At 40.7% G+C, this 72,089-nt stretch overlaps 3 protein-coding genes across 6 annotated transcripts; 1 reads left to right on the plus strand and 2 right to left on the minus strand.

Moving 5' to 3' along the window:
• Window positions 1-1,920: 1,920 nt before the first annotated feature.
• cited4b (Cbp/p300-interacting transactivator, with Glu/Asp-rich carboxy-terminal domain, 4b) lies at window positions 1,921-4,771 on the plus strand. Its single transcript, XM_004550954.4, has 2 exons — window positions 1,921-2,167; window positions 3,113-4,771. Exons 1-2 carry the CDS (start codon window positions 2,162-2,164, stop codon window positions 3,878-3,880), a joined length of 774 nt encoding a protein of 257 aa, XP_004551011.1. The 5' UTR covers window positions 1,921-2,161; the 3' UTR covers window positions 3,881-4,771.
• An 8,554-nt stretch (window positions 4,772-13,325) lies between these two features.
• Window positions 13,326-44,469, minus strand: LOC101470902 (Scm polycomb group protein homolog 1). Of its 4 annotated transcripts, none has more exons than XM_012919130.4 (17): window positions 44,352-44,469; window positions 43,636-43,768; window positions 42,055-42,123; window positions 41,737-41,814; window positions 32,334-32,404; window positions 32,002-32,236; window positions 30,244-30,332; window positions 29,844-30,090; window positions 23,158-23,402; window positions 22,626-22,817; window positions 21,218-21,344; window positions 20,909-21,109; window positions 20,432-20,602; window positions 19,705-19,827; window positions 17,410-17,541; window positions 14,323-14,456; window positions 13,326-14,177 (listed from the first exon to the last, which is right to left on the minus strand). In XM_012919130.4, the coding sequence occupies exons 3-17, from the start codon at window positions 42,077-42,079 to the stop codon at window positions 14,058-14,060; spliced, it is 2,190 nt and encodes a 729-aa protein (XP_012774584.1). In that variant the 5' UTR covers window positions 42,080-42,123; window positions 43,636-43,768; window positions 44,352-44,469; the 3' UTR covers window positions 13,326-14,057. The 4 variants fall into 4 exon arrangements, with proteins under 4 accessions (XP_012774584.1, XP_004551013.1, XP_004551012.1 ...); XM_004550956.5 differs by having other exon boundaries at window positions 29,844-30,087; window positions 44,260-44,430; XM_004550955.5 differs by having other exon boundaries at window positions 44,260-44,430.
• Window positions 38,019-40,016, minus strand: LOC143421104 (uncharacterized). Its single transcript, XM_076890125.1, has 2 exons — window positions 39,515-40,016; window positions 38,019-38,624 (listed from the first exon to the last, which is right to left on the minus strand). The coding sequence occupies exons 1-2, from the start codon at window positions 39,772-39,774 to the stop codon at window positions 38,354-38,356; spliced, it is 531 nt and encodes a 176-aa protein (XP_076746240.1). The 5' UTR covers window positions 39,775-40,016; the 3' UTR covers window positions 38,019-38,353.
• Window positions 44,470-72,089: the final 27,620 nt, after the last annotated feature.

The following is a 72,089-nucleotide window of genomic DNA, read 5'->3' on the forward strand; positions in this document are numbered from 1 at the left end:
GTCAGGAAAAACAGAGTAACTATGTAAAAATGCCTGTGATTCCAAAATTGGTTAGTGCAATATTTCTGAAAGTCTACATTTCACTTACATTTTGAATGCCTCGTTTCAGACCCACTACGGTGGTGCACAGAGGTAACATTATGAAAATTGTCTTATTGTCCAAATGGATTCCACCTTACCTCATGAAATGTGGTGTACAAACATTCAGTTTATTTCACTGCTTCAGACACAGCCAGCCTGTAGACAGTCTATGCAATGTGACTCAACAATGGTAAGGGTCTTAGGTCAACTGCTACAACAAAGCTTGTGTAGGTCAGGCAGAGCTGTGGACAGTCTTCTGACATGTTGAGTCAATGAGGAATGTTGAGGCCATTTGTGGGGAAGCTTATCAAAGCTTGAAGAAGCACATTTTGATTGGTTGAGAATAGGTGAATACACAACTTTCTGTTGAAATATGACTAATTCTCTAAGCTGTTTGAGGGTGGAACCTGTGTGTGATCATTTTATCCTGTAACTGCAGCATTTCTAATACATATTTTAGTGTGGGACAGGGGTGTGTCTAACTTACAGCCTATTGCTCATACAAACACAGTCACGTTAACCCTCTCTCTTCCTGTTTTTCACTGAAAGGTAGTCACAGGCAGTTACGCTCGCACGTAAGCATAAAAATTAGAAAGTGGCCTAAGGTAAGGTGTGTCACGGTTCCCTCCCCAAAATCATGAACCAATCAGGAAGATGTACATAAATAAACACACTCAGTATGCAAGAAAAACAGCGTGGAAGGGGCACAATACAAGTAGATCCTCAACATTCTTACAATAACGCAAGCAGCAATCACATAATTACAATGTGTATATCTTCCATTGCAATCCTGGTTGATTGGGATTTCATGCAAATATCTTGAATTTTAAACAGAGGCAGTGATGTGATTGGTGAACTGCAGAGAGTCTGGACACATTATCTGTGCTCTCTAATGCAATTACACCATACTTTCTCTGGGAAAATCACAATAGAAACTTGATTCTTGTGTTGATTCTATACTTTACTCAGATTGGCTGACTGGGCGAGTGAGTTTAACAGAAAGCGCTCACACCTGGGAGTGGTTCATTTACATTAGCTTAAAGTTGCTGGACAATGTCAAACAATGACAAATGCCTTGCCAGTGGTTGGCCATTTATAGATGAATTCCCTGGACAATGGGTTGGCTCTCCCTCCCAAAGTGGCTGCATTCAAATGTAATTGCAGGAAAGAGTTTGTTGTCCTGGAGTGGCCAATCAAGAGATGTGTGCATCTAAAGAGTGAATGCACATGCACCCAAACACAAACAGGCAGAAATTCCCACACGTGCAGCGCATCGAGCAGTAGTTACGTTGCCGCTACAGCCTGAGAATAGCACACAGTCTACATTCCTCCGCCCTCCCTCACTGAAGCCAACACACAGCAAACTATGGCTCACATGGACCAACAGAGATCTCGGTGATCTTGGAGATGAAGTGTACGTGCAGAAAAGCTGAGTGCATAGTTTTTCCACACCAATGTGATGTTTGACGTACTGCCTTAGTGTGTCCATGCTCATGCATTTATGCATAAATACAGACAAAATCTATCTATCTATCTATCTATCTATCTATCTATCTATCTATCTATCTATCTATCTATCTATCTATCTATCTATCTATCTATCCCTTGTCACTCTAGTATTTTATTCGCCTTTTGCAAGCACAGCAGGAAATTTAAACCTGCTTTGATGACAAATAAGATGTCTAAATAATCTTTCAAAAAGAAACTGTGGGGAGGAGGGTATTTAAATTGGCTACTGTGTCACAACTCTCCAACTGCCCCCTTTTTTTCTACGCCCATGCACAATTATATTAAGTAGGGCCAATAGGAACAAAGAAGAGGCAGGACCGAGGCTCCACCTCTCCCCGACTGCCTTCCTCTGAGCTTTTTAGATGTACATAATCCCTGAGTTGACCCAGAAAATAGGCAGTCGTTTCAAGATCTGATGCGGCAGTCTTTGTGCACACCGTCCCCGCTTGAGCATGAAGCGTAACCCTGTGGAATACACGCTGTAATTCAGAGGAGCTACGATTACAAGAGGAAAACTGTTCAAAAAGCCGGAGCTGAAGAAAAGTCGCGCAACTTTGTGGAAACGTAGTGAATGCGGGTAAGTGATTTTTTTTATCGGATTTATTTGTTGGGGAAATTGGTGTTTTAGTCTGTGGTGGTCTTGGGGGCTGCTGCTGCTGCTGCTGCTCCATTGTTTGCATTCCCTTGTTTCAAAGTCGAGATTACGAAAATGAATAACACTAGGCTAGAGTGTGGAGGATATTATCAGAGACTAACATTTAAACAAACGAATCGCCGTAATTGGTGGAAATCGGGAGCCTCTGTTTAATTTTATACCTTGTTAGAATTATGGTGATTCAGCTGTTGGGGAGATGTTGCATGATGTCAGTGTTCTTTGTTGCAACCTTACGTGCGTAAAATGTAACAGATTTTTCTGCCTCAGCTGTCATGCAACATATATAGGATTTTAAACTGTGCATTACGCGATGCACGCATTTTGCCTCTGTTTTGCCGATCCCGTCATGGATGAATTATCTGGCTTTAAAATGTACCCAAACAGTGTACGTTAACCTGTAATTTCAACCTGGGCGTTCATTCCTTGGCACAAAGAGAGAGCAGGTTTTAGGAAGACTAAACACACCAGTATTTCTCTCAGTATTAGCCAGTGGGCAAAACAACCTTGCAGATTTTTTATTTATTTATTCCACCGGAATCGATTTCGGTGGTTTAACTCGAGGTGGAATCGTGACATTGTAAGGAAGCGTGTATCTTTGTTTCTTTTCAATGAAGGTGAAGAGCGTGGTGACTGTAAAAGAAGTCAGTATTTATATAGAGACTCCGGTTTGGACTACACAGCCAAGTAAAACCTAAAACATGGTGACATTATTTCTGTTGTTGTCTTAACCAGTTTGATACTGGTTTAAATGGGTGGCTAGCTTTGCACATTCCATATTGCTTGGTGTTCTCCTAAATTTTCTTAGTGCTTTGAAACACCTTGCCTGCCCCTTACTTTGTTCTAACAGTGTCTCCTCTCTGTCCATAGACAGGAGGCATGGCAGATCATCTGATGATGCCCATGAATCACAACTCAGCGGGTGCCAGTCTCCACGGTTACAGGATGGGTATGAATAGCGGCCTACAGGCAGGACCCCAGCAGCATGCCAACCAGCAGGGCATGAGGGTGCTGCCCAGTGGCCAGATGATGCACTATGGTGGCACTCAGGCCAACATGGAGACCGCCATGAGGCAGCGACAGGGCATGGTGGCTGGACCCATGAATGGACAGCTGAATGGGGCCCAGATGGGTCACCATCAAATGACCTCTGGTCACATGATGTATAATGGCCAGCCCCAGCAGCAACAACAACAACATCATCCGCAACAGCAGCACCACATGCATCCGCAACAGCACCAACAGCAGGCCCAGCATATGCAGCAGCAACAGCAACAACAGTTCATGAATGGAGGATTAACTTCTCAGCAGCTAATGGCCAGCATGCAACTGCAGAAACTCAACACCCAGTACCATGGACATCCGCTGGGTCCTATGGGTGGGAACCACATGGGGCCCACAGCCCAGTACCGCATGAGCCCAGCTCAGCTGGCTAACATGCAGCACATGGCTAGCCCGGCACTAGCCTTGAATGGCATGGATGCGGATATGATTGACGAAGATGTCCTGACTTCACTGGTCATGGAGCTGGGCTTGGACCGAGTCCAGGAGCTGCCAGAACTCTTCCTGGGCCAGAATGAATTTGATTTCATCTCGGACTTTGTCAGCAAACAGCAGCCAAGCACTGTTAGTTGCTGAGAGGACCTTATTTGCAGTTGCGCAAAAATGGAGACAGAAGAGTGAGAATTGTTCAGAACAGACGAAGAGCGTTCATTTCCTCACTTTTTATTTTGTGAGCACCTCTCCGTACGACTATACCACAATGCTGTGCAGGGTGCACAAAGGAGAACTCTGGGTATTTGCGTTGAATGCACAGGGCATGCGTCTTGTGCACTTGTGGCCAGAGGGTGGATGGCTTTAGGGCCCACTTCTCCTATTTCCTGGACATGAATGTAATAAAGAAATGCTGAAGTTCTTAAAAGCCACTCTGAACAATGCTATGACACTATGTAGCCTCCCAAGCCTGGACTCCAAGACAGTTTACCAGTTTAAAAAGTGTATTTATTTATTCCTATCTGAGAAACCTGATATAAAGAACAACCAGCTTCTCCATTTTGGGATTGAAGTGGTTTAATGGTCTTTTTCTGAACGTAGGTTGGGGGCGGAAAATAAAATTAGTTTTCTGCAATTTTTATTTTTTTCCCAACTCTATGTGGCATAGTCTTGAAATAAGCTCTGATGCCAGTGTCATCTAAAAGAGCATGGGTTTTTATTTTTTAAATTACAGAAGTAAAGTGTTGTTTCATTACAATGGGAGTTTCATCCAAACTTAAAAATGGTTCACTTTTCATGAAGTGCTGCCTTTTTTAGATGTGATGTTCTGAAAAATCTACTGCTTGTACTGTATGAAGCTGTATAACTCCAACATGTCCACACTGTTGTGTTCTATTGGAGATGTAGAACCGCCTTAATCACGCAGATTCTTATTTATTGGTTGTTTATATTGTCCCCTTTTTGTGGTCGAGATGGGGGGGTGGGATGGTCTTTGTGAAAGGGGTTTCAAGGATCAATAAAAATGGCCTGGATAGATGTGTGGCCTGCTTTTCCATTCATTGCATAGCTCTTCCCTCAGGCAGTGCTTAGGTTAACCTCTGGGTGAATCCTCGGTTTTCTTTCAAATCTGAGAAGGAATGTTTTAAAAAATACATTATTTGTGCAGTTTGAGGTGGATATCTGGTCCAGATCTCCTGAGTTTACAGTTTAATTTACCTTTTCATAGCTAAAACTAAGTATCACTGATAAGACCATGATTGACATGGTGATAACTGCAGTGACTTTCAATGACCAATGACATTGAGCATTTTTCTCCCCTTGGTGATTAAGTAAAATAAGTGTTTAGATGACATTAAAGGTGTTTGACAACATATCCAGTCATAGGGTGGTGTGCATTCAGCTTACAATGCTGAATCCAATTCTTTCTATTCTTTGTGTAGAGTACTTAAGTTATTTTTGATCGTGTTTTAACTGACTTTATGCGCATAAACTGTAATTCAGAAATGGTGCCGTCCATAGAGGGTGGTCAAAGAAACTGACAATTGACTGTAAACAGTAACCAAACAAATTCAAAACAGCCCCTCTCTAGTCAGGGCCACTGCCTGTTGGAGGAGTAAAACAATTTTCCTAATATAATTGCCTTCATTATAAAAATGAGGGTAAAGAGATTCTCTGCGGTGTCTGAGTTTGTTGAATTGTTTTGTGCCTCCGGGCTATGAAAATGCTTGATTGAGGTCATGTTGGGAATGTCACCACCACAGTTAGCTCTTCACATTGTCAACAAAGGCATCTTTAGTGGCATCATCAGTAACAAGGATGGGAAATGAGAGCATGGTTGCAAAAATAGTGTTAGCTGATTGCTCAATTTTGAAGTCGGTGCAGCTCTTCAAACAGCCACCTCTGTTCAGTTGTCCAATTGTGTTAAAGGCCAACAAGCTCAATTTGAAGCATGGTATAATGGATGGGCCAAGCTGAAATATCTTGGCCTAAATGCAGGGCATGTTTTAAATAACAAAGACTTGCTTAAGGGTGCATGTGTGTATGTGTAGATTTTCTTGGCTTGACACTAACATGAGAACAGCTCATAAGTAGGCCAACAGCCTTGGCACAGTGCTTAGTAACGGTTGCAGGTCCTTTTGCCCAGTGCCAATCTGGTGAGATGGTCTTCTGGTGTGTGTGTGGCACATGGGGCATGTTGGCACACTGTCAGAACTCAGAACTGTCTCCTCTTATATCTCATAATTGTACGTTGCACTGCGAGCTTCTTGTTCAGCCCCAATTAAATGCAGAGGGTTTTTTTTTCTTGATTGCAACTCCATAGACGAGTGGCTAACTACGCAAAACAGCCCTGTTTGCTCTCTGAATCCCTTGTTATGACTGCCGCCTGCCTCACGGAGGCCAGTCTAGACGCAGGCTAAGCAGGGTGGGACACACGGAGACGTTTACTGTTAACTTCTGTTTTTCTTGCTCTCTCGTTTTCAGCCCACCCACAGCAACTGCTTCAGCACAACAGTCTTCCTGTGGCAGCTTGCTGTTTTCTCAATATAAGTCACAGACCAAAAGCCACATTCTAAGACGTGCAGACAGGCAAATTGAAAGAGACAAAAGATAAGAAGAGAGAGAGAAATTGTAAGGATCTCTTGAGTTTACAATTAGAAATTAGGTGGAGGGATTTTTTTCGTGTTTTTTGCTTTTGCTCTCGGGGATTTCTTAGCTGGATTTTCCCACATAACTTTTATGATTCCAGTTAAAAGGAATAAACTAAAAAAAAAAAAAACACACATCATGCAAAATACTTTACGTTCCTCTCTTCAGATCTCCATGTCTGCATTAAGTACTGTCTAGTTTTCTCTTTCCAGGCTGTGGTCCAGCTGGTGCCAAGCCTAAGCTCATGTTAATCTTTGGCCCTAGTGCCAGTGACGGATAGGTGGTCATTTGCTGTTGTCACGCATGGCCAGGTCTTCACATGCACGCACGTGCGCATCATCCGCACACAACCTGATCAAACAGGCTAACAGGGCTACCTACGTATCAGTGTGGAGCAATGGGAAGATAAAGGTTTTATGTCTCATCTCTGGTCATTGTGATCCTTAAAACGTCATCTGTGTTGTCGGATTATGTTGGAGTACTTGTGCAAATGCGGGTAGTGAGAAACATTCATAAAATGTAAAAGCAATGGCAAAGCATTTTTCCTCTTCAGTTTTAATTTTGAAATAAAAATTTTCCCACCAGTGCGAGAGATGTGAAGAAATGGCTGAAATGCACATTGAGAGAAACAAAACAGGATATTAACCTGAGATTCCCAGATGAATGGACGAGTTATTTATAATCACTAAGAAGACTGGTTCTGTCTCTGTGAATACTGTGTGATGGTGGGCACATGCTTGAACTTGCCTGCTTTAACGAGAGTTTGGTGTTGTTTGGCATGCTTTGTGTTAACATTGTGTCTGCGTGCTGGCAGAGGGTAAATAAACAACGGCTCCCTTAGGGCAGGCTTCATACAGTGGCCATGTTGCTCAAGCCAAAGTTCCTGATTTTCTAGCTGAACGGTCACCTTGTGTCGCCACTTGACACGAAGTTTCATTGTGCGCTGTCCTTCCCTGTACTTCCCTTGGCACAGCCAAAATATCATAGATACTGCAACGCAAAAGGCCATCTTAGGGTAGCTGCTAGCTGTTGCGCAATAAAGAAGCAACAAAACCGTTTTCCACATGAGGAGGAAAATCACATTGTCACACTGTTTTCTGGACACAACAGTCTAGCCAGTCAGCTTTCTACATGACTCATACTGACAAAGCTTTTAAAAGAACAGATGGGTAATACATTTAAGCAAAAAAGCAACATAAATTGTCCTAGTAAGGCGTTGATTCAGTATGTGACACTGATCGTACATGTCTCTGAAATTTCACTGGTGTAATGCTGTCCCATTTGTGATTTTGATGATGTTGAAGAGCTGCTTCTAACATGTCAGTCCAGCATCTCTCGCAGGCGTTTAATTGAGTTGAGATGCGCTAGCTGCAAAGGCCACAGTGTACAATTTGCAGTGACCTGTCTTTCTAAGTGAAAAAGTAAATTCAAACCATGTTTCAAAAAAAGAGCCATCGCAGTGTAGGAGTTGATAAATTCGCTTTTAATTTGTCATCTATATGTACCTTTTGTACCCTGTGCATACATCCTTCAGAGATAAATATCTAATTCTGGCATGTTGGGGCAGGTGAGACAGATGTTGCCTAGTGACTAGCAACTCCTCCTCCGACCCCCACCTCCCCAAATCTGGGGTTGAATGGCTTGCCAGCCCTTTGAAGTCAAAGGAGGGGGTGTAAATAATTTATTTTCCTGCGCGCAGCTGACACTTCTCAGCCAAGCCCGACTCAAACACATCAAGGTGTCCCAACAATGTCTAAAGGTGGTAAATATTTAGGGGTTGTGTGATTTACACAGTTGACCCAAACTGAGCAGTTGCTATTTCACAATTTTGTTAGAAAGTTAACTCATGTGTCAGTGTGCATAACGCAAAGCAGAACTTGAAATTTTTGTGCACTCCATTGTTCATTTTTTGTTGTTGTTTGTCTGGTAACTGCACAGATTAGACGTTAGTCAGCTATAGGTTTCAAACTCTAAGGTACTAACATTTAGAAGGCGCTGAAATGAAAGATCACAGGGACACTTATGTACCCTCATCTGAAACAAACCCTTTATGAGACTGTTAGATATATTGTACAGTGAGCTCTAATAATAGGGACGTAGCGTCGACGTTTTAAGCTGCTATTTGTTTATCATCAGTGGGTTATATAGTAACTTCTGTATTTGCAGGTTTATTTGACCTGTTTAGTGTCAACTGGGAAATTATTTGGGCCAGTCCAGGGGGGTTACAGATTCATATGATAGAATGGGTGAATGAGAGGGAAGCAGTCTAGTTCTGTACACAGTGTCTTTGTGAACAGGGCTTTAAGCCTGTGTGCTAATCTGTTGACAGTGGCAAGCACATGCTACCAAAGGCCGAGTAACAAGCCATAGGTTGTGGGTGGAATTACTGCAACAGAACAGTTGTTGTCCATCCCCTCATGTGTTATCCTGCTGGGGGAAATCCTCTGATAAAGTGTTAATTTTCACCTAGGCGACTGCTGTATCGATGCTGTTGTGCATTTGTGCTTTCTTTGCGCTCATCAGTAAGGTGATAAACAGATTTTGCCTTTGGATCTTCACCATCACAGGGTTCAGAGTGTATTACCACAGAAGAAAGTCAGCGACCTTGAAGCCACAACCCACCCCCACCCCCGGCCGTACATAGACATGGATGGCAGTAAACAAAAAAAGGATATATTTTGGAAATATTTCCTGTGAGTCTGAGGTGTGAACCCATTTTCTTCTCTATCCATTATAAACTTGTTATATAATCCACAAGAAATGCTATTGTAAGACCGACCAGTCAAACATGGAAGTGTCTAATATTGCAGAATTTGTGCATTGTTGTGTGAAACCGAGGTGTTATATCCAGGAGTTAAAAGAATCAAAGAAATACAAGTACATTCTTCTAGAACTGAGGTCTTAGGGCTTTGAAGGCACAGCAGAACCCTCACCCTCACTGAAAGCACCTCAACTGACTGCCCAAATGCATGCTGGGAATTCTTCTATCAGATGGAGAGAAGGTGGTGGACCGAGCACCTTACTTTTGTTTTGTTTCTCTCCAGCTGTGCCCACACTTTGTTGCAAAGAGCAGCATGCCATGCTTGTTCGACAGAAAAGTTGGCATATCTGTGCCATAACGTGACACTCAAAGCAAAAATCTGAGAAAGCGTTTTTTTTTGTTCTCACAGTTATGACTGATCTGCAAGCCCACAAAACTTCCTTTCATGCATACCGAAACTCTCTCACTGCTCAGTGGCGTATGACTGTTAGCAATGACAGAAGAGTACTGAGGAGCTCAGCACGGCATTATTGGTAAACATCAACTGCAGGGTTTCCCCAAATACCACTTTAAGTCATACCAAAGAGGCAGCCACAGATGTTGGTTATTCACTATGATATTTAAAGTCTTCTGCCTGCTGCCCTAACAGAAAAACAACAATGGCACCTGAAAAAAAAAAAATCCCACAGCAGTGTTAAGAAGTAAAGTGAAAACTGACTTCACAGCCTTCATAAACACAACATGCAGCACACCGAGCTGTTATTTCTATAAATAGCGCTGGCTTCACGCACAACATATTGGCTAGTATAGCACACCGACAAGCACAAGCATCAGCCACAAGCTCTGAGCCTGTCACATGTGCCTGAGCATAACACACAAACAGCACAGACTCTGTGTCATATGCTTGCATGCACATGGAAATGTATTTTATCCTTCTTGATGTCACTTACCAGGGTGGGTTTGGTCACTGTTTTCAGTCTTATGTGATTTGCTTTCTTGTCTTTACTGGCAGGATGTGGTTAGACTTTTCTGTGTTCTGCTGTGTTGCTTTGGTAGAAGTAATTTTGTGCCCACGTGCCCATTAATCCAGTCAGTCTGACAGGAACAGTGACAGCAAAATTACCAGAAACAGAATGAACAATAGGTTGAAAAAAAATGGATAGATGAATGGATTGATGGATGGTCTTTAAGGTCACCTTTCACTAAAACATAATGTGTTTTGGTTAATGTTACTGATGTTTGACTTAAATTGTGCAGAATGATTTGCAGTCACAGGACAAAATAAAATATGTGTGCCACGCTTTTCAGCATATTTAAACAACTAAACAGTCATGTCTGCAAAAAAGTCATCAAAGAAAAAACTCACAAGCAAAAAATAAGCACACATATTTTTTACACTTTCAAATTGTAAATTGGGAGCTCCAGATTGACTCCCAATGAATATATCCTCCTTTGGGGTCGACAGGTGGAAGCTATCTTATTTAAACCCTTTGACATGGAGGGTCTGATGTTTTCTCAGCTATTGAAGGGTGCACTGTCATGCCAAGATCTAAAGAGCTCTCTGGGGCCTTCAGACAAATGGTTGTGGATGTGTGTAACTCTGGTAAGGGATTTGAAAAGATTTCCACATTTTTGTGAAATAAGTAATTTCTCCGGAACGAACATCTTCTCCAAATAGATCTCAAACAACCGGCAGAGATTTTGACGTTAAAAGACGTTTCCAAGAACCCGGCCACAAGATCTTCATTTGCAACTGTAGAAGTCCATGCATGTACTATCAATAATACATGCACATATTTGAGCAGCATGTAAGGCAAACTAAGAAGGAAAAAAAACCCTTTGCTTTCCAAAAAGAACCGTATAACAAAGCCATGGTTTGCCAGTGAACATACTGGCAAAAACCAGGCCTATTGGAATAATGTGCTCTGGACAGTCTAATCAAAAGATTTAGCTGTTTGGCCACAGTAAAGGACATGTTTGGCAATGACCAAAGACAGCTTCTTTGGAAGAAGCTCCTCATGCCAACTGTGAAACGTGGCGATTGAAAAGTTATGATTTTGGTTTACTCCACAGTCTCTAATACTCGGCAGCTTGCAGTCATTGATTCAACTATGAAATTTGCATCATATCAAAGAGTGAAGCCATCTGTCCCAAAGTTTAAGTTGGAAGTGGACCTTACAACAAGATAACGATCCTTAATACACTGACAAATCTACAAGAGTGGTTCAAAAAAGAAGAAACGGAGGCTTACGGAATGACTTAATTAAAGCCCAGATTTGAATCCAACTGAAATGTTGTTGGGAAATCCAAAACACACAATGCATGTAAGAAAGAATGAAAAAACAAAAACAAACGTCTTGCAAGAGAAGGGAGTTTTGCATGGAAGAGTAAAAAATTGGAATTTGGTGGAATATTATGCAAGGAATCTTGCTACAGCGGACAAGGCAGCAGGATGGTGCAGTGGTTAATGCTGTTGACTCACAGCAAGGAGATTCCTGGCTTGAACCCAGCTGGGGTCTTTCTTTGAAGTTTTCATGTTCTTATGCATTTGGGGGTTTCCTCCAGGTACCAGGACTTCCCACAGCCAAAACACATATGTTTACATGTAATTGGTGGATTCAAATTGGTTGTGGCTGTGAGGCAGATGAAGTGTATGCGTGTACCTTGTAGTGTGCAGTGTGCTATAAATGCTGGTACATTTACAAGGGTGTAAATTTTTCCACAGACTGACATCTGCTAACATTTTTGTTTAGTAAAAGTTTGCAAAGCTATTATTGTGGCGTTAGAGCAGAACATGTTAAATCAAAGGTGATATATCGACCAGGATCAGATGTTTTCTTGTCTAAAAATATCAAAACAGCCATTTGTTTCCACATAAATGAATGCATGTTCAGAGTTTGACACAATTTAAAATTATTCTTCTGAATATTACTAATTGCTCTATGTCGACCCAAACAGGCTAAGTTTAAGGTGTGGACCTACAAGCATTAAAAGGCAACCCATGCAATCGTTATGTAGAAACCTGAAGCCTGCCTTGCACAAGCACTGATAATGACATTTCAGTGAACCAGGAGACACCACGTCCTTGTCAGTAAACCTTTTAAAATCAAAGGAGAAGGTACAGATGTCATAGTGATATTTGGCAACACACAAACTGCCATTCAACCTTTTTATTTCTTCATGACCAGATTGCTGCAATGTTCCTTTTATCAGATAATCAATCAGACCCCCCCCCCAAAAAAAAACAAAAAAAACAAAACAAAACAAACAAAACACAGCGTAGACTTTATATTGCTTAAAATGCAGCAGCAAATGATAACTCTGTTAGTTGAAGCCTGGACTAACTGCCCATTTGTTTTAGAATTACTGTCTCTTTACTGCTAGTGAGCAGCCTGACATCCTCAGGCAGGAAACAGTTCCCACTTCACCATAAAGGCAACAAAGCAACTGCAGAGCTCCTAAGTTTTGGGAACAACCTTTCTGAGGAAATTTGCTAAGTATCTTTTAATCTCTTTTAAACAATTATGGCTTCCTTTAAAATGTAACATTTTTATCCGAAACTGTTGAGTTTCTGTGTTATTTCTGAAGTTGCACTGTATTAAGGATTGTTATCATTTTCCTAGGAGTTAACACTTATGGTTTTTAATCTTCTTTTGATCTCCTTTTTTCCTGGAGAAATGACTATATTTGTGCATTTATTATTTGCTTTAGAAATAAAAATGAGTTTGTCTTTAAATACCCATAAGACATTTTTAAATACTGGAGGATTAATGAAATAACATGTACAAAAGGAAATGGTACTAACAAAGAAGAAACATATGAACATATAACAGAGGCAGCCATGTAAAATAGGCCTTACATGGTCTAAAAATATCACTGATATTATCATGCTGTCTAACAGATGGAGACATGCCCACCCATGGTAGTGCATGGCAGTGTCTCTAGGAGAGACGTAAGGACATGACCAAAAAAAGGTTGACAGCTATATGCTGCCCTCTGCTGGTGGGCAAAACTCTCAACAAACTAAATGTGATCATCAAAATACAGTTTATCTATTCTTGTGAACGATTTTCAAGTTTCAGCTTTTTGAATGTTGCGCGTCATGTGTGTAACAGCAGACAGTTAATGCAGGATGTATATAGGAATTTGTGACCAAACAAAACAAAACAAGAAAAAGGAGACTTGAATTATTATATATTTATTGAACAATGTTAAGCATGATAGGGCTCTCCATGTAGGAACTCTAATAATATAGTATAAAAAATTAAAAAAGTACAAATAACAAAGACAAGACAAGGCATTGTAAACAACATCCAGAATAAGAGAAAAACCCCATCTTGATGGCAGTTTTTCTCAGAATAAAGTTTTATAAAACACGTTTTTCTAATCATAATTATTACTGTTGTAGTTGCAAAATTATGCCTCAAACAGAGACTGATCGGAAGAAATCCCAACTATTGGGATGTAGCATTTCTTTTCTTCCTTTAGGGTTTTCTTTTTTTTAGCGTATTCCAACACAAAACACTGAAAAAGTCCATATACTTGTATTCATGAAGTACAAAATATGAAATGTACAGATAAAATGTAACATAACAAAAGCAGGCCAAAAGGCCTTTTACAGTTAAAATGGCCACATATGATTCTTCAAGTTAGACTGAAATGCAAAAGTGATGACAGACGAGTGGCCGATCCGACCCCTAACCCATGCTGCCTTAGGCCTGGATTGTGCTACACAAAATAAACATCCCTGACTGAATGAGGTCAGAACAAGGGCGTGTATACTGGATGGAGTACGGTGGAAGTTGCTACATGTAAATTGTCAGCATATGTCCATTATGAAGTGCATGATATACTGAACCTAGAACATGGAGGTGGCGATACAGTTAAGTCCTTCAGAAGGCTTGACTGATGTCGTCAAGCCCGTTTAAGCTTGTCAATGTGGAAGGTGAGTTTGAGGGCAGGGCCGAGCTTCAAACCCATGTATTTCATCATCATGTCGCTACGCAGCAACAGAAGGGCTTTCCCATCAATTTCCTGTAGCAGAGGAATCAGAGGAAAAGTAAACCTTTTTGTTTTTTCCTCTTTTAAACAGAGCTGCTCAAAAGTGATGAATAAAACTGACACGTTTGAAGCATTCACTATTCATTATACATTTATTCATGAATGAATGGATACGTACATGTTTTCTAAAAAGGTCAGCATGTGGGGCCAGAACTGGGTCGATATCCCTGATATACTGCATGACTTCATCTACTGTCCACAGGTTGGGATCCTGACCGCTGGGCCTGGGGCTCTCACGGAAACTACCCGGACCTGGGAGCAAATGTGCAAATACAGATTTATAAGACAGTTATTCACTGAGTAGTAAAAAGCCCAAAAAAACAAACATGTTTATCACTGTCCCAGTGCAGCGGTCTTTCGCACAGGCTCAACATCTGTTTTGACAATTGAGCTGAAATGATGGATCCTGAAAATGTAATGTACTCTTTTTTTGACAAAACTCTATTAAACTTTTTGCATTTGTGTGATTATAAATTTCAGTGTGTTTTTGGGCTACCACTACAAGGGTATTATTTTAACTCAAACACACAGGCTGCACAGGCAAACAGCAGTGAATGGAGTGTCACTGTCTACTACACATATTTCACCTACTATAAGATAACACTCAAATGCCACCATCTCTTCTTTCAACTGCTCCCTTTAGAGATCGCCACAGTGGATCCTCTGTATCACCTTATCCTTATTATCCTCCTCTGTCACACCAACCCTCTGCATGTCCTCCTTCACTATATCCACAAATCTTCTCCGTGGTCTTCCTGTTTTCCTCCTGCATGGCAGCTTCATATTCAGCATCCTTTCTCCTTTACATCAACTATCCCTCCTCTGCTCATCTCCAAAATATCTCAGTCTTGAGTCCCTTATCTCCTTACTGCTCAACCTGAGCTTCCCCTCTGATGTACTCCATTCTAACTCCCAATGAAAAACCTTCGCATCTTCAATTCTGCCACCTCCAGCTCTGTCCTCTCTTTTTGTTAGAGACTTCAAACTGCTATTAGCATTTGAATTGGGTCTTTCCAGTGAAATAAAAGTGGCATGAGTGGCATGAGTGGCACAGAGGGTAAGAAAATGCACTACTGATATCTGGCAAAGTAGCAATTTAGCCACTGAAGAGGCAGTTTCTGACCAAACTCTTCTCATGAACTCTTGAATGGACCTATACCATAGTGTAAGAGCAGCTTAAGTGCTTATTAAGGGCAAAATGCTGCTATATAAATACCACTGCAGTCACTCGTGTGTTTGGTTTCACTGATTGTCATTTTAAGGCAAATGTGAAGAGCCACTAATTACATGGCAGTGATGTAATTGCACCCGATCCTCCATCAATGATATACTCGCTCATCCAGCTCAGAGTCCCTTAGAACTCTCAGGTTAAGGTAACAAGTGAAGTAGTCAAAGGAGCTTGCAAAGAAAGGCGTCTGGACTTCTTTAAGTTACTTGAAGATGTTTCACCTCTCATCCGAGAAGCTTCTTCAGTTCTAAGGTCAAATGGTGGAGAGTCCCAGATATAAACCTAGTGGGAGTTTCCCCCCACAGAGGGACAAAAGGACCCCCTGATGATCCTCTAATCGCCTGAGCCAAGGTGTGAAACTGGGTGTGGGTCCCAATCAGCCAGAGTTTCGGGTGTGTTCATTGTGAAACCTGGCCCCACCTTATCATGCGAATTCCTGAGGTCAGATGGCCCAGGATGTGAGTGGGCGTTAAGGCGTCTGGGAAGGGATCTCAAAACTGGATTATAGATGGCAGAGAGTTGGTGTCGTAAACCCCCGCCTCTGTTCAAAGATGGTCGCTCACAGTGGACATAGATGGCTTCTTTCACTCCTCTTTCAAACCATCTGTCCTCTCTGTCCAAAATGTGAACACTGGCATCCTCGAAAGAGTGTCCTTTATCCTTAAGATGCAGATGGACTGCTGAGTCTTGTCCTGTGGAGGTGGCTCTTCTGTGTTGTGCCATGCGCTTGTGAAGTGGCTGTTTGGTCTCTCCAATGTAGAGGTCTGGGCATTCCTCGCTGCACTGTACCGCATACACCACATTGTTAAGTCTGTGTTTTGGCGTTTTGTCTTTCGGGTGAACCAGTTTTTGTCTGAGCGTGTTGCTGGGTCTGAAATACACCAGGATGTCATGCTTGGAGAAAACTCTCCTGAGTTTTTCTGATACACCGGCTACATAGGGGATGACAATGTTGTTGCGTCTGTCTTTCTTATCCTCCCTCGCTGGTGTCTGATCTTCTTTTCTGTGCCTCTTTGCTGCCTCTTTGCTGACTTTAAGAACGCCCATTTAGGATAGCCGCACGTTTTGAGTGCTTCCTTTACATGTGTGTGAGGTCCTTTGACTACGATGACCTGGATGACTGAGAACCTTCACAGACATAACAAGTGAAGTGTTACGTTTTCTTGTCACTGTTTGGCTGTATTGCACAAACTAGTGAAAATGACCAAGATGACCTCGACTTGAGCACAGTTTTGATGAAGACTATTGGCGATCACTGTGTTTGACTGATGCTTCAGGACGAATACTGGTTCTTGTGAATTGTGAACTGACAGACAGACAATGAATGCCTCGGCATAATATGAGCTCATCTGTCATTAGGCAATATATGCTTTAAAAAACAAACAAACAACAAACTACAACATCAGAGGTCAAAGAACTACAACTGACTTCACTTCCTGTAATGCAGACACAAAAAGGGGGTAGTTCTAAACAAGTTTTACAAGATCTGCAGCACATTTCTACTGCGCTGAAGACATTTATGTATGTGTAAGTAAAGATAAAGCAGAGAAAAATTTACATATGCACTATATGGATAACCTTGACCATGAGAACCCATGCAATGAAGCTCTCGGTGCACTTTTTGTGCTGACATTAATGACAGAGGAGGTTTGGAACTCTGCATATAATTGACTGTTACACACATTGCTCCTAAGTCCTCAGTGATCCCGCTTGATAGCTTTACTTGTCCTGCCACTCTGAGGCTGTTCTTAAACATTTCACATTTTTTTTTGCAATAACACCACTTACAACTGACAGAGGCATATCTAGCAGGGAGGCATCCTCTGACAGCACCACGCTTGAATTTAGTGAATAACCTTAGTTAAAACCAAACTTACTGGATTGCATGTCACTATATTAGCATTTGCAGAAGTAATACATTCACACTTACAGATTTGTCGAAGCTTTTCATAGATACAATGTTGTTTCTTTTCCTACCTGTAGAGTTGTTATGATGCAGCAGTTTGGAGGAGGACCTCAGGCCAGAAGTCAGTCCTGTAGAGTTTTGGGAAAGGGGGCTCTTCTTTAAGTGCTCTGATGTGGCAACACTGTTCTCCATGAAGGACTCACCTGGGAACAAAGAACACAATTATACTAGTACCTAAAAAAAAAAAAAAAGCAAAATAACAAAGAGGTCCCACAGCTAAACATCCAATGTAGTAAAAAAAAAGATAACAAGTAACAAAAAAGAGGCCCAACTGACAGCGTATTTGTCAGACACACTGCTTCGCAGCGATTTTGCAGAACCCCTCAGAGAATACCACGGTGATTTAACAGGGCTATGGCATTCTGTAAAAGTATAAGGGCACTTTGAAGGGGATATTACCCCTTTTACACATATATCTTCCAATATTACATTAACTTAATTAAAATTTAAGGAAATGGAAAGATGATTAAATGATTAACCTCCTGCCCCAGAATTTAATAGCATTCGCTCTTGAGCTCTGTTTAACTACCTCCTTTTAAATGATTACAGAAAGCTTTACTAGACAAGTCAGAGCACCCAGTTATTACAATTAAAATGTTTGACAGAAATATGATGCCGGATTCCACTTTGAATAGCCTCTGATACTAAATGAGCGGAATCCTTTGATGTCAGCTTATTTCCAGTTATTTTTGCACACAAATAAAGAACAAAGAAAAATATGATTAAAGGCATTTTACAAAAGAGAAATTTACCAGAGGCAGAACATACACACAGTGATGCGAGAAAGAAAGTTTTTGTTAACACACACCTGAATGCTACAGACAAGCAAACTGCTAAAACTTCTGCCTTCTTGCTGAATGCTGATGATCAATAAATCAAAGGCATTTGATTAGCAACACTTGGCTGCTACTTAGCCTCTTAATTCCTATGGATGCAGTCAGGCTCTCCTCTGAAAAGGCTCCCTCTTTTAATACACAACTGTATTTGGTACCACCGTTTAGTAAGTTAAAATGTTCAACAAAGTGTGTGCCCACAATAAAAACAAATAGGTTCACAAATAATTTTTTACTGATCAATCCTCCAAAGAAACAGCCTAATTCTTTATTAGAGTGCAAACAACTACAGTGAGAACCTTCAAAGACAACTCCAAAAAATGTGGTGCGAACATTTTAAAGCACGACTTTAAAGCCTAATATGGCTTTTTCCCCCTTTTTTCCTGAATAGTTGATACTACCTGTGTATCTATTATTTTCCTTAATTTCTGTTTGTCACCATGATGAATGCTAACATTAAACATGGTCAAACGTGGCCATGGCTTCACTTTGAACACACTGTTTCACACAGTTTTTTGCACTCTTTGATACTTGTGATGTCAAAGAGAGGAGATCTTAATAGCACACGGCTCTGGCTTACTGTACACCAGCCCCATCGACCTGCTATTCAAACCTTTTATTTGTAAAAGGCAGCCGACTTACAGAAGAAATTTGGCTTAAAGGGACACAAGCTACAAGGGCTTGTCTGAGATAGTACAGCTCTGTAGTTGATCCACTAAGGGCCGGTATAGTCCAAATTCAATAATAAAAGTATGGAGCAAATTAGCATGAGCCTCCTAAAGAGCAAGTAGATGAAAGTTAAATTATGCTTTTTGAGAAGCGATAAAAACATAATAATCTAATCTAAAATCATAATGATAAATCATTAATCATATATATACACAAACACACGCTGCTGTGAGGAAGCATGCACACTTGGTACCTATGCAGTGTGGTGGTCATTATTTAATGATCAACTTTATGTCAGTTAAAATGCAGTGCACACTGCAAACACCTCTATGCCTTATAAAGATCTCTCTCTCTATCTTTTTAAGAGATATATAATATATACAATAATATATACAGTTTTGTAAACTACGTACAAATTTACGTCACATTGTTCATTTCAGGTAGCTTTACATTCAGCACTGGCACATTTCACCATTTAAGCATTGAGTTATAATGGGAAGAAAAACTGACACAAGGGGGAGCACCAATATTACTTTACAGCAGCCACACAGAAAAGAGATTTTTTTAACCAGCCTCATGATCTGGTGATCAGCCAATGCCAGCCCAGTACTGAGCTGATCAGTTATTTTAAAATGCCATTTAATGATCTACCAATACATATGTCACCTGACTAATAATATCACAGACTTTCATGGATAGACTAATATATATATTTTCCCTAGCTCTAAATAAAAGCAAAACAAATTCTATATGAATGGTAGTATGAGTAATAAGAACAGATTATGAATGGATGAAACAGATTACCATCAGTGGAGTGCCGTGGGATTTTTGGCAGTTTCGGAGACAGAGGATTGGTGAAGTCCTGAAGGAACCGCTTTGTGCTTCGTACTGGGACCGCTTTCAGACTGTCTCCAAAACTTCTCCTCTCTAAAAGAAGCACACATGGGTTGAAGAACAGCTGGAGGCTATTGTTCCATGTTAACTAAAAATCAAGAAGCTGGATGTGACAAAGATGCAACTCAGTGTACCAGAGCAGTGATATTTTAGATCTCTAACAATTACGCTGAATGTGTGTTACATAATTATCCTTCGTTTTAAGAAAAAAAAGAGAGCATATTTTAGGCCACATTGCCCAACCCTAGTTCTCTTCACTACCCCTGTCTTTGCAATTTCAACACATTACTTGCTTTCCACAATACAGCAAATAAGGATTCATTTTCTAGAAGCATATTGCCAACATCTCTGCATAAATAAGGCAGACACATAATAGTCTGCTGTTTCCTCTCACCTAAACCACTTAGAAAACGGTCTAAACCAGTCGTTTCCTACTAAGCTTAGCATATTTTTCCACCTGACACAAGAGCCCAATGACTATTATAAAACTTTAGCTGCCTTTTCATTAAATGTAGTAAAAGTGAGCAGAGTCTTTGACACTGGTACTTTTCAATGTAAGAGCATGGTTCTAACAGCTATGTTAAAATAAATTAACACTGTACACGTGAACACAGAGTGGGCAAACAGCGACCCTGACCTGTAGTGTACGTGTGACTGTCGTAGTGAAGACCGCCTCTGGCTACAGGCTGGCTGCCAAACAAAGGATCGCAGTGCAGGTTGTGGCAAAGTTTTTCCAGGAAGCGGAGGACATAGGTGACACTGCTGACAGTTGGCAGGGTCAAGGTGTGCTGCTGCTGGTCAAAAAAGGCTGGAAAAGACATGGTGGATATTAATTCAGCTGCTTCATTCAAGTGTAATTCAATAAACAGGCTGTGTTACAGATGTGAGTGAGCTTTCATGAATAAACAAAATCCGACCCACACAATCTGTGTAACATAACTCAAACAACAACAATAGAATCAGCCAAGTGGTTTGTTTTATTTTTTCGTACTTTGTTGGTTCTTGATGTTCTCGTGGATAAGTGAGCATTGCCACAGTAAATTCATAAGCACTAAATCAAAGAGAAGAAAGGGTGAAGAAAGTGAATTTGCTTTCAAATTAGACCAATGCACACCTGAAATGACTTCTCCTCCTTGTCCAGATTTCAGGCAGGAGAAGACTGTGCCCTGGTTGTGAGCAGAGTCCACACAAGCTTGGACACACTGCTGAAGCACCGACGAGGCTCGGCCTGGCCCAAAGTGGTCTGGCAGCTGTTGGATACGCCGCTGGTCTAAATGGGGTCCCATCTTGCCATACTTGTTTAGGTACACACAAACTAAAAGGCGAAAGGTATATGACCTTAAATGACACTGAATGAAAAAGTTGATGCAAAAAACCCCAAAAAGCAATGTGCATTATGTGTAGGCCTGTGGACGCTGTGTACCTGTGGGAGCCTGTAGTGCAGAATTAGGGATGGTAGCATTGTCCAGGGGCACAGTGCTGGTGTCAGGCTCTGGGGTACTGCTGGTGGGAGACGTGGGGACTGGATTAGGTACCACTCGTGGTTTTCTCTGTATGCAAATACACAAATTCAGAGCCATCAGTACATATATTTAGAAAAGCAAATAAAAGAACTGAGCTAAGTACATTTCTGTAAATGGTAATGGAAAACTAAACAAACATACAAACCGGATGCTGCAAACACTACCAATGACTGAGCACTGTGGTTTTGCAACTGTTTGCGCTTAATAAATGGATACCAGCTCAGTCCATCTTACCCAAAAACAACTATATCGTTTATAAAGACATAAATATGATGAAACCAAGGCTTTAAAATTTTTTTTATAGCATGTATGTTACAAATGAGCAGGCATGTTTAACTAGCTAGGAAACTTATGATAACAGAAACAGGAACGGGCTTTGTCAGATCAGAGGGTTAACTAAGGCTACGTTCACACTGCAGGTGTTAATGCTCAATTCCGATTTTTTGATCAAATCCGATTTTTTTGTCTGCTCGTTCACACTACAAATAAAATGCGACAGCAAACGCTCTCTAGTGTGAACGCTCAAAGCGGCCCGCATGCGCAAAAGAAGACGTCACACACAACGCGCTCTGTTTAGACCCAGAGCAAACAATATGGTTTGACTGATGGCCTTAATATAAAGACTTCGGACTTTAAGTTTCCCAATTTTTGCTTTAAGTTATTTTGTTATTTACATAATAATGTAAATAACCTAATAATTATCCTTATTGCTGTTTTAGAGAGGAGCGGTGCTTCAAAGGATAGCTGCAGATTTCTGTCAGAATCTGCAGATTATACAGTACAAATAAAATGTTCATGTTTCTCCAACGTTGTCTTCCCAGCAGTTTCACTGGATGGCCAGGAAGCGTTTGCGATGTCTTCTCGGGCGCTTCTCCGGCGCTGATAATTGGCGTCTGTCTTGTGTCAGTGACGTAAAAGACGGATTTAATGCGACATGACCGTTCAAACAGCAGTCGCTTTCTAAAACATCGGATATGTATCGGATTCAGTACCACATCGGATTTGTGCCGTTCACACTGTCATACCATGATCGGATATGGGTCGCATAGGGTCAAAAAAAAATCGGATTTGATGCGCTTTCGCCTGCAGTGTGAACGTAGCCTAACAGGTTAGTTTCTGGCTAAATAACTTAATAATCCAAATATAGTCAAAAAACACTGGACAAGCCTCCAATGATTTGCGCTCCAAGAATTATACTGCAGAAGTTTCCCTTTTCACATTTTCATCAGCATTTCTCAAGCAGGCAGCTGTTTATGTGACATGAAGTTGTCTAATGACAGCTGGGGTTCTTTTGTACTGGACAGTTACCTTGCTGCCAGGTTTCGGCCCTCTTTTCTTTGGGATCTTGATAGGTTCTGCCTGAGTCTGACCCTGCTGCAAAGTTATCCTCTGTGCCCAGTTGGCGGGCAGTCTGCCCCTGGTTCGCCCTGGGCCTGTCACGGGCCGCCCTGGCCCAGCCATGGAATCCTCTAGCCAGCTAGCTCTCTTTGCCCACCCCAGCTGCAAACAAAGAGCAAAGGACACACAGTCAAATAGGGATGCCTCTTTTTTTAATAATGCCCCTCAAACACAAAACAACTAATCTGGGATGCCATTGTGAGCAGTCTCATAGTTTAATGTAAAGGTTGGTTAAAAATTCACTTACCCGTTACTTCTTTTATTAACAGGCTATAGAAATTCTTTCTACCACTTGGAATTCAATTGAAAGATTCAACAGCAACACGTTGTCTCAGAAACACTGTCCCTGCTACACCGGACAGAAACTATTTGTATACTATATGTAAGTGTCATAACTGCTTCACTATCACACAAAAGTAAAAAACTGTTTTTTCATGCCCACCTTACTGCCTGGTTTTGGTCCTCTCTTCTTGGGAATTTTGACGGGTTCCTGGACTTTTTCTGGCTGGATGCTCTGTGGTCCCAGTGTAGAGCCCTTCTGATTCCAGTGCCCTGTCACTTTGGTTTTCCTGCGGCCTGGCTTGCGTCCTCTCTGGCCTGGAGGCCTGCCCACCGTGGGGCTGGGATGCATGACTGGGCTCTCCACACTTCCGTCTGTCAATGCTCCAAGACTTTTGGGCAGCACCACTGTAAGCGTAAAGAGAGAAAAGAAAATGGGAGAAGTTGAAAAGCTGCTTGGTATCGGCAGCAAAATTAATTAAGAGTTATTGCTCTGTGCCTCTCAGTTAGGTATTCACATCTTCCATATTCAGCCTACAATTTAGAAGTCTAAATCTAGAACGCCTTTTGTGGTTATGTTATGTGAACAACAAGGGCAACGTGTTCAGTCACAATCCTAAATCAACTTCACCAAACACCTGCTGTGCAATATGCACACAACATTGCCACATTGCAGAATGAGTCATGTGCTTGATGCATTCAAGTAGCCTTTGTGCTGTTGGCTGCAATGTCCTCACATGCTTCAAATTGAAGCCAAATAAGAAGCTGGCTGAGTCACGCACAGACATTAAGTACTCTCTGTGCATGGGGAAGGTACTTGGTTTTCTGATCTCTACTCTAAGACTTTCTGAAAAGCTAAAGGTAAAGCGTGTTATCTTCAATGGATGACAAAATCCAGATTGTTTACAACATCTGAACTTCTCTCAGTGGCACTAAAGCCAAGAAGGTCAAACTTTCTTAGCAACAAAATAGTTCTTTCTCAAACTATGTCCGTCAGTTATAAGCCCAAGGACACCACAGTGCAGTTCTCACACTCAAGCACTTTTTACAGTCTTAGGGAACAGGTAGCGAGCAAAAAAAAAAGAAGAAAAAGAGAAGAGTGGTCGCATCAAAAAGTTCCCTTTTTAAGACTGAATTTAAACTTTCAGTCATTTTTTTCCACACACAAACAAAATCAAAACTGCTGAGAAACTGACAGCAATTTGACTTTGCACTCTTTTCCAGTACGGCATCACCACTGAGTGGTAACCAAGCCTCTAATAACATTAAGCCACAGAAGAAGGAATACACACTCTTTTTGTTTGGTGCTCAAGGGCTGAGAAATTATTTTTGAACTGACTAATAAACAATCTACCAAAGATCCGGCTCATTCTTTGATCATGCCATAACTCTAAACCAAGTTCAATAAAATTCAGTGTGGCAGATTGCATAACTGTGTTGAAAGTCAAACAGAGACTTATTTTTAAATTTACATTTATTTTATATAAAGTATTTCCTGGGAAAATAACCAAGTCTGCGGATATGTTTAATAAAAGTGCTAATTCTGTTTATTAAACAAAATTAATTTTCATTTCATTGGTGTAGTGGAGTAGTATTTGATATGCCTCAAAATCTGATCAGATACAAATGATCTCTTTAGGCAGATCCCACTAAAAGTACAGGCAAGTAAAGTATATGCATCAATTTGGTGTTACATCATATATAACATAATGAAATCACACAATCAGGCGTTATCTTTGTAAACTGTTATCCACTGTACGCCGCAAAATGAAGATCAAGAAAAAGCAAAAGAAAGACTAAAAGCTATCAGGTAGCAACTGAAAGAAGAAAAATAAGCAGTTGTTAAAGACAGAGGTTACGAAAGTTGGTTACCTCTTCTTCTACCTTTAAGACTCTGCTGGCCAGAAAAAAACAAGAAGCAACATAGAAAAAGCACAAGAATTAAAACGCAAATGAAGAAGCAAGCTGCTGCAAAAATGTATCTCCAGAATATGAACACACGGCCCTTCACTCCTGAATGTGAAGCACTTCTGAAATCACGTAATCCCCAGAGAACAGGCGCATGTTAAAAACATTAACAGAGGGTCTCTACTAAACACAAGAAAACAACCAAGCAGTCCGTGTACTTTACATAAGCCATTACAGCTGGCAAAACTTCAAGAATGTGTGCATGCAAAAACAACCGCACAGAAAAATAGAGCCACAGTATAGTCGGAATATCTGGCTTCATATGCACCTGCGATTTAAAACACGCTTTCACACACACTGCACAACCTAAAGTGCGCTGGTATTCATCCTGGATCAGCTGGGGACAGATTTACGAGAGGAGCGGCCACATTCATTAACACAGGTCTGTATTTATTAAACACGTTCACACAAACAGACCAATCAATGCAACACACAGTCTGCAGGCTACTGCTACGTTTCACAGAGAAGTCACAGAGAAGCTAAAGAGAAAAAAAGAGGGAAGGAAAACAAACAAAAAAAAACAAGACAGCTGATTGATCCTAAACAGATTGAACAAATCCTAGATAATATGTTTAACGGTGTAAAGAGATTGAGGTTACAATCAATTGCACTGCTTGTAAATACAGCCAAGCAAGCGCTTAACAAGCAAACCCTTGTTTTTTTCTTTATCCCATGAGTGCACTGAGTTCACCGAGTTCATAAAGCCACCACTACCAGCTTCATATTACAGCAACATAACTTCTCAAGCGCTTTTGATCTAACGCTCGCTCTATGGCTGCATTTCAGTAATTTCATTCATTTACTCACCGTCTGTCTCAAACGAAAGTCAAAAGTGTCTGATTGTCAGCACAGCTGTCCTCAAATTCACCCTCTCCTCCTGCCCTGTCCTCCTCTCCCACTCTTCCTCTGACTCCTCCTTTTCTCCCTTTTTCCTCCCTTCTCTTCTTTTCTCCTCCCACATGTACTGACAATGTAAACAATCCACTTTTCACAGCATATGTCTGTCCTTTCTCTTGATTTCTGCCTCTTTAATCTTTCCAAGGTGTCTAATCAGACTTCGACAGCCAGTGTGCCAATGAGAGGCCTGTGGAGGGGCACACAGACTCATTTCACTCGCGTCATGCCCTGATTCTGCTAACTGGGCAAGTGCCAGGCCTACATAAAACACTAGCAGGCTACAAAGACATATCCTCCATTTCCCTCCCTCAATCGGCTCCTTCACATATTGTGGATTCTACACACGAGGACAGCTGACCCTGTGGCTGATAACCCTTGTAAGCAACTTCTACCTTCTGTGGTTCTTCTGTAACACATTTCCAGCTTTGAGTCTGGCTTTTATTCCTGATGTTAAACAAGTTAAGACAGCTACAATGTCTGAAATATAACTGCTTTACAAGAGCAATGATTTTTTACCACAAGTCACAAAGGAAGCAATATATCACAAAGAACTGCTGCATTGTAAACAGTCTTCTAAAAGAGAAGTAAAAACCGCAGGCATGCCTACTTCAACATTTACAAACCAAACTGAATACAAATAGACACTGAGAGCCAACTTTGCACTTAAAAAACCCCATGCAAATAGGAAGGAAATTTTTAACAACACTTTAACCATATGCAGTGTAAATGTGGACATACAGCAGATGGACAAAATAAAAGCAGAAATCTCATAGTGTAGTGAAATCTAATCCATGAGTCAGGAATAAATAATGCCTTTATCAGGAGTTATAATTTTTTTCCAGACTTAGCCACAGATGTGCTGATGAACTAAGTTGATATCCATATAATTTCTGCACATAAAAAAACCTTTTAAAGTAAAATAATGCAATTTGAACACCCAGCCGTGATTATTTTCATTTTATTTTGGAATTACAATTTTGGTGTTACAATGCAAAGATAATCAGAACCTCTAAGGAAGTAAAAGCCGTTTTTGGAGTAGAGCCGGCAAAAGCTTTGTCTGCCGTCATTCTCCAAAGCTTCTGTGCAATCCCTAGAGGCCCCATCTGTACCCGTCAACCTCACATGCACCAGGTAGGGACTAGCAGTTGCTCTTGCATGACAAGCTTTGCAGTCAAAAACACCCTTTAGTCCAGGACCAGGGCTGCCCATTCGATAACTAATTTTAATCTTGATTGTGACGTTAGCTTCCCACATGTAAATGGACATTAACCAAGAAAGAAAGCAGCAAATGCTGTACAACACAACTATATTATTCAACCACCTGAAAACAAGACAAATTGCAGTATAATTAATGCATGAAGGACTAGAGAAACAATGCAATGATTATTAAAATCAATCATCCAACATCAGACAGCACATGCGTACTAGGTGTCACTAAGATGCACTAGAATCACTGACACTGTCTCCAAAGATATGTGTCCAAAATATGTGGCGAGTAGAGAAAGGTTTCAGGAAAATAGTCAAATTACTGGACAAAAGATATATTATCAAAGTGAAAATACCTGCATTATGTGCAAAACATTACAGGGGAAATTTAGAGGAACACAAGGCTACTAAGTACTATGAGTTTAATTCACATCCATTTTGTAGATACAATGAAAGGTGTGATAGACTTTATATTTAGTTTCTAGGAAGTGCACTTTGATCAGGTAAAAAAAAAACCCCAGAACCTATTTCAAAACCTTATTTAATTAAAATTAAATAATTTAATCTGCAACCCTACAGGAAATGATACTAGAAAATAGGGCTGGGCGATATGGCCTAAAATCCATATCGCAATATAATTTGAAGCACATGCGGTAACGATATATATCGCGATATATTCTTTTCTTCTGTATAACGTATTTTCCACACTATAAGGCACACTTAAAATCCTTTAATTTTCTCAAAAATCGAGAGTGTGCCTTATGTATGAATTCTGGTTGTGCTTACTGACCTTGAACTGATTTGGGTGTGCAGAAATCTGTTAAAAATGTTTTAGTACAACTTTGGTAAGCCGCACTGCTTGATGGATTGTCAGAGCATTACGGCTGCCGTAGTGAGGAGCTTCACGGAGTAATCTGGGTCCAAAACTCTGTCCATTTCAGGTCCCAAAGTCAAACGAACACTGAGAGTTAAAAACGGTCTAAATTCTTTCACCTTTAATAAAATCAGCACCGTTGCTGCTTTACCAAGTGTAACAATTAAGTTTAACATCCAAGCATCCATGAAAACAGAATTTATTAAATTTAACGGAGTTACAAGTTAACAGGAAGTTAGCTAGCTAGTTTCCACCTAAACATGACATACCATGTTCTGACTGAGAGATTTCTGAAACTAATTAAAACGTACAGCTCTGCTACCACTTCCAACATAAATGAAGAGAGAAAACTAAACAGCAGTGGCGTTTGCAGGGTTACTGAAGTTGGACTATCTGGTATATAATGTTTTGCTACGTGATTGCTAGCGACACAGCTATGTTAGCATAACATTAGCACAGTGAAGCTGGAGGATGAACGTCAACTAGGGCTGGGCGATATGACCCAAAATTCATATCTCGATATTTTTTAGCTGGATGGCGATATAAGATATATATCTCGATATTTTTTTTTTAAAGCCATAAGTTAAGAACAAAAAGAGAGTTCTTAGTCACACTGTGTCCCAGATGTCACACGGGCACTTTTATTTACATACAGCGTAGATGTACATGAAGAAATTACTCAAAAATAAATTATCAGCATTTATTAAATAATCATGGTCCATAAATAAAAGAAAACAATGTTGTTTTTGTGCATAACAAAAAGCTCACAATTGTGCAGTCAAAATGTAAACTAATAGACGCTGAGCATAATAACAAAGAGACAGATATCACAGCTGCACCACGTCTCTAAACAGGTGCCATTTGTGGTCCTTATACACACACAGTACGTATCACTCCGCGAGGCTCCTCCCCGGTAGCCGTAATCCTCCGACAATCCATCAAGCGGTGCAGCTCCGTAGCTTAGCAAAGTCATATTAAAACATTTTTTGACAGATTGATGAGCGCTGTGTACCACATAAAATCGGTTCGCGGTCAGTAAGCACAACCAGAATTAATACATAAGGCGCACTGTCGAGTTTTGAGAAAATGAAAGGATTTTAGGCCGTGCAGCCCCTCCGGGCTGCATGTCGTTAGCGCGGTTAGCTCGTTAGCGCAGTTAGCTCGCTAACACGTTGACGCCGTCCAGCCCCACGCACGGGGCGATCCGCAGTAACTCGATAACTGAGATTTTCCGCTTTCATCTTGTCATTGCCTGCAGGTGAAGCTATGGGGGAGGAGGAGTTGTGTTCAGTGAAGGAGAGGCGAGGCCGAGTAACGTTGCGTAGAGACAAAAGTGGACGAAAGAGAGGCAAACCTGCGGCTCCACAAGTATAATTATAACGTAACATAGACTATATCGATATAAACGATATTGTCACATCTTATATCTCGTATGAAAATATATCGATATTTTTAAAAAACTCGACATATCGCCCAGCCCTAACGTCACACCACAGCCGCCCTATCACATGACGCATACTGCTCCAACGTGCTAAGGTCACGAGCTGGGTTTTGTGAGGCGCTTTTGTGATATTTAATGGATCGGATTACATTTTTTATTTCTCTCTGATATCCGATCCAGTAATTTAGGTCAGTATCAGACCGATACCGATACGTAATATCGGATCGGTCTATCCCTAATAGATACCATTAGTTATTTTCAATGATGGAACACTTGCTCAGGATAGAGATAACTCAAGCTCTGATCACCGTTTTAGAAGATCACCAATATTATAGTACATGCCAAACTTTAAAGCCACTATACTGCAGCAGAAATAGAAAGAAGACTTAGACGCAAAATACAGAGAAAGTCAAACTCAAGTTATATACACTCTTAGCTATCACCGTATTTATGAGGTTCATACCTTTCGTGCCAGGTGGCTGAAGATTGTCTCCAGTGAGGGCGCACCAGCCAACAGGGAAGATGTCCCTTGAGTCATAGCGGCAGTAGTAATCAAAGGCTCCTCGCCAGCCATCAAAGGTGACCAGCACCTCAACACCACGCAATGCACCTACTGTCGCTGGGCAGATAAAGTGGGGATTTTTCCGGTCTACAGCCTCCAGCTTCATCCCCACTTGGAAGGAGTTCTGCTCTGGGGCGGGAGGCTCCTGCTGGGGAATATGGAGTGAAAGAAAAGGGTCAAATATGGTAGTTATCAAACAGTCAAACCATGTGATAGATGTTCTTATTGTGTCATACATCAGAAGAGTTGGCCATCTTTGTGAATGCTGAGCTTTTTGAGCTTGTGAGCCTTGTACAGGTACCTTGTGAAAGATGCGAGAGGGAGCCATCTCTGCTCCATTTAGTGTTTTCAGAAGGAACATGGGCCAGGAGGACGCATTGAGTCGAAAACCTGAATAAGGACACAAATATTCTCATTACGACACCAGCTTCAAAATGAAAAGGTTGAATCACCATGAATCAAACAATGAATCATGAAATTATTAATTAAATTAAGCAAGTGTGAAAAGAATCATTCATTATGATCAAGGATAATCACTACGAAAGTAGTAGGCAGTGTTAATTTTGACAGCAAATTTTGATTCAGTTTTAGTCATGGTCTTTTAACTAAAACGTCATTTAGTTTTAGTCCTATTTATGCATCTAAAGTCATTTAGTTTAAGTCAACCACGTATTAAAAGAGTACCATAGACTAAATCTGAAGTTGGTTCAGTTGACTAAAATATAAAGTGTAAAAGTTTGCCATGTTCTTAACCGCTCAAAGTTGCTCCACACGCTGATTTTTAAAGGAGAATTTTAAAAAGTGAACTGTTTCACTCCTCTCTTCCTTCCTCACTTTGACATTTTGTTTCTTTCATGAGAATCATGGAGCACGGGATTCTCCCCAACCACCCACCCACCCACACGTCTGGGTTTGCTATCCTCGGGACATCCCATATGCACAATGCTTTCCCTAGCTGCTTACCATAACCCTAACCAACAAAAATGAATGCCTAACCCTTACCCTAAACTTAACCATAACCCAAATGTAACCCTGACACTAAAACCACATTTTGAGTGTGAAAAATGCCTTTAATCCCGTAGGGACCTGGATTTTGGTCCACATGAGGGCTGTTGGTCCCCACCAGTATAGTAAATTTCAGATTTCAGTCCGCACCAAGACAGTAAGAACCCGCACACCAGACCTCTGCCCACTAATACTGCCTACGGTATTAGTCCCTGTCCTCTTCCTATGTTTCCACTGACACACACTGTTGGCACACTGTGGCGAGATACGCATGACAAAGTCTCTCTTTATTGAATTGGCAAAGAGTGTCGTAGTGCTTTTGGAGTTCTTGAATGTGTGTGGGTTAGGGTTCAGGATTAAGAAAGAGAGAGACAGACAGACAGACAGACACACACACACACACACAAGCCCGTTCAGCTTTCTTAGTGAGGACCTTCATTGACATAATGGTTTCCCTAGCCCCTTACACTAACCCTAACCATTAAAAATGAATGCCTAACCCTAACCATTACTCTAAACCCAACCATAACCTAATTGTAACCCTGACACTAAAACCACATTTTGAGCCTCAAAAAGGCCTTCAAACTTGTGAGGACTGGTGAATGTGTCCTCACAAGTGACTGTTGGTTCTCACAAGTACAGTAGAACGCAGATTTCGGTCCTCACAAAGGTAGCTAGACAGGAAAATCTAGAATCTAGATCGAATCAGAAGAAAATCACTTCTGATTGGATCACTTCCAAACTAGTCCCGCCTATCTACACATCTTAATTAGCCCTGATTGGATCTTGTCTCTTGTCTCTCCAAAGTGTCAATACATGTCATCATAGTTTTGGTCCTCATGCATTAATTTTTATTTAGTTATCTTCTTGTTTTGGGGGGAAAAACAGTCATTGATGAAAACTGTCTCTAAGCTCTTTTTAATTCATCATAATTCGACTCCATTTCTGCTCTGTCACTTTCTCAGAGCAGAGATAACAGTAGAGTTTGTGAAGTTAATTCATGACTGTGTGAAAATGCAAAGATGCTCATGTGTGGTTGTGCTTGTGTCCTCACCAAGTGGTGGCTGCAGCATGCCTCCGTTTTTTTCACAGCTGCCGATAGGCTGGATCTCTGAGGAATCCACCAGACGCCAGAAGTCGTTTTTGTTGTCAGACCCATCCAGGCGCAGCCGCAGCCGCGAACCCGTCAAGCCCACCACTGTGGCGATGCAGGTAGACGTGGTGTTTCGTGGGTCCTGAGCCTCCAGTTTCATGCCTGCCTTGAACTCGTTTACGGGAGGTGTTAGGCTCTGGACAGTGATGATAGTAAAAATATGGAAAAAAAAAAGAAAAAGGAATGAAGACCTATAAAAATGACACTTTGCAATCAGCCATGAATCTACATACCTGTCTGAAACATGAGGCAGGGGCAGCAATAGTGTCTGTCTCTTTCAGGTATTTCTCCCAACTGAAGTGCCCTGTAGAATAACAGGAAACTTTAATACATCTTTTTCCAGTCACGCACACTGCCACATTTGTTACATTGTATGTACAAGATTTACATTTTTACCTTGACAAAACAAACAATACACAAAAAAAATATCTCTCTCTCATGTATATATATATATATATATATACACTGAACAAAAATATAAACGCAACACTTTTGTTTTTGCTCCCATTCCCCATGGGATGGACGTAGAGACCTAAAATTCATTCCAGATACACAATATAACCATCCCTCCCAAACAGTGGTCACAAATCAGTCCAAATGTGTGGTAGTGGGCACATCTGCTATATTGAGATAATCCATCCCACCTCACAGGTGTGCCACATCAGGATGCTGATCTGACATCATGAGTAGTGCACAGGTGTACCTCAGACTGCCCACAACAAAAGGCCACCCTGGAATGTGCAGTTTTGACTCACAGCAAAATGCCACAGATGCCACAAGCAATGAGGGAGCGTGCAATTGGCATGCTGACAGCAGGAATGTCAACCAGATCTGTCGCCCGTGCATTGAATGTTCATTTCTCAACCATAAGCCGTCTCCACAGGCGTTTCAGAGAACATGGCAGCACATCCAACCGGCCTCACAACCGCAGACCTCGTGTAACCACACCAGCCCAGGACCTCCACATCCAGCAGGTTCACCTCCAAGATCGTCTGAGACCAGCCACCCAGACAGCTGCTGGAACAATTGGTTTGCACAACCAAACTATTTCTGCACAGACTGTCAGAAACCGTCTCAGGGACGCTCAACTGCATGCCCGTCGTCCTCATCGGGGTCTTGACCTGACTCCAGCTTGTCGCCGTAACAGACTTGTGTGGGCAAATGCTCACATTCGATGGCGTCTGGCACGTTGGAGAGGTGTGCGCTTCACGGATGAATCATGGTTCACATTGTTCAGGGCAGATGGCAGCTGAGAATGTCCCAGTTCTTGCATGGCCAGCATACTCACCGGACATGTCACCCATTGAGCATGTTTGGGATGTGCTTGACCGGCGTATACGACAGCGTGTACCAGTTCCCACGAATATCTAACAACCTCGCACAGCCATTGAAGTGGAGTGGACCAACATTCCACAGGCCACAATTGACAATCTGATAGACTCCATGCGACGATGTGTTGCACTGCATGAGGCAAATGGTGGTCACACCAGATACTGACCGGTTCTGGGTCCCCAGACCCCCAATAGTGCAAAAAACTGCACATTCCAGGGTGGCCTTTTGTTGTGGGCAGTCTGAGGTACACCTGTGCACTACTCATGATGTCAGATCAGCATCCTGATGTGGCACACCTGTGAGGTGGGATGGATTATCTCAATATAGCAGATGTGCCCACTACCACACATTTGGACTGATTTGTGACCACTGTTTGGGAGGGATGGTTATATTGTGTATCTGGAATGAATTTTAGGTCTCTACGTCCATCCCATGGGGAATGGGAGCAAAAACAAAAGTGTTGCGTTTATATTTTTGTTCAGTGTATATATATATATATATATATATATATATATATATATATATATATATATATATATTTATTAGGGGTGCAACGATACACAAAATTCACGGTTCGGTTCGGTTCGATACTTTGGTGTCACGGTTCGATATTTTTTCGATACAAAAAAAATGTTCATGCATTTTTAATTTGTCATTTATTAAAATTATAAATATATATTTTAACTCAAAAGTACAGTTTTTAAATTTAACCCTAACCCTTGTGCGCGTTTTTTATTTTGACAGCGAATGCGCACCTGCGGACCACTTATGTGCAGCCCTGGTTATATAGCTCGTCATATTGCAGCCACAGAAATTCTTTTGTCCATGAAACCATAAAGCTGCACTTTCTTTTTGCCTTATAGTCTGATTTGTCATAACTTCTCCGTTTTGTGGTAAGCTTTTCTTTGGCTGTCACTTCTTCACCCTGACCTGTCTTATTTGGCTCAGCAGAACTGAAATGCTTTTACACGCGCACTCACATAAGCTCAGCGATTCTCTGCGCGATCAACCTCTCACATGTTTAAGCTGCGGGAGATTTCACTTGTCATGTTTGCATAGTAAGCTAACGATTAATAAGACGATGTCAGAGGAATTGGTGCACAAATTATCATCACTCACAGATCAGTGCTGTCGCTCTCTATACACAGTTCGCACGATTGCAAAGTGAAAGCAAAAAAACAAGCGCAAATTCAAACGCGACTTCAATATGTCACATATTGACAGTGGCTCACTGATGCCAATGACATAATTACCCAGCTACATTTCTGAAAGAATGCAAAAGCATTGACATATATTTTTCCTACAATAGCCCGGCAGGCAGGGAAGAGATAGATTTTGGTAGCCCGACTGAAAAAATCGCTAGCTCCGGGACGTCGGGCTAGCGATATTGCAAGCCCTGTATCTGATTGAGGAATCACTCATCTTTGGAAAAGAGAGTTTATTACAGAGAAATGGCTCTTTCCAAAATAAAAGCTATACTATCCGCTTCTTCTGGGCTATATTCTCAGCAGCATAAGGAGAATCATGTGCTAACAGCTGTCTAAATGACTCGGCTAAAGTTAGTAGCATGCTTGTTGTTTTTGTCTTTGCACTAGGATGATGTCGGTGTAAATGTGCAGTCATATTTGTTGTGTTCCCACTAGTGCTTTCAGGTTAATCTCGTCGAAATGACCTTAACGCCACAACACGGCAAATCTCCGTTAACGAGCTACCGCTGATCGCTCCGTGCATGGGGCTAGACGGCCAACACGTTAACGAGCTAACTGCGCTAACACACTAGTTCACACCAATGTAATTGAGCATTGCATGGCACATCCAACATACTGTTTTACTTTAGTCCATGACTCGCTTACCTTCAGGGTCATACGTCACATGAAAACCAAAATAATTCCAAACGCCAGATCTGAACTAGAAAGATTTGCATTTCCTGCGAAAATGCAGTGTGGATGCTTTAAAGCTGAAGCTGTATGCAAAAACTAGCTGAAAAAGCTGAAAAGTTGCAGAAATTGTAAAAACTTTGCAGAAGCAAAGGAACTTTGCTAAAATGGAATAACTTAGCAGAACTGCAATATCTTAGAGGAAACATAATACTTGGCAGAAATACAATAGCATAGCAGAACTTAGCAGAAATATTGTAACTTACCAGAAACATGATAACTTCTCAAAAATACAAGAATTTAGGAGAAATAGTATAAGATAACAGAAAGAATATATTTAGCCAAAAATACTTAAGCATTACAGAAACACTATGATTTAGAAAAATAGTACAACAGAGCAGAAATACTGTGATTTACCAGAGACACTGTGATGAACTATGAATATTGTAATTTTAAATCAATACTATGTTTTAGCACAAATACTATAATTTGACAGAAATACTATATTTAGCACAAATCTTATAAAATAGCAGAAATAGTATGATTTAGCACAATAGTAATAACTTAAACAGAAAAATTGGAAAAGCAAAATGGACAGCTGAAAAAATGCTGAACATGCTGAGGGTCCCTCAAATATACTTGTTAAATGAAAAAAATTGGCAAAAAAAAATATAACAGCCACACAATCACAAATATGGACACTTATGGAAACACACATGCACAGAGAGACACACACAAGATCCAATTCAGTCAACCAGTCTAAATATATTGAATTTGAATCTTACAATGAGATCATCCCATAAAAAGGCTTCCTCTCTCTCTCTCTCTCTCTCTCTCTCTCTCTCTCTCACACACACACACACACACACACACACACACACACACACACACACACACACACAGAGAAGTAAGTTTCTAGCTCAGTCAAGCAGCCTTGGAGCTGCTGAATTTGAATCCACCAATCAAAGAGCCTGTGCACTTTTTCCCGCCAAAACAGGTGCATGCAGCACAGAGAGACACAGGATTTTTGCAGTCTATTTCTCATAATGACGACTCCCCTCAAACAAATGACCATAATTTCCTAACCGTAGGGGCTAGAACGGTCATTCTTACGGTGTGTTCACACCGAACGCGATGGACGCGAATAGAGCGTCAGGTTTACATGTAAAGTCAATGGAAAGGCGCGATGACGCGCGATTGCGGGTCCCGCGAAAATTCGGAAGCAGATTTGCGTCGCGAAAACGCGAAAACGCGCGTCAGTGTAGCGCGTCTGGCGCGTTTGACTCGCGAATAAAACCACGCGCGTGAGTTTTTGTGTTGCATTTTGTGCATACGCGCGTTTCGCGTCTACCGCTCGAGTTGGAAAAATCTGAACTCCAGCGTCAAATCGCGCCGCGACAACCAATCAGGAGCCTGGTGACGTGGCTGTTACCTAGGTCAAAGGGGCAGATCCAGCCAAAGCCTTTCATACTTCAATGGAGGGGAAGGCTAATCAATGCGGTAGCAAACAACTCGGAGCTGTACAACACCAGCTGCTTTCAGTACCGAGACAGGAATAAAAAGGACCGAGCTTGGAGGAAGATATGTGAAGAGATCGGGCAACCTGGTAAGTTCATTCATTTCTCTTTTGAAAGTTTTCACTGACCCGGGGAAGCAGCACAAAAGCTAGCAAGCCACCGCTATTTTCCCACTGACGTACAAATACCGTTCTGCTTTTATGCATGTTATCATTTAGGAATATATTTTATTGTTTATTAATAAACAGCACACAGTGGTCCCGCTGTTCATCCGTCACTGCTTTGCTTTTTCGCTGATTTTTTATTGCACAGTACAGCATTGCATTCTGCAGCCTGATTGACAAATCTCCTGCGCTTGCCAAATTTATCACGTTTGGTTTTGATAACCATCGCGTCCAATAGAAAAAACAGCACAAAAACACCCATAACTATGAGCCTCATTCGGAAATAGACACCTGCACCGTGAGGGAAAAAGGCGCACGAAAGTGGCGGGCAGATGAAGACAAACCGCGGCATAATAATACTTTTACGTTTTGCAATCTACAAAGGTTTGCACTTTGAGAATCAATTGTGAGAACTGTGACCAGGGGCTAGTTATTCTGAGAACCCCTGCAATAAATGAGGGACCACTGTCTACTCTACGATTATTATATCCAACCTGTTAACATTTAATACTGTATTGATAGAACCAACTGATTCTGCAGCAGAGCATCCCCAGTCCCTGAGCTCCTGCTGCTGCACCCACAGATATGTACAGCAAGCACTGATACCTTTTTAGTCGGTGGGATTCCCTTGTGATCACCTTTACTAAATATCTACAACCAATCTGATTATATCCTGTTATTGTTTTTTTTTTTTTCAATGTTGAAATTAAAATCTAGTAGCAGCCTTCTCATTTCTTTGTGTTTTGTGCTGTTTTACAGGCCCACAGAGGAGGACGGCTCCGAGGCAGATGAGGGACGGGTCCCAGGACGGTCCATCGGCGGTGGAGCTGGCCATCCTGGAGTCCCTGAAGAGGCCACACCAGTCTCCAATGGAGCATTTCCTCCTCAGCCTTGTTCCTGCTCTGGAGAGCAGCTGGTCCTTTTTATTCCTGTCTCTCTGTAAATTCTTATATTTTATATATTTATGTTTAATGTTTTTCTGTTTGAGACTTTTAATATTATTTCAAATAAATGTTTATAATGACTAATGTCTCAGTTCTACTACACAGCAAATGTTGGCACACGACTTGACACATGTAGAATTTATTTCATATTATACTAATGACAAAATATACTGATACAGTGGGATGCAGAAGTTTGGGCAACCTTGTTAATAGACATTATTTTCCTGTATAAATTGTTGGTTGTTACAATAAAAAATGTCAGTTAAATATCATACAGGAGACACACACAGTGATATTTGAGAAGTGAAAAGAAGTTTACTGGATTTACAGAAAGTGTGCAATAATTGTTTAAACAAAATCAAGCAGGTGCATCAATTTGGGCACCACAAAAAAGAAATGAAATGAATATTTAGTGTATATCAATGTGTGTGTCTCCTATATGATATATGGGGTGCCTTTGTCTGGATGTGCTTCCCATCCAGAGCTGCACAGCACAGAGGAAAGTTCCAGCGCTCCTGGAATCCCTCTGTGATGGAGCGCCAGTCTCCAGGTGAAGGCACAGCCATGAAGTCGTCCACTAGACAGTCCCAGATGGACGTCGCTGCCTTGGGGGTGATCTGGCTCACCGTGGACACACCGACTCTGAAACTGAACGCGATGGTCCTGAAGGAGTCCCCGGTGACAAGGAACCTGGACAAAATTGTTCAAAATCAGTATTATGTGTACTGCAGTTACAAAATACATTATTCAAATTCCAAAATACTTTTGTGATGTCAGATTTAAATCACAAAACATGAATCTTACATAAAACCTTTTGTAATTATAAGGATAATTACAAAATGTATATTAGATAATATCTAAAACAGTTGTGTTTTGTTTTAACTTTAACATATCATAATTTGATTGGTAGCAACTTTTGCCACTACAGTGAGCCAATCACTCACAATTCCTAAACATGTCAATCAGGTAGGAATGAAGTAAGACATTAATAGAAATAAAGAGTTGTATGTTGACATGTAGCCCTTTCCTTGCTTAAATCATTAATATTTTTGAAAAATTAATCTGTGATAAGACATAGCTTATCAAGATAGAACCATGTAACTAGAGATGAACCAAACTGTTCACAGTTTTATCTAACTCTGTTTTAATAAAGGCTGTGACCCCTGCTATAGAGTCTGACAGCTGCAGGGATTATATACAAACATTCAACTATCCCAGAATTAAACCAGGTCTAAATAAAAAGGAGTGAGTATCACTACAAAGGTTAACTCAGTGGTCCTAATGCTACAGTTTGATATCAGCAAACACCGAGCGCATACATTGATGTGACACCACAGCCATGCTATCATTCAAACACTGATAACAGCATAAATCGAATTAAATCGGGACTTGATGAGACCTTCTGAGTATCACTAGAAATATTATAAAGAGTCGTCTCTGTACCACAGTTTGCTTTCAGTAAACACCGACAGCATTCACTGTTAGCATAGCACATCCATGTTAGCAGTGTATAACTGGATGGATTAGCATATTAGCACAGATATCAATAAAGGACTACCGTATTAAATAGTTTTACTAACCTCAGGCAGACAGACAGGCGCTCTGCAGGTGGGATTGAGCGCCTGTAGTTGGTGTCTAGGCGGGCGATGCTGGGACCGACGAGGGAAAGCAGGTCCTCAAACTGGCCGACGGTGATAGCGCTGGAATCGGCCGTCATCCAGGCGCAGCTCCTGGAGCAAGTGGTGAAACTCACCAAACTGCTCATGCCTCTGGAGGACCTGATGGACCCAGGTACGGCGAGGACGTCTTTTACGCTGCTGCTCTGCTCTCCACAGTACATAGAGAAGGGAGACTCTCTCTTCAAGCGCTAGCTCGATAGCTGCCATCTTGCAAAGATACCGGTCTGGCACAACTCCCTCCCACATTCCTCCCACATTTCCGGTTCACGCGCGTCAAAATATGATATTTTGACGCGCGATGGATTTTTCTTGGACACGCGTTGAGACGCGAATGTACACGCGTCAAATTAGGGGCGTTTGGGGCGTTTTATTCGCGTCCATCGCGTTCGGTGTGAACACACCGTTACACCGTTTTGTTCAGAAGAGATGGGGGAATCTTAAAGTGTTGACAATTTATCATTAAAATATGAATTATTAAAGATAATTGACTTCTAATGCACCATAACTGAGTAGAGCAAAGCAAAAACTGCCTTGACTTGCCCTCAAACAACGCTTTCTAACTCTAAATCTATTTGGAGTATCAATATCATTCTTTCACCGTAAGAGACAGCAGGCTTTGGTGAACAATCATGGAAATTTTCAGGTCTCTGTGGAAATCCATTAAAAAGATATGACGAGAGAAAAAAGTGGTTCATTTCCAGAGTTTGAAATCTGAAGAAATCTGAGCGAAGGACGAATTTCCTACCCTCAAACAAGTCTAACTCATTTCAGAACGGTAATAGGTGAGAAAATAATTCTTGAATTGTGAGCGTCAGGAGTGTCTGAAGATATACTGGGACAAGCCTTATGTCTTAACTTTGCTTCGTTGAGGAGATATGACGATTCGAATATGCCTCTCATTACAGAAATCAAGCGGTGATTTTGAACAAGCTCTCCATTGACTTTCTATGGAGAGTTTTGCGACTTTGTGTTGGTCTGAGGAGATTTGCCAAAATTCTATAAATCCCACAACAATGATAGTGACATTTTCGGAAACCCAGCAAAAATACCTACGTTTTGATGTATAATTTGTGGAAGTTGAGTGAAGATTGAGCAAGTAGCAAGAAGTTGTTCGGACATGAAGAGAAGACTGCAAAACCTTCAGTGGCAGACTGGAAGCCAAGTGCATAGCAACCATAACAACGCATGTATTTTGTGAAAAATCACAATTTTGCAACTGAAAACTTTAAGAGGCATAAAGGTAAAACGGTAAAAGATTTGAAAAAGCTGAATCATACCTGAATAGCCCAATAATTTGAGAACATTTTAAAGTTTGAATGGTTGTTTTACGTGAAAATATGAGGAAGTAGTTAAGTTTCAGAAACAAGCAAATTTTAGCAGAATTGCAGAAGTTTCCCATTCATTTCAATGGGACAAATTAAGCTTAATATTTTAAAAAGTATAATAGTGAAAAATACCAAAAGACATAGCAGGAATTAGCAGAAATAGCAGAATATTTTAAAATTTGAACGGTGAAAATCGGCTGAAAATTGTGGAAGTAGTTAAGTGCCAAAAAGTGTACGGAAGTCCCAAGAGGAACTCAATAGTGTGGATGCTTGTGGAAGTAGTTAAGTGCCAAAAAGTGTACGGAAGTCCCAAGAGGAACTCAATAGTGTGGATGCTTAAAGCATCCACACAATGAGGGTGGGGGAGGTGCCCTGCGCTCTTCCTTCTGACTATGCTGTCTGTGTGGAGCGCTCAGTGAATCTGTGTTCGACTACTCCGCCTAGGCTGCACTGTCGAGCGCAGATCCACTGAGCGCTCCACACAGACAGCATCGTCAGAAGGAAAATTGATAAAATAAATTACAAATGTTGTATTGTTCGATACATATGCGTACCGAACCGAAAGCACTGTATCGAACGGTTCAATATCGATACGAATATCGTTGCACCCCTAATATATATATATATATATATATATATATATATATATATATATATATATATATATATATATATATATATTGTATTTATGTAACAAATTGTCTGAATAGTTAATAAAAATACTGAGAAAAAACAGTATCACATTGTTTTTGCTTACATTTGGTGAACAATTACTTCATCTACCATTGCGTTATATACCTTGGTACTGTGAGGGCACGCGGGAAGGCCGTCCACTCCTAGCATGCTTAATCCTTCGGGCATCTTTCCACTCTATCGCTAGAAGAGCCAAGAAAGGCAAGAAAATCCTTTAACTATGGGTAATCTTCTCATCAGTCAACACGTTGCAATACCTGGCAAAAATCACTGCTCCAGGCAATGTCAGGAATTAGAGGACTATTACAACATAACATACATTTTCAGGGCATAAAAGATGACACGCTACATATTTCTAGCTTCACCTACAATCTAGAAATAATACAACATGTTAAAAATATATTAATCATAAAACAAACTCACCTTTTTGTGGTACAGGTTTCCTCATGCTCCAACAATACTGACCAACTAACAAAACAAAAGTGGCCTCCACTGTAAAGGCAATAAAACACACAAAAACTGAGTTAAAGCTTAGTCACGCATGTTTGTGGCAATTTTTTCCTTTATCGATTTAAAAATAGAGTCACATTCGAAACATTAACACACACACACACACACACACACACACACAAAATGTCACCTTGAAGTCTGGAGACAGTTGGGCATAAAGCAGCTAACATGATGCTTTTGATACAACACTGCAGCATCAAACTTCAATAAATCCATTTACACACGTTGGATTTGAAATTTTCAGCCAGTTTAAATGGAACTGTGTTATTCTAGTGTCTTTACCTCACAAAAGAAACACCTTGAGGCAAGTGAACTAGTTTACAAGCACTGTGAAAAAATATATTGTTTTTAACCTGTTAACTTGTGTTTCATTTTCTCAAGTGCAACATTTTGTTTCTGAAATGACCAGAAATAAACAGGAAATTCCAGGATTTCTCTTCAGTAAGGAAAAACAGACTTGTAACCTTTACTGCGCACCACTCTATTAAGCATAGACATTCCCCAAAAAACTAAATTATACTAACAGATGGCGGAATATTTCTAAAATCATAGATAATTAAGGCCATCAAAATGCACAACTCTTAATTTACATCACTGACAAAGAACCAATCACACTAATATATTCTATAATATATTCTTGAGGCCAAAGGCTCAGTTACTACATATAAAATGTACTATTGTTATTCAAAGGCAACAGAGAACTGGAGACTTTACTAAAGCTTACTTGTCTTCTCAGGGGTTCATCACAAAGATCAAAAGTGCACTGCATGTGGACTTGTGGAGTTTTTCACATGTTACACATACATTGTGAGATCATAATGAATAACTTTCTTGAGATATTGACTGCTTATGTAAGAGATTTATCCCAAAAAATGACACCGGTCTCTCAGTTAAAGCAGCAGAAATAGCACCCAGGGATGACTTTCTATTCAACTTTGATCAAATAATTTAATAATTAATTTAAAAAAAAACAACTAGTATTGATTACAGAAAATTGGTTTATTGCCCATAACATAAAGCATCCTGTCTTGAATGCTCATGAATGTCTCGCCGTCTGTCAGCAGGCCAAGGTTACGGCAAGAGCAACATGTTTTAAGGCTCAGTGACCCCTGTTACCTAACCCCGGCTCACAAACACTACAAACCAGACACAACACACAGGTCAGCAGGTCAACGGATATAAACAAGTGCTTCAAGTGGCTGCTTCTGCAGTTTCCCCACACCCCACTGCGACATTTATTACCACAAAGTAATCAAACAAGGCCGATATTTAAGTAGTTTTAGCCAGAAATGTGAGGACGTTAGTAACAGTCGCAACGCAGATGTTAACCATCTGCCAAACATTTGAATTTGCTGAGGAAAAATATTCCCGCTTTATTATGAGGGCTGTTATAAATTAACCGAGCTTGCGTGGAAAATGTAAAAGAGCAAAGGCAGAGCATCCACAGTGTCGCTTAAACCAGATATGGGCTGTTCATATTATAAACGCGCCTACCTTATAACTTCATAACCGTTTTGCTGCGTTTCTCCTTATCGGATGAGCTCCTTTTCAATAGAAGTGCGCCTTTTTCCGCCGCCAAAGGGGGGACGGCTCCCAAATTAAAGCGACCGGCTCCCTGTTTTTCGGGCTGAAAAAAAGTGACAGGAGGACTGGCATCAGTGATCGGCAGCAGCACATCCCTCCTGTTGCAAACTCCAGGGAGTAACAGTTGTTTCACACATAAATGGAGCTCCTAACTTTATATTCAGAAACAAAACATCACCGGCTACATTGGAGAAATTTACTGAGCTTCATTCAAAACACAAAGCCAGCACATGGGACCCTCTTCCCCGCCCTCTCCTACGCTTTATTTCCATGAATACTCATTTACATGACAACAACGTTAACTGTATTAATCAGGAGTTTAACAGCAACCCCTGCTGCACAAGTCTCTCCAAACACCACTGAATGAAAGTCAAACATGCATGAAGCCAGTGCAGACATCTCATCCAGCAGGCTATGCTACGCACGGCTTCACAGACATGCCCACGGATTTAGCGTGCTAGCTTAGCATGCTAGGTGGCACGCTAGTTCGCCGACCTGATTATAAATATTAGCATTAGCAAAACGGGAGCGTACCAGCACTGTGAGGTTAGTTAGCGGTCATTTCGGCTCAGCGCTGAAGTCGAGCCTTAACGGAGATGCCGCTCGGTGTATCCGAGGATGTTTACCTTGCTTTGTAACGTGTGTATTTGTTTCTAGCGCTTTTGTGGGTCCGCCATTTTTTCCCTACACGATGAGGAGGGGTGTTTTGCCAACATTTCTTGTCTGGCAGACAGTCCGGCAGACGGGCAAGTCGAGCTAATGATGGGGAAACGGCACAACAGTGACCCCTAGCGGCAAAAGCTGGTATTTTTTTTTTAAATGCAGTGGAAAGGTTTTATAATAATAATAATAATAATAATAATAATAATAATTATTATTATTATTATTATTATTATTTTACATACTTATATGTTACAGATCATCAAACCGATTTCACTCAAATAGAACCTGTCGCATAAAGTGAACTAGGCTTAAAGGTTGCACAAAGTAACACATCATGCTAAAATCTTAATAAAACAGTTGCAAAACAAAGTCACTGCTCATCTATCAGTCTGGAAAGGGTTTTAAATATATTTCCAAGGCTTTGGGATTCCAGCAAACCATGTTTAGAGCCAATTTCGCAGGCCTGCCAAAATTACTCCAAGAGTGTATTTGTATTCAGTAAGTAATTACACTACAATGACACTTATCATGCGGATTTTTTTTTAAATTGTGAATTTTCCTGTTTTCCTGTTTGTGTATGAATTTTAGTACTAAATAAAATGACAAATGTTCATCAACCATAGGCACCTGGAAACACTCACATCTCTATAACACCCTTTATTTATTGTTTTTGAATGTAATTAATTGTTCAAATTTTAGAAATACATTAACGCCAAACATAACTCTTTCTAAAATATAGTTTTGGATGTGCATAGTCCTACCTAGTATGGCTACTGTAGGACAAACATGTTTTAGTCAACAAAGAGAGATCAAAAAAAATTAAATTTAGACTGTAGCCCACAATGACTCCTACTGGCTGGTGTGTTTCTGCTAGTATTTGGACTGGATCTGGTTGCACCCAGAAGCTTTTCCCATCCTGTGGGAGGCTGTCAGTCCACTGTTTACCTCAGCTGTCAATGTCAACTAAGGACCACCTTTATTTACTCTGGAAGAAGCTGTAAAAGTTTCTGAAAGGAGCCCGATATGGTTATACTGAGGTGAGTTGTCTAGGATATGCTAAACTGTTGGTTAGCTGTTGTTTTTGTCGCTGTTAGGTATTGCTAACCTCTGATAGCTGCTGTTAACTGACTTTAGTGAAACTGTATTTGAAATGGATGAGAAATGTGAGAATGTAATCAAACTGTTTATTATTAATGTGTTTTTTTTAGGACTCTCAAGCCTAACATTAGCTAGCATAATGTTAGCTTATAAGTAGCTGTTGCTGCTGTTTAGCTTGCTCTTTTCACCTGTCTGGATTGCATGTCTAATCACCTGACACCTGACAATAAGTAATTGCAACAATATCTGGAATAAATAAGCATATTTATGTACATTTGCTTAGAGCCCTGAGTTAAATTCATTAGAGGAGGCGTAAGTTCAGACAGAAGAGACATTTTATTAATGGTGGTTAATGCTGGTGGTTGTCTCTTTCCTTCACATTTTTGTTCCTTTGGTGAAGGTATGTTGGTGAAGGGGTATGAACATAATACATAATATTCTTAATACATACATAATGCATTTTATACATAATACATAAAAAATAGATATGAACCTTCATATTTTGAGTCTGAAGGCGCAGGGACAAATTTAAATGTCCCTTTATGGCACGCTTGTGACTGCTCCTCTTCTCTGTTTTGATGTACTATGGGGCAAAGGCCATTAGTACATCGTGGGGGAACATGGCTGCTTCCACAAACTACAAATCTGCTTCTGTGTATTTTTAACAGGATTAATTATACGTTTATGAGAATACATCAGTTTGTTGAAAATGTAAATGTATATTTAGAAGTACAGTTGTTCTTTTAAATAACCTCAAACTAATACTGTCTGTACTTTTAATGATTTATTGGTCAGAAATTTGCACAAAGTTAGAAACTATGATTAATACAAGTGTGGTATGCATTGTCAAAATATAGAAAGTTATATATAATGATTCAACATATATCACATTTGACTTCTGAAAAAAACAAAAAAACAAAATACAATACTATTCAATACTATTCCCTTAAATGTAAACACTGCCTAGAGCGAGAGAGCTGCCTTGGTGGAGGTTTGCGCTCTTGAAGTACTTCTTGTTAATTATTGTGATAATTAATTGATCACAAGAATATTAAAAGAAGACAAATAGGAGTAGAAAATCTTTTTGCTTCAGTACAGAGAAATGATCTAGTTTTGGGTGTTTGACTAAAGATGTGCGGTATTTGTCTTGAGCATAAAATGAATAAAATTTAATTATCAAAGCACGCAAAGCTTGCTTAATAACCACTATTTGTTCCAGTTGAGATTATTATGACACTATGAAGATAACTGTGGCAGCATATAAAACTAAATAGAGGATTTTTTTTGTCTAAGCAGTAAAATCCACATTCTTCCACAACGAAATCGGAGCAAAACATAACAGAAGTGCAGTACTGTACCAAACATTCTAACACAATATGTATAAAGAAATTCTAGGCAAATTGTGTAGATGTCAGAATTAGAAATAGAAGCTATTTGGTAATGCCATACCAATTAGGTCTGGGTAGCAACTGTAACCATGCGATTAAGAGAAACACCCAGCAGTTCAATTGTGTGTAATGGTCACCTGGCAGTACTGCTAATGCCCATTTCAGCCTACGCTGGGCAGGCCATGCCCCAGTGGCCCCCTGCACCCCAGGCAATTATGTTTGGTTTCACACGGTGAAAAGGGTTAATTGGCAGCGCCCACGTGCCTGATTGGACCTGTTTCACGCTTGTCAGCCTTCATCGCATCAAAGACAGCCCCAGTCTACTAGGCACCATTATTAGAACACGCAGAAACACACATGCATGTACTGGCGCATGGACATGCACTGTACGCAATCTGCACACACAGAGACAGAAACGCACTCAGACAGAAATTCTACTGCTGTTCTCCATGTCCATGCATGTTGTCTGCATTTAGACAATATGCAAATCACTTGCAGGATGATCCTCACCACTATCACTAGGGGTCAGTGTTGTTTTATACAAGGCAGGGGCAAATAATTCTATCAGAGGGAAGCTCTCATCGCATCATAATGTAACTTGGCTTTCCTCTGGCCACTGGATTTTACAGCTTATCTTTGCCACTCACTATCATTTAAAATCTCATTAAAATTTATTCTGATTGTGCATTTTTATTTTCCTTTAAAAAAATTAGTAGTAGTTAAAATATTTTGGTTTGGTTTTCTTTTCCAATAGCTATTTATTACATATACTTCAAATCTCACATTCTAACTTCTCTGGCTGTCTTGTAGTATTGTCAGGCCATGTCTACTGTAAACTGAGTTCTTTTCTCTGCCATGTGGTTTTACGGTTTTTATTTTTTTTAATAAGGCTTCACCCACTGAGCCACTGGGAAGTCTATGAAAACCCATCAGCCATTATACAAGCTAGTTTGACTGGCAAATAACAACAGTGACAATGTGTCCCACTCAACAGTCGGCTTTCTACAAATACCCCCCCCAATCAAAGTACAGTTTTCAAAAAAGTCAGTAAAAATCTACTGAAATACAAAGTGATATTTACAACCAATTGCCTGCTGATTCCGTAAAACCTCTTCAAACACACAAGACAGAATTTATAAGGGAAAAAATGACATTATAAGAAAGACAGTATGTGACTGTAACCACATAATGAACACAGACATTTGATAAAGGTAATACAAACCAGATAAACAACATAATCTGAGGCCATTTTTTCTATAATAATGTGTGAGTTGAAAACACTGAAATATTTGATTGTACATACTCAAAGCACATGCAAACGTTTATTAAAAAAATTGCACCACTTTATTTGCAGATACAAATGCCTTTGATAGCTGTAATCAGAAGAAATTTCAGAGGTAATCTTCCCTTATTTTGTTCCACAATAAATACAACAAATCTGTACATGAACAATTTCAAAACAACCCATTGTGTCTATTAGAATCTAAATTCTCATATTAGTCTTTGCTCTTTTCTTTTTGAAGCCGTGTCAGTTTTTGGTCTGTTCAGAATGTCTTACTTTTGCTCTTTTCATTTTATTGCACTAATTGAATTTGGCTCTCAAATTTGGCAACGAGTCTTTAGATTTCCAAACATGTTGCCTGTAGGTGTACACTAGCCAATGGCATGGCTCCACCACCGTGGTCTGTTTCTGCACATACAGACAGTACAGCAAGGATCTTTTCCCACTGTGCCTCCTTGTCACTTTCGGCACTCTGGCACGCTCCAACAAAGTCGCCCCTCTCACACACAGACACACACAAACATACGCGCGCGCACACCGAGACACGTACGCATAGCGAGAGTCACATTGCGTGTGTTCCTTCCCATCCGTGCCTCAGAGGACTCTGCACTTTTTCCACAGACGAGGACATGCATGTGCACACACTCACAGAGTCCTGATACACATTTCCCAACTCTGCTGGCATCCTGGGAGGGAAATGCAAGAGAGAGAGAGAGCGAGCAAGAGCATATGTTGGATAGACGTTTGTTGAGGGGGGATATTTCTCTTTGGATGTTGTCTTACAAGCTCTGACGGCATGGCGCAGAAAGAAGGCATTTTTTCGTCCAATTTATTAATCCTTTTAGGCAATGTTCTCTGTTCAGAAATGCAAATTGAATCAATCTGAGGCTGACTTTAAGACTTTTCAAGTGGGATTTAATTAGAAGCCAGGGCCTGCAGTTTTTAATGAGAGAGGGGGTGGAGAGATGGAGAAAGAGAGAGAGAGACAGAAAGAGAAAGAGAGAGGCATGGGGAGGGAGAGTGGGTTGCGGTTTTGATCTGGGGGTCCTGCTGGAGAAAGGATGCACAAACACTCATAACATACAGGCACAAACACTAATAAACACACATGCAGAAATACGCACACACGCACCCTGTAGAGCTAAGTATGAGGCGGATGCCTGCTGTTTGGTTTTTCTCACTTCCCTCGCTGAGAGTTCAACCAGAGATGTTGTTACTTTAGTATACATCTAAAACACTCACACAAACCTAGCCTATATGAGCTCTAACGGAGATAAGCCTCATTTTCAGGGCTCACCGTAAAACACCTAAGCTAATACCAGACAGTTTCCAGGTGTTAGAGCATGGATGCAGCACAAATGTGAAGTTGGTTAGTGTAGAGGAAAAGCACGCCTACCTCCTGGAATGAGCAAAGCTGGAAAAACAAGTAGGAAAAGAAGATGTAACATCTTACCAAATAAAACGGAGACTGATCCTTATTTTGGGATCTACTACGATAACATATTTTGTTCCTTCTTGCCCATTTAGCTGTAGGTGGATGTACGTGTTTGCATTAATATGTACGCATTTGCATGAGCACAAAGCTGTGCCCACAAGTCCAAGTTAATTTTACTTGTGATAATTTGCAGATCTTGCAGTCACTCCCTCGTAAATGATTATAGCAGACAGAACTTCCCTCTAGAGTAAAACTTCCCTTGATTTATCAGAGATTTCACTGCCATTTGGCTTTCACATGCTGTCCCGTGCTGATACATTTTGGGGAAATATAGTGCTGTTAAAAAGGGTGAAGTCGGCCTGTGGTGTCGGGATGTGGTTTGAAAGCTCACGCTCTCCGTCGTCGTTCCCTCTCCCCTCACCGTTTCCTGTCACCCATTTAAATGGGTTTTTTTCAGGGACAGTGACTAGTCTTCCACTAGGTCTGATTTTTCTCTTTCCGTATTTTCACTTTTGTGTTAGCGTTCGTCGAGAGGGGGAGGGTATGTTTTGTTAGCCGAACTTGACCATTTTCACTTTCAGAGTTTTCTCTGTGCTGCTGTCTGTCATAAAAGCAGTGTTTTGTCTGTGGACTGGAGAGGCAGCAAACAATAAATGTCAAGAAGATTATGTCTAGCTGGTGAATCTTAATATAGGTAGAAATAAACATGAAATGATATGCACAAAAACAACAATTTCAGATGCCAGTGGAGTTGATGTACAGTATTGAAAAGGCTTTGGAAGGAGGGAAAAAATGTGAAGAGATGACTTTTAGGCTGCCACAGTGAGACATGAATTTACCCATTAAGGCCACAGCTCTTGTGTGTGTCTCGCAAAATGCTTGACAACTAGTTGATACTGTCAATGTTTAAATAATACTAATTAATCTCCATTATTGAAACATGTAATTAATCTCTTTCTCACCCTCTCTGGCTGTCTCTCTGTCTCCTACTTGCTCACATTTAATGGAACATGAAAGGGAAATCCAAAGAGCGAGTGCTGTGTTGTGGTCCTTGCGGGAAGCTCATTGAGGGACTCACATCAGAAGAGATAACAGGCAAAGAGACAGACGGGTGGACATGTTTTGACAAACAGACAGTTGGTCCAAAACTCCTCCCTGTCTTTCTGCTCTGCGCCCGCTCTCACTCTCTCTTGTGCGCTCTCTCACTGTGTGTGTCTTTGAACTTGGGCCTTCATTAACAATCTGCTGATTAACAGGCTTGGGAACACGGGGGGTAGATGGATCAGAAGTAGAGAGAGAGAGCAGCGAAATGAGAGAGCGGGAAAGAAAAAGGGAAGATCCGAGTTAGAATATGGCCACAGTAAGACTATGTTCAAACCGAAATAGAAATGTGTAAAAAATTGGCAGCTCCTCATTTCATTGAGATAAATGTGCTATCACAGTGGGTGCAGAGGGCAAAAGCTGTAATCCACGGCTCCGTGCATTTCAAAGCAGTCCCTAATACTGCAAGGATGGTTATTACAACTGGAAATACAATGCAAAGGCCATAATTTTACAATAATCAATAAATACTAGAGGAGTTGATCATGATTCCACCTCACAAATAAAAACACTAACTAATACAGGCTATTGTGCGTTGTTTAAGTGGTTGTGGGTCTGTTTTGTGAGAAATACAAATGTAGCATGGACATTCTCCAAAGCGCTTAAAATCTAAAATCTCCAGACTCAAGTTATTGCTTTTTGGAAACAAATCCAGTCTGCATGCTAATGCCGTATAGGTACAACTTCACAGAAAAGGCTAAACAAAATTTTTAGCTTTAGTTTCTAGAAACTGATAATTTTTGATATTCCATGATACTGCTTTGAATATTTTTTTCATTTCAACACAACATATACACACATCCTCTTAAAAGTAATGTGGGTTTTGTAAAAATCAAAATGAGAAAATCTTGGTTTGTAACAGTAAACTTTAGGAAAAAAACTTCCTCTTCCCCTCTAGTAGTGATTCCACTTTATTTTCAGCAGAGCCACACACAAATAATAATAACGATGAGGAAATATTCTAATTTATGATGCATATAAAAATAAGAAAACAACTGAATACTGAGTTCAGTTATATTATGTAACGCAAAAAGTAGGAATAGACACAGGACTGTGTCTGACACACATTTTATCAGGTGGCGAGGGATGTGTGGTCATGTGAGATCTTTCTGAAGATGACTTGAAAACAATGGTGTGGAGCTGCAAACGCATTGATTTCATAATTAGTCTGCTCAGTGTGGCTAGAGTGTGCAAAATAAGGAGAAAGCATTTCTGGGAAACTGAAAAAAAAGAAAGAGAGAGGGAGAGAGGCACGGGCCAAGAATGGGTGAGTCTGGAAAATATAGAGAGGGAAAGACAGACTGACACAGAGGGAGAGACGGTGGCAGAAAGTCGGACTGATGGGCTGAGACAGGGAGCGAGAGCCCGTCTGATGGACAGAGAGAAAGAGACAGTCTGACAGAGGAATAGAAGGAGGGATGGGCCTGTTCTGAATTAATGACTGCTCTCATCACAAGATGAATGTTCTCCCGCTCTCCCTTCGGAACAGAGCTTGCAAATAAAAAAGAAAGTCAGTCCAACGAATAATGAATACGCAGATAAATAAATAAGCCAATAAATAAATGAATAAACGTGAAAGACAGACTGTGATCGATGCACACAAGGTAGTGTGCAATTTGTGGATGTGCATGAATTTTTCTAAATACATTTTTACATTTGGGGATCCACGCTGCGTGGTACTTTGTGTGTGACAGTTTGGGGAGTTAAGCGTGCCTTTTTTTTTTAATACTAGCAAGCACGTCTACCCCTATGCTGGCGTTCGTGTCTCTGTGCATGTTGTGTGTGAGTTTGTGGCGGCGAGTTTTTGTTTGTGTGCATGTGCTGGTATTTACTTGCATGTGGGTTTGTCGATGTGGCTTTGTGATGGTGTGTGCATGTATCTACTTTTATTAGTGTGAGTTTGTGTGTGAGTGTAAATGTGTGTGTGTGTTAGTTGTTTGGGGGGGGGGGGGGGTCTCTCTGGTGAGTCTCCTTAACATCAAACAGCTGGAAGTAATAAAATATTTAGGAAGCGCTGGGAGTCTGTGAATATTAATACTGCCTTTTCCTTCTGTCTCTCAAATCTCCCTCTCTTTTCCCCTTCTTTCTGTGTCTCTTTTTTTCCCTTCCAGTTTCTCCCCCCGCCCCTCTCCCTATACTCACATGATCCCTGTATCTCTACCTGTATGTGGTTATCCTCTCACCTTTAGCTTCTTTGGTCCATACTCATGCATGATCTCCTCCCCCCCTCCCTGTTTCCAGTTCATTTGACCGTGTTTATGAAGGAGTCACAGTCACTTAACTGGGGGTCCACTCTGCCTGCTGGAACTCAGTGTGATGGAGGGGGATGAGAGAAGTTGACCTATACTATCCTGTCATGTTATGCACCGCGTGGGGACGAGCAGTGTCACAAGTCCTTTGAGCCAGCAGGCAACAGAGTTTACCACACTGCCTCCTGCCATGTCAAACATACAAGTGGACCAACAGACCGACAGGCTTCTGAACAAGTAGGACCTTTCGGCCTGACCAGGTCCTACTTGGATAATCGGATAATTTTTTTTTCCAGGATGAAAAAAAGAGAGAGAGAGAGAATTAAAAGGCTTTCCTACAGTAACACTATGACATGGTGGAAATCAAGCAAACCAGCTGTGCATATAGTAAATTAACAATATTTCTATAAACACTTTTCCAGTGTTACCGTTCAGTGTCAACTGAGCAACCAACGCTGAAGGTCAAAACTGAACCATTGAAAAATGAAACCAAGTAGATAATTGTTCGCCACAGTTTCACTTTAAATATATCCCTTTTTAGCTCAGACAGCTCTTACTGCTGAATATCTAATCCTGTACCAAGCAGTTATCAATGAGTTAATTAAATCTGCATTAATTCATGCATTATACAAAGCTAGAGTACAATAATATTAATAATAAAAACAATTTTTCTGATTAATATTTCAGTTCTCTTAATTCTGCTGTTAAATGTTGAATTGCTGTGTATTTTTCAAATGCAGTGGGAAAGTTTAAAGGTACTTGATTTATTGTCAGCATCCAGCTTAACTATATGTCTGACTCATCGACCTCAAAATGTTTCTTATGCTTTACAGTAAACACTGAACTTACAAAATTGTATGAACTAACAATGTTGTGGTTTGTTTTTCTTTTGTTCCAGCAGTTTTAACTAAAACAAATATCCAAATTTTCACCCAGTATGACATCATGTTTTGTGGATTTGGTTGATTACTTATTGACTCCCAGTGCTATTTTGAATCTGTAATTTAAAAACTCTAGTTTTGTAAAAGGTAGAAAGAGATTGTGATCAGCCAGCCACTGAGTTATGACCACCACATGTAACTGCTGCCACTGCAAATTTTGTAATGCAATGCTAACGCGTGTTGCAGTACAGCAATATACAAGGCATGATGCACTATTTTTTATCTTTGTTTTAACCATTTAGTCTTGTATTGTTTAATTTATATTGATTTTTTCATCAATCTTCCATCAATAAATAGACAGAAATCATGCACATCATCTGTATGCATTTTCCATATAGATTTCCCTATCAATATTTTGCTCTGACTGATTAGCCCCAAAGGGAGCCTTGAAGGTAGACGCTGTACAAAAGGAATGTTTACGGTCCATAAGGCCACTGATTTACTGAGCAGCCACTACATTCATACAAAGTATAACTGGGGAAGCAAACACTAAGACCAGACAGGACGCCTGAATTCACGAGAAGGTTCTGAGTCACACCAAGATTATTTTGTTCTCAGCTGCCATTTCAAGGCTTTTTCCTCTTCACCGAAAGATATTCCCACACTCAAAGAAATGAAAGCGACATAAACAATTAAGAACATTTTTTTATTTCGTTGCATTTAAAATAAAAATAGGTGTGAGAAAATGCTGTAAGTCTGGCTGACAGTCAAGCAGACAAAAGACAGGTAGAGGCAGCAGAAGAACCCTGAAAAGCAGAGTGAGATGCAGTCCAACTGAAAAGGAGACAGGCTTCAGGCAAGAGACAAAAAAGATATAGTCATAGTGAAGGACAGGAAGATAGGAGGGCTGGCTGTTGTCAGCATCAGTGACAACAACAGCAATGTAATTATAGGCTCTCTGATTAAAATCAATCTTATGTCTGCTATTCACAACTCATTTTGCTTGCTGAAAAGATCCGAGCCACTCTGACACCTCAGCTGGTGAGAGAAAAGGGAGGAAGTCAAGGTGTACAAATGGGCTGGAGCAGAAAAGTGTAGCAGTCCTGTAGCAGTTGTTTTTCTGTATTGTTTTGCAGGGCACTTATTTAATATAATTTCTTCAGAGTTTCCACAGTTGTTTCTTGCACCCCTTTATGGCTTCAGTTAGGTGCTGCTTAAGAATAAGAATAAGAATAAGAATACCTTTATTGATCCCAGGGAGCTTAGTTCTCTATATTGATTGTATTTAGATCTAATGACTCCAGTTCTGAAAGATTCACATTTTGGATATTTCATTTAGACATTGCTTCATTACTGTTTATGGCTTGGAGCTTGTGCATCCAGGCTTATGTCTCCTGCACTCTCTCCAGTATATCCAGTTGTTAAAGCATGGAGAAACAATACATATAAAGACTGATTATGATACATGTAGCATGTTAGACACCTGTGCACAAACAAAAGTATTAATAAAACTGTAAAAAGGGTTCAAATCGGTCGAAATGTTAAATATTTTAAGCACACTGCTCTGTTGTTGCTGTTGTGTAGGGTTTCCAACTGAGATACCAATGGAGTATAATGGGCCCATTTTTTTCTTGTTCCTTCCTGAATTAATCCATGAACTCGTGCTCAGAAACCTAGAGGGTTGCAAGTTGTTCATATGATAGACTTGTGGTTTTTGAATATTTCACAAGTGAAAACTCCCTTTTCCCAGCTATGGAGACAAAGCCAGACAAAGTAGGGGATTGAGACAAAACAGAAAGGCACAGTGGAGAAAAGAGAAAAGACAGTGATAGAGAGAGTGAGAGAGACTGAGAGACAGAGGGGAAAGGCGTCAGTGTGGAGAGGATTTATGAGTGGGGCCTGTCTCTTGGCTACGAGTCTGGTCCCTCTGTGGTCCACTTCTCTGTAATATTCACCGCTCCTCAGGCTCCCATGTGTCTGCCTGTGGGAGCAATGTACACACATGCACAGCCTTGCATGCATACGTATGCTGTACAAACATGCATACTGCACAAAACACAGTTTGCATGCATATGTGCCATATATGTGCTCCAGAAGAATCCAGTCACTACAATTACACATCTGGTATGTCAATGGGCAGTTATTATCTGTGTCTTCCTTTGTTTTTACCTTATTTCTAACCTTGGACTGTCTGTCTGACCTGACATTTGGACATGTCACCTGACATTCAGATTTCAGTGGAAAGATACCACAAACCACAAAGCCTGTGGTGCACAGTCTCTTAAAATAAGGTAAAATAGGTTATTTTGAGGTAGTGGTCAGTAAGCGTGCCAAACAAAATGTAAGAGAGCCATTTTAAGGGATAGAAAGCCCTTACCCCTTAATGCCCAAAAAAGAAACGAGACGACAACTCTAGGCAGCATGCAAAACAGACCTGTAGGGCCAAAAGGAGAATTAGGATTGTGCTATTTTTTGATGAAGTAGGAAAAGCTTTAAATCTGCAAATATTATGCCAGTAGAACACAAACGGTTAACATGCATACACAGAACTTTACTAAATATGCAGTTACCAAAAGCTAAAGAATTGAGGGAAACACTGAGGAGAGAGCTGCAAAAAACTTAAGTGTCATATGAATTCAACCAGGTGGTACCAAAACAACTCACAACTGGATCACTGGTTGTGTTTCTTTTTCCCAGTCACAAACATCAATATATTTCTAAAGAGTGAATTATTACTTCACCAAAGACATGTCAGGTTCACCTTTAATGGTATTAAATTTGACTGTAGGTTACATGGCATTCAAATGGCAAAAAAGTGCGGCGTGGGCCCGTGTGTCAAGTAAGCTGACTGGTTGATCTATTTATTGATTAGAGCTAGAAAGCCAAGTTGGGAGAATGCTTGAGCGTTAAAGCTGGGATACAGTGCGATTCCGCTCCTGCTCAAACTGTACGATTGACTCGCAGAGGTTAGAAGTTCGTAGGTCACGATGCAGGGTCTCACACTATACGGCCCGATGCTCTGATGCGACCTGAGTGCTCACACTGTGCGTCCATGAAAATGAAGGTTATAACAGAAACTCTGTCGCTCACTCTCACTCTCTTTCACTCACACAGACACACCACCACCATCAACTTTGCTAAATTGCTAATGAAAAACACTGATCAGGCAGCTGTGATTGAGCAGCAATGTCCATCCAACTATTTTCCCGGTTGTTGTGGTCGTGATAATTTTGTGAGGCCACATCGAAGGCTCGGATGAGCTTTCCAAAGTTCTACAAGTGCCTACATCGCTTGTGTCCAGATCACACGCTGCACTGCCGTGCTACTCCGTCTTTTTCGCCGACATTTATGTGTTTGCTCGTGCGCAGTGTGACAAGCTGCGGTGACACCCTCTGTTTGAGGATTTCAAACAGGTTTGAAATCCTCCCGACCAAGCGATTGATGATCGGGAGCTGGTCGTGAGGTGTTAATCGCTTCTCGTTACCCCACGTATACTACACGATGCACGACGCGCGATGAAGGCCAAACTCGGGCCAATCACCAAAACGGTCGCACGACTGAAAAATCTGCTCAAAATGGGCCAAAAATCACACAGTGTATGCCCAGCTTAAGTGGATGAAGATACAAAGCAGAGCTAAACATTTAAGTAGCATCTGTATGTTTGAGGTTCATTTGCACTATTAAATTCTAACACTGGATAAATGCCCGTACTGAAAACATCTTTGAATGAAATTCAAATTTAATTCAGGTCCACAGACAATGAGAATATTTTATTTGTATAAATGCAAGATATCACACCATCCCCAAAAAGATTGGTTTGAATCTGTAATTCCATGCATGTACATGCACGCCCAATCAAAAGAAAACAAATGCACCCTGTTAAAAAGAAATTTACACACAGGCACATACTTCACCTTGAACATCTTTCCTTTTTCTCGTAATTATGGATGGCAAATCAAGTGATGTTTTCATTGTCAGTAATTGAGCCAGTGTGCTAGACTTGCCTATGTTGCACTGAGAGGGAGAGGGTTGAATGGGAATTCCTCTGTTGTGACCCTGGTCAATAAGCCCACAGCAGGGCTGCCTGCCCAGCAAACACAGAGGCCAGCAGGATCAAAGACACTAAGGGATGAGTTAGCTTAGCAGGAGGGAAAGACATGAGGGACAAATGGGCAGAGGACGATGTAAGGAAGGGAATCAGGAAGAATGAAAGTAAGTTGAACCATATAGAGAGAAACAGGTGCATCCAAGTGTTTTTTATACATATGTTTGAGGGTAGATAGAAAGAAGTTGAGCTTACAGAGGACAAAGAATGAGGAAAAAAGCAGATCTAACAAATGGAAAGAAGCACTGATAAGCAGGTCACAAAGTGAAGAAAATATCTAATAAAAAGAGGAGGATGAATAATACTTTGACCACAGCCCATTACATATGTGTTTGTGCACATGTAGTATGTTTACCACAGAGCTGCCAGTGCTGAAACCATTTATGCCCTGCAGAGTTTTTTAGGACCCAAAAGAATGTATTTGTATGGACTTTTGTACTGGAATTCTGGGACAGCTGACAAATCTCATGATTTTCATTATTTTGATAAATAAAGTTTTACATTTCACAGAGGGAAACGTTAACACCAAGGGTAAAAAAAAAGGAAATAAGTAATAATAATCATAATCATAATAAAGAAATTTAAATGTTATACTTCATGACTCTAAGTAATGTTTAGGCTGACAAGTATGAGATTTATGTATACCTCAGATAATAAATCTATGGGAAGTGAGATGCAGTTCTGAAAAGTCAGATCCATAGGACTGATAAGCTCAAGTTTCATTTGACCAATTCTAATGCGTTTTTATCACAGGTTCACATTGCAAATCCGTAATAATAAATTCATAGCAGAGGATTTTGTACACGAGTTACATTTTTGTATACTTTGTTTAGACTCAGAGATTTAAAAAAAGAAGAAAAAAAACACTTGTATTGTTGCTGCATAACAGCATTTTTTTCACACTGAAAATTGATCAAAAATTGATAAAGGAAGTGATCAATTCTGTAAATAGAATCTATAAAGGTAATGGGTCTTGGTATCTTAACACAGCACCATTACATTTCTGTCATGTCCTGGTTGATGGATTGATATCTTGCAATCCTGCAGGCCAGTGTGAAATTATTACATCAGATACATTTTAACCCTGCACAGTAAATCAGTAAATACTTGAAAATTAATTTGCAGGAGAATGGTTACATTCTTTGACTAAATATTGGCATGAGTAACGTAGCAGTGCACATATTTATATAACAGATACACCTGAACAGAGATGCTATAAATGTGTGTGCCATTCACAATCAGTTTAGTCTATGAATGGAGTTTTGTACAGGTGAGTCAACAAGTATGTGTCACATGCAGTTCACAGTTCCCTTAAGGTAAGTATTTTGCAATGAAATCTCCGTTTAAGGTTGTAGAGTTACATTTAGGTTTATGTAAGTATTAGCTGCCTCAAGAACATGAACACGAGCCAATAATGTCCTCTGAAGAAATGAAAACTGTGTGAGTGTACATATGCGTGTGATGCAGGGTTCACTTATGTAACAACCACAAGACATAGTCAGTGGGAGGTTGAATTCGAATTACAAATTGAGGAAGAGAGCAAGAATAAAGCAGAGAAAATGAGACAGAAAGGAACCACAGACGGAGCATTTTATACAGCATAAGTAAGACAGGGCTTTAAAACTGCTCAAGTTTTTAAACGAAAAAAAAACAAACATATACATGTTTATTTTAAGTAAAAAAGAAAACATCTTATACATAACTGAATTACCAGAGGTATCACTCCACACACAGAGAAAGCCAGTGAGACAGACAGAAAAACCCTTGCAGAGTCAGTGCTCAGAAGTGGCCTTCTGTGATCCCTGCCACTTCCAAACAGCATCAGGAAAGAGTGTTGCTCTGGCCGCCAGCCGGGCTGTCGCCATAGGGACCCAATTCAAAGAACCCCCAGCCAAACCATTTGAAAGATGTGGAAGGGGGTGGGGGGCTTGAAGATGCTAAGACCCAGCAGTGTGGAATCAGTGCTTAAAGAGTGCATATACTGCTAGCATCCAGCCCACTAATCAAAGCTCCTAGTTCCTCTTTACATGGTCTGTGCTTTCGTCACTGTCTCTATTTCTATTATCTCCCTTTCTTTCCGTCTGTTACTGACTTTGAAGTTGTTTAAAGTGAGATGAGAATCCCAAATTTCCTCAGTGGGTTGACGTCTGTCTTTGGCTCTCTCTCTGCCTGTGTCTTGTTTCCCCCCTTAGCTCAGAGAGAAGAATTCAAAGTGTACTCTTAATGGCTTACATGTGTTTCGATTAAGAAGCTGGCATGCACTTCCCATTTTAATGGGCTTTCTGTGCTCTTATTTCACTGCTGGCTTCGACTATGTGGTGGGGATTTGGAGGTAACAGCTTTTAATTGCCAGGCTATGGCAGGAATGTGGTTAGTCAGATGGCAGGAATGTGCCATGACACACATATATTTTTTTGGACTCTCTGATTCATATGTGGGCACAGATGTTCCAACAATATGGACGGCGCGTACACATGCTTACAGAAAATGCATGTGGTACGAGGTCAAGTTAGGTAAGAGAGGAGGCATGCAAACTGTGCCGTAGCGAGACTTGTGTGACGAGGTTTGATGTGATTAAACACACCATCTTTAAAAAAATTTGTCCTTCGTCTATTCAAGAGAAGGATTTTGAATTAGCAGGATGAGCACTGTGGAGTGTTCAGCGTACAAATCACACACTATATTTACGAGACTCTTAAGTTTACTTTGGAGGAAATATAAAAATCTTCCTGTTTAAATAAAGCCACTAAAACATACTCGGGTTTGACGTCTGAAATGAATAATGTGAAGTAAGCTTAACACACGCTGTCTCAGTTTGTATGAAATAAATGATAAGACCTAAATTACACCCTTAAAATGAGAGGATATTTTAAACTCCCAGTCAATTTACCATTTACACGCACTCTCTGTAGCAACATGAAACAAACAAAAATATGGATGTAATTTTTGGGTGATTCATGTATGTTTAAAAATTAATTGCCATCCGTGCGAACACATATAATCCCACGAAAAGAGTATAAAAACTGACAGTCAAAAGGATTTTTAATTTTACAGTATATACACAAGGCCCTCCTGCTTACTGTCACTCTGTTTTTCACTCGCTTCTCTCCCTCAGTAAAATACTTTGCAGGCCCAAACCACCCTGCGGTTAACAAAAAAAGAAAAAACGCACTGGGTGTAAAATGATCCCAGCCCTGTAAAATTAGAAAAAGGGGAAGAAGAAAAATGAGCGCGCCCAATGTGGCATGTGAACTAATGATGGGTTGGTGAGGTGCTGGTTTCGGTGGAAGAGCAAGGAGACCAGCGATGCATGTGACGCGATGTTCACCTTTCGTCCGGCGTACTGTTAAAGAGGGATGTGCCCGGGTCGTTAGCAGCATGCCAACGGGGTCACTCCAGGACATGTGTGTAGGGTGCTTGGTGCTTGAAACAGCACTGGGAAGAAACAGGGTGGAGAAAACTTAGAGGGCTGATAGAGTAGAGAAGAAGGACGAAGACGGAAGGATTTAATAAGATAAGTATAAGATCAGGTGAGAACAGGACTGCAGAGCAGACAACGATGGACAAATGTATTTGTCAGGGCAAAAGAAAGAAGGACAGAATGTGCACATAAACATGTACGCCCAGTCACACACACATGCACGCACGCACGCATGCTCACATACTCGCAACCACTCCAAGTCACCCTATTATTATCATTATGCAAGTGTGACTGCAAATGGTCCCCCTGAGCAACAACAGGACTGAGCAATGAGCCTATAAACAGATATGCGTAGCAGCGTTGGCATTTTTGATGAGGCAGCAGCCATGAACACACACAAACACACAACCACACTCACACACACTTGTTCACATACACTCCTATTTCCCTTCGACCTCTGCTCTCTAAGGGAGGGCACTGCGAGCACACAGCCTGCCGTAGGGACTGAGCGACAGTGTGCCCAGCTGCATGCCAACTGCGCCTGCGGGCTGCCCTAACCCATGCACCCAAGGGACCAAGCAGCCTCTGCTACTCTCTATATCACCCTCCCTTCCGTTCCTTCTCTTGCTCCCCCCACTTCCCCCCACCCCCCGAGCTCCTCACTGCCCTTCTCTTTCTCCCAATTGTTAGTCTCTCTCTTTTCTTCCTTTTCCTTGCTTTCTTTTTCTCTCTCCAATCCATCTTTCTTTCCCTCTTACGCTTAGTTCCAAGCCCAGAGAGTGAGTGACAGGCTGTGAATTGCTCTGAGGCTATACCCAGATAAAAGGAGATGCACAAGCATACGCAGGCAGATACACACACACACAGACATTTCATTGGGAATCATATCCACTGTCACATAGACAGACACAAGTCCTGCCATTCCGGTGCCGGTAAGAGCAATACACACTCCACACACTTGAATGTGGAGTGACAATCTCTTTGTCCAGTCTTCCCCCATGTCTGTGTGCTTGGTCAGTCCCTGTAATGGTACCCAGCATCCATCTGTGTTTGTGTGTGAGTGCAAGAGCAAGACAGTGAGGAGAAAGAGGGAGAGAAAGCGTGGGTGTGAGACTGAGACAGACAGAGACGGGGAGAAGGAGAGACAGATTGAAAAAGAGAGCATGTGTGCATGAAGGCTACATATGTGTGTGTCTGTGAGAGCGAAAGAGCACTATTGCATCTCGCAGTGTGCGGTGTCAGGTCTGGCTGTGTGAGCTGACACTGATTATAGTTTTCACAGCTCACTCTCATCACAGGCAACTATAGCCACGGCCAAAGCCCTATATTTCAAAAAGTTGCAACACTGTGCAGGATCCAGAATTGCTTTGAAACCTACAGCTTGGCCTAAAAATAGAGCATTCAGCCCCAATGGGACCTGTATGAACTAATATATTGATACTACCGTGCATGGCATATTGTGATTTCAAGATTGAGGATTACCCTGTTCTAAAGCAAATTTAAATGTTGAAGTGTAGTCTAATTTTTGAGGAGATGATTGTGAAAGCCTTACAGATCTATCACCTAAGGCTGGATACTGCAGTTTAGTGCACGCTACAAAAGATGCTTAACAGGACTAGGACTAGTCTATTTTTAACTTTGATTGATTAGAGTCTTTAAATTTGTTAAGCTTCCTACTGTAAATAAATATGTACAACTGGGTGGTATTTCTGATTGTTTTTAAATTTTCAAAAAAGTATTATAATAAATATTTATGTGATTTAGTGTAGTCTAGTGTATTATATTTTATACAGGAGTATTTGTGAGTTTTTGAGATTTCATTCATCATTGCATCATTGCAATTTCAAAAAAAATTCAAGATGCAGAAAATATGATAGACATTAAAACTGTAATATTTAATTTTTGTTTTTTTAATGTGAGGAGGTTCAATAAAAACTCTTATTTTGTAAAACGTCTTTTTTACGTTATGCTATTCATTTTATCTTTAACTTGTGGGTGATATTAGTTGTTATTTATAACTTTGTGGAGAAAACTCTATGTAAACATGATTTATTATTGGTATAATAATCGTATATAGTTGGAGCACCACCAACCAAAAGCATCCACACAAACACTTTTCTATGTAAAACAGTTCTGGCCTGGTCCTGTTGAGACACATGCTCCTGTCTTTTGTGCCCGATGATAGGCCGAACAGCAGAGTGTATAATTATTGTAACAAGCCTTCTGTCTTACCCTGTATACACCAATGACGAGGAGGCATTCAGAAAAAACAGACAGTGACACTGATGACTGATGCCTGCTCTTAGTTGCTCACATTTAAAGGCTACCAAACCATGAGACTCCTTTCTCTGTGTGGACTTTTATTTTCCTTTTCATGTTTTATGCCAGATATAAAAAGCGATGCATGACCAACGAAGTGCATAATGGGCAGATTTGACTAACGTGTCGGTGCAGAGGAGTGAAAAAGAGGAGGGAGCGAGGGAGGGGGAGAGGAAGCAGAAGGGAGAAGAGGGAGGAAGGTGAAAGGAAGTGGGAGATAGGAAGACTGAGGGAAAGGTAAAATATTTATTTTTTTGTTAAAGGGGGTGGTGGGGGGAGACAGAGCCAGAGGGTGGTGACCTGTGCCCTACCCTACAACAGAGGTGGCAGCCCTGGCATCTGCAGGCACAGCAGGCATCAGATGACATGCAACACGATTCACGGCCTGTGACTGAAGTAGATTGGACCGGCACATTCATGCTGAGTTGTGGTGGAGAGACGCTGCTGTCATATAAAGTGACTCTCTGTCAAATAAAAACAGATGATAAAGTGAGTGGACGTCCAGTCTGAATCAGTGTGAATCATGGCAGAAGCAACTATAAGCCAAATCCAGACAGGCGTGGTGGTAAATTGGGACCAGCTCGACTCAAAACTCGTGCTGGCTCAATGAGAGATCGAACAGAACAAGCATTGACAGTCCAGCCATGCATCACCCTCTCAACCTGACTCACCCAGATTCGATTGAAGCTGACGTGACCGAAGCTTCAGACCACATAGAGAATCTTTGCTCTGAGCTTAACTCTCCGCTCTGTCATGTGAATCACGTACACCATGAGCATAGTTGACTCCAGCTGATATGTGCTGACATGTAAGTGCCCATAGTGTGAATGTTAAATCCAGCACTGTGCTCCTGTCATCCATGTGTAAGCTGTATGCTGTGTATCTGTACTTTGCATTAATCCCTGCTGGAGATGATGTAACGGGAAACTAACACAGGTCAAATATTGTCCAGAGCCAACTACAATCCTCTGCATACCGCAGTAGGGGTGGTGTTGGTACATCACAGAGTCAGAGTCTCCAGAAATGTCTTCGAAGCGTCAACATGATGTTTACACTGCAAGATATACAGAGGCTCCCATAATAAAACTCGCAACCTTCACGAAACCTTGATAAAATCTTTTGAAAGGTCCTAGTTCCAAAAGTGAAACCACTGAATCAAAACACGCATTATACCAAAAATAGAATCAAAAAGTAGTATCAAGGGAATAGAAAACAAGCCAGAATTAGTCAGGGAATAAATAAAAGATCAATGTACAACGTGCAGAATATAAAATATTGAATTTACAGGTAACACAGAGGTATCTCTATCTCCTATTATGTCTTTAATTTCAAATTGAAGAGTGCATTTAAAAGCAAAACAAGGAAAGTGTTGGATTATATCAGTCACAGCTGTTGCTCAGAACTTTTCATTTCATTTCTTTGAAAGTGCAACGCCTTCATTGCTGCCAACCGAAAAATAAGCTTGGAGCTCAGTCTGTTTTCACACCTGGCCAATTACTCTCAAAAGGTGACTGTCAATTTTTCTGTTTTTGAAAGTCAAACTAGAATTACATCCCCACAGTTATATCCTTCTGCCAACCAGCCCAGTTGCAGTTTATATCCATGTAATAAATGCAGTTAAGCCTTTGAAGGATTTTTAAAAAGTATTAAGTGTAAGCTTGGCAAATTAAGTTAATTTATGATGGCAGACAAGGCTTGAAATCTAGATGTTCCTGCCACAAATTTTAAAAGGTGGATGTTTCACACACACATCTCCTGCCTGGTAACATAGAAGATCTATACAGTCAGAACAGGCTCAAGATGACAACTCAAAAGCAGCAGCACCAAATTAGTATCAGACTCTTCTCTCCTGTCACACCACCCCTCTGCATGTCCTCCTTCGCTACCGCCATGAACCTTTTCTGTGGTCTTCCTCTTTTCCTCCTGCCTGGCAGCTCCTTATTCAGTATTGTTTGTCCAGTGTATCCATTTTGTTCAGAGTCGCCAAATTTAAAGCTCTTGCTCACCTCAAAATTCCTGCATTTAATTCTCTCGTTCTCTCTCTTAACATGCCTTCCAACTTTCCTCTTCCTTTGTCTTTGGCTAACATTAGCACAATTTCCACCCTGTTGAAGAACAGCACTGACCCAGTATGGAAATCTCTTTCTCGATTACCCAAATTTTTGATTTAGCAAAGATTGTACAGTGGCTGCCTTTCCTTCCACAGTCAGCACTAGGTCCAGTGTGAAATATGCTTTTCTCTGTTCCTGTGGTATGGCATTGATAGGCCATCATAATCTCCCAGTGAAGCTGACCTTTGGCAGTTTGGATTTATTACATTTTATTCTATTAGACATATTGGACAACGGATGTTGAATATGAAACTGCCAGACAGGGCGAAAAGAAGAAGGCAACATAGGAGATTCAGATTGGATATAGTGAAGGATATGCAGAGGGTTCCTGTGACAGAGGAGTATGATAGGGATGGGGGGAGATGGAGGCAGCTGATCCTCTGTGACGAGCCCTAAAGGGAGCAGCTGAAAGAAGAAGACATTTGTTGAAGTTTTTAGATAACTAGCATTTTAATTTTAAAATTCTGGCCAAAATCTGTTGTGTGGGGTATAACAGCCTTGACTTGGCCACCAATTTCTAATCACGTTATGCTTCAGTCTCTGTGGAGGTTTGTGCCAAATTTGAAGAAATGCCTTCAGGGTGTCCCAGCGATATCAATGCACATACAGAGAGACGGACAAACAGCTTGAAGGCATAGTGCCTCATGTCATGACTGTCATTGATACAGTTGCATAAAATCTGGGCAAATGAAAACCCATTATCAAATCTTCGAAATTACGACTTTTTTCTTCAGTATTTGAGGTCAGAGGCATGTTAGTCTCAGAAAAGGAATAAAGTGGAGATTTAATTATAATATCTTTTTTAAAAAATGGTGACATCATTATAAAGTCATAGAAGACTAGCATGCTACTGTGGAGACATCTTGGCAACTTGGCATCATCTGCTTAGCTGTGATTCATACTCCACTACATGTGCTGCAGATAGTTCTGACAGTGTGATAAACAACAGTGTCACTCTACTGGACAAACTCTGCTATAACAAGATTTCTAACTTAGCTGAGCAACTTTTGCTGCACAATATTGGCCAGTATGACTGGCCGACCAAAGTATTAGTCAGGGTCTAATCAATACTGATGAAAATTGACATTTCTCTTTTAATTTCTACTATTAAATGGCTTGTTATGCCATCATCACTGATTGGCCTTTGCCATCAAAATAATGCACCCTAATTTCTAAACTGGAATTCCCCTCTCGCTCCTGATGAACTGTTGTGGTTTTGATTGGCTCCAGATGTCTGCCTTGTTGTTGTTTCCATGGGTGGCCAGTGAACACCACGCACACATAGTGGAAGGAATACTGGTTTGTGGGCAGACAAGCATGCAAGGAGCAGGTGTATGGTATAGTGGTGCCGTTCTAGTCCCCACCCCCGGGTCCTCCACTTTTTAATGACTATGGTACTACCCTCAACTGTGGCTTTGCCCCACCCCTCCTGCCTCTCTGAGCGCTTGAAATGTGCCAGCCAGATGTTCGGGGCTTACACCTGTAGGAGACAGTCTTTGACATGATCTCTGTGGATGCGTGATGAGCACCCAGACATGTATATGAGCGCATATGCACGGCTATGGACCTGAATCCAGATGTAAATACATCCATGTGACCAGCAGAAGTGCATTCTCACAGACATGCCAACAGATGGATCTGCAGACATGAGCCAACATGTAGACACACAGCAGACAGACTCAGTCACACACAAACTGCTCCATCTTTAACCCCTCATTTATCACAGCTCACTCACCTACAACTTGACTCCGTGAATTTCATGGCGCTGTCGAGCTGGCGAGACATTCAGCACATGCCACCCTGGTGCTATACACCTCTCTCCCACAACTCGCTCTCCCTCTGTCTCCTTTTCTCTTTCGATATTGTGTGCCATTAAGCTTCAGCATTTTGTAACTGGAGACTGACTGTCTGGCTAGTATAAGCTAATGGAGAAGAGCGAGTGTATAGAGAGACTATAGAAGAGACAGTCTTGCCTCCTTGCATGCTGCTGTCAGAAAGCATACGGCCCTGATTAACGACAACAGCCACAATAGCTCTTTATGCATTCTCTCCCCACTGCTGGCCTGCTGCCAACTCACCCTCAGGGAAGGAAAGGTATACACACTGTGAGAAGTGCATGCGCACATGTGTGTGTATGTGTGCACGCAACAGAGACAGAGCGGGGAAGGTGAGGTATGTTTAATGTTCTGATTTTGTGTGAGTATGAGAGATATAGGTGCAAAAGGGACCATTCAAAAAGTCCTAAAGAGAATTAGACCCTGCAAATCTGCTTCACAACTCTTTTGTCTCCCGTCCTTGCTGCGAAATAACATAAAAAATAAAGAGCTACTTGCTGCAGCATATTATATCTAATGTCTATCAACAACTCTCAAAACAACCTTAATGTAACCCTTGTTCTAAGCAGTAAAACGAGAAGGGACTGTTGTACCAAATATAATTGGGAGTCGGATGAAAATAGCCCTAAAACTTTACATCTCTTTTAGGTTGTGGTTTGGGTCTCAAGTCTACACAAATGCTGAATACTTGTGGGTGCGTGTGTTCACTTGTGCATGTGTAAATGTATGTGTGGCTAGCTAGCAGCTATCTCCCCTCGCTCCTAACACAGAAAGGTTGAGAAGAGCCATCTTTCATCTCCTCTGCATCATCACAGCGTCTGCATTATTAATGGCCCTGATTACTGTAATCAAAAATTCTTATTTATTTGGAGGAGTCGGAGGAGGGGGAGGAGGCAGCGAGGCCTGGGCTTCTCTCTCCAGACAAAAAACCTTTGGTCTCTAGCTTTAATTTTTCAGAAATAGGAGATGCTGCAGTGCCCTATCTTCCCCAAGTTCAGAGCTAAGCTAGTTAGGCGCACATAAACATGCAAATACGGAGGCACAGACATTCAAACTTTTCTCTCTCAGTCTTTGAGCATCATGTACATTTAGACACACAAACATGCAGCCACGCTGAGACGCATATATGCGCACACACAGGGAAGTAACTGTCAATAATAGCGTCTTAACGAAGACAATCATCTAGACCTCTAGACAGCCACCACGATAAAAAGAAGAATGCACTCATCCCTGCCTTTCATGTGGTTTCTCTCCTTCAGTAGAGTCTGCCTGTCTCCTTGCTTTCTTCATTCTCCTCCTCCTCCTCCCTTGCTTCCTCCACCATTCACTCCACCCTGTCTAATCTTTCCAGGCACTGCCATTTGCATGCAAATAGTCCATTACCCAGTGGCAGGGAGACACAGCCAGGAGCTCACTACGAGGTAATCAAGGACAAAAGAAGTGCAGGGGAGATGCAGGAAAAAAGGGGGAAAGAGAGAAAGACAGCGCGGAGAGAGCAGTGAAAGATCACAGGTGAATTAACATTAAGAAAGAAAGGCATTGAGAATGAGGGAAAGAAAGAAAGGAAAGAGTGGTGAGGCAAGGAGAGAAAAAAATACAGTGAAACCAGCAGAGAGGTGATATGTTTGAAGAGGCGATTGGAGGCGAGGATCTTTGTAATGTAAAAGTTACAAGTTGATGACTAAAATGAGTGCAGCAGCAGAAGGATCAAAGAACACTTTATTGCAGCTTGTCAGCCTGTCAATCTTTTGCAGGTTTATGAAAAAACAGTCTGTTACCCTGAAGTAAGCATCCAGAGGAAAGGTTTCTCCGTACATGTTTTGTCTGCTTTTTAAAAGCAACTTCCAACAAACAGTTTGTCACTTTGGCAGTGCCCATAAAAGGGCAAATTTGTAACGTTTGAAAAAGGTACATTGGAAAGCAATTAAAGTCATACCCTGACATTTTGAATATGTTTAGTTATTTTTGTCAACAGATATTTTTCACATTGAGGAACCACACTGCAGTTTCTGAAGATGGTGTTCACACTGTTAACATTCATACAATCTTTTTAACAGTTTTTTTTTTTTTTTAGCAGGCTCAATTCGTGATGATGCTCAAGGACAAATGCAGAGACATTTATTCATGTTGGGCCAACTGTTGCTGAAAACGTCTGTTAAAATGTCAATGTCAAATAATGTCAACCCATCCCTTTAAAGTACAAATTTGTCCCTTTAGGTTAAGTATCTCTAATGACATTCCCGTATTATGGATACAATATGTACTCCAGGTTGATGAATGGTTTAAACCCAAAGATACTTAGATTATTATCATTTAATCTCAGGAAAAGCACAAATACTCTCAGAAGCAAATGTTTGCATTTTTGCTAAAACCAATTATAATTATAAGTGATAAAAGCATAACATGAAACTAAAAATCTGTTTTATTCATAAGGCTAAGGACTAGATTTACCAAGGGTTAAAATTGGAGTAATATTGCAATTCCAAAAATCCAGGGTTTTTGGGATGATCCACTGACAATAGGTTAATTCATAAACACAGAAGCCAGTTCATTTTTTTTATCATGACCAATGCAATCATGCATGATCAGTGTAAATTAGCAGTTCAAAAGCAAGCAGACCAGATTAGATGACTAATAAGCTAACAAAAATACAGTGTAAGTTTTATGCATGTGTTTCTCTCTGAAATCAGCGTGGCATTTCAACTCAACGGGAGGCAAATCATGGAGTATTAATATTTTCTGATACAAGGGCAAACCCCTCTAAAAAATTTCTGGGGATTGTCGGGGGTCTTGAATAGGTGCCCTATGGATAAACCTAACATTGAAGACAGATCGCAAGATTTATCCAGAGGAAGGCTGCCTTATTACAGACCTAAAATCTATGTACAACAGCTATCCTATGGGATGTGCAATAGACATTTACCATCAGATACCAACCCAAATGCATGTTAAAAAAATGTACTTTTACTGTGCAATGTGTTTAAATGTGCTCATAGCTCTTGTTCTTTTTTCTGCAAGTTGTATAAAGTCAATTTTTAATATTGCAACATTCAGAAATTGATATTCCACACTTCAGATGTCTGTTCATTTGATAGCTGTAATAATATGTAATATTTTTTAATATTGCAGACAAAAAATATCTATAAGTCTCTTTGTGATGTGTCAATTTGTGCAGAGATCTGTGTGAATGTGTGTTGATGAGGAAAAGTTGCACAGATGCTTTTGCGCTCTCATTCCTTTTCTTTCTGCACTAGTATCTGTGTGCAAACCTTAGTAAATCACATATGTATAATTTATTCAAATACTCTCCTCCCCAAAATTTGCTCTGTGAAAGGGCAACTCCAGGTTTCTAGGGAAACTAGAAATATTTATACAATGACGCCAACCACAAAAGGACTGTGCATTTGACTAGTGCCTCTTACCGACAGCAGTTTTGTTTTTGTTTTTGTAACAGAAGACCTGGCACACGACCTTTAGTAAGCCTGACCCTAAAACTGTATCACTAAACTAGCATCTTTGGGTCAGCACTTTGCTAACCTTAACAGGTGAATATAATCACAATGACAACTGTAGCCTTTTGATTTATAAAAGGTGTAATACTTAACTTGTTATTTTTGCCTGTTAGACTTAATTTTAAGATATTTCAGGATGAATCAGAATAACACGGCCAATCCTAGAGCTATGCAGTGCGTACAGGTTCCAGCATTTGCTATATTTCTCTATTTTATGCTATCTCCCTGACTGTTTAATCTCTGCTATGTCTGACAAACTTCTGCACAGTGTGCACTCACACGTACATGCACAAAACTGGAAGATATTTAGGGTTCAGTGTTTTACCCAAGGACTGTTCAGCACATAGATGGAACTGCCAAACCTGGACAAACAGCTCTAGCTTTCCCACTGTGCCACAGGTATTGGAGTTCTGCTGTTTTTCCTTCTTGCTTTTCACACATTTTAAATGGTAAAATAATAAAACTTATTAGGAGATCCAGATATGCGACCATGTTTTCACGTTTTTCCTAAGTGTATAAATTTTTTCTTCTTGTCACTGAATTTGAAACTATTCCAAAATAGCACAAGAAGCTTTCCCACCAGAACAGCTCCACTTGCAGGGTCGCTGCAACAAAAGCTGCTTGAATCCAAAACCAAAATCACTCTAGCTTGTCACTTGCACGGAAAATAAGATTGCCTTCTAATTATGAAAATGCTGCAAAAAGATGATGACATCTCAGGGAAATATCTTAAAAAGTTGAGGATTTCAGTCTGCTGCCCCGCATGGTTTGTACTTCCGTCCTTCTAATTTACCGGCAATCACAACCTATGTAGCCCCTCCAGGCTTTTGTTTCGTTTGCATATATCTTTATAACCCAATACCTTGTCTGGCATTCAGTGCTTCTTTTTCTCTCAATAGATGCTTAAAGTACCTAAACTTCTTCTCATGAGTGAAGAAGAAGTGCATGAACGTCAAAGGAAATG

The sequence above is a fragment of the Maylandia zebra genome, linkage group LG11, assembly GCF_041146795.1.
Source record: "Maylandia zebra isolate NMK-2024a linkage group LG11, Mzebra_GT3a, whole genome shotgun sequence".
NCBI lineage: Eukaryota > Metazoa > Chordata > Actinopteri > Cichliformes > Cichlidae > Maylandia > Maylandia zebra.

Coding starts and splice junctions, on each gene's coding strand:
- LOC143421104 (XM_076890125.1), bottom strand. CDS start 39,774: ATGTACTGTGGAGAGCAGAGCAGCAGCGTAAAAGACGTCCTCGCCGTA. Junction 38,625..39,514: donor CGCCTGTCTGTCTGCCTGAG/GTTAGTAAAACT, acceptor AATTTTGTCCAG/GTTCCTTGTCACCGGGGACT.
- LOC101470902 (XM_012919130.4), bottom strand. CDS start 42,079: ATGAGGAAACCTGTACCACAAAAAG. Junction 41,815..42,054: donor GAAACCTGTACCACAAAAAG/GTGAGTTTGTTT, acceptor TGGCTCTTCTAG/CGATAGAGTGGAAAGATGCC. Junction 21,345..22,625: donor GGCCGAAACCTGGCAGCAAG/GTAACTGTCCAG, acceptor ATTTGCATACAG/AGAAAACCACGAGTGGTACC.